At 37.3% G+C, this 69,978-nt stretch overlaps 8 protein-coding genes and 1 pseudogene across 8 annotated transcripts; 5 read left to right on the top strand and 4 right to left on the bottom strand.

Annotated features, from left to right (window-relative positions):
• Window positions 1-10,289: 10,289 nt before the first annotated feature.
• On the bottom strand, window positions 10,290-11,629 carry LOC137708090 (pseudo histidine-containing phosphotransfer protein 6). The gene is made up of 5 exons (XM_068447081.1): window positions 11,504-11,629; window positions 11,034-11,164; window positions 10,776-10,919; window positions 10,453-10,525; window positions 10,290-10,346 (listed from the first exon to the last, which is right to left on the bottom strand). The coding sequence occupies exons 1-5, from the start codon at window positions 11,570-11,572 to the stop codon at window positions 10,290-10,292; spliced, it is 474 nt and encodes a 157-aa protein (XP_068303182.1). The 5' UTR covers window positions 11,573-11,629.
• Window positions 11,630-17,189: 5,560 nt separating this feature from the next.
• Window positions 17,190-20,010, bottom strand: LOC137708088 (palmitoyl-monogalactosyldiacylglycerol delta-7 desaturase, chloroplastic). Its single transcript, XM_068447079.1, has 5 exons — window positions 19,211-20,010; window positions 18,825-18,965; window positions 18,227-18,367; window positions 18,012-18,118; window positions 17,190-17,655 (listed from the first exon to the last, which is right to left on the bottom strand). The coding sequence occupies exons 1-5, from the start codon at window positions 19,808-19,810 to the stop codon at window positions 17,460-17,462; spliced, it is 1,185 nt and encodes a 394-aa protein (XP_068303180.1). The 5' UTR covers window positions 19,811-20,010; the 3' UTR covers window positions 17,190-17,459.
• A 180-nt stretch (window positions 20,011-20,190) lies between these two features.
• On the top strand, window positions 20,191-23,866 carry LOC137708089 (protein POST-ILLUMINATION CHLOROPHYLL FLUORESCENCE INCREASE, chloroplastic). The gene is made up of 8 exons (XM_068447080.1): window positions 20,191-20,430; window positions 21,242-21,368; window positions 21,641-21,725; window positions 21,809-21,887; window positions 22,770-22,883; window positions 22,968-23,080; window positions 23,253-23,363; window positions 23,454-23,866. Exons 1-8 carry the CDS (start codon window positions 20,322-20,324, stop codon window positions 23,562-23,564), a joined length of 849 nt encoding a protein of 282 aa, XP_068303181.1. The 5' UTR covers window positions 20,191-20,321; the 3' UTR covers window positions 23,565-23,866.
• A 1,504-nt stretch (window positions 23,867-25,370) lies between these two features.
• On the bottom strand, window positions 25,371-27,131 carry LOC137708271 (phosphatidylcholine:diacylglycerol cholinephosphotransferase 1-like). Its single transcript, XM_068447313.1, has 3 exons — window positions 26,619-27,131; window positions 25,936-26,073; window positions 25,371-25,853 (listed from the first exon to the last, which is right to left on the bottom strand). The coding sequence occupies exons 1-3, from the start codon at window positions 27,003-27,005 to the stop codon at window positions 25,551-25,553; spliced, it is 828 nt and encodes a 275-aa protein (XP_068303414.1). The 5' UTR covers window positions 27,006-27,131; the 3' UTR covers window positions 25,371-25,550.
• Window positions 27,132-30,271: 3,140 nt separating this feature from the next.
• Window positions 30,272-32,291, bottom strand: LOC137708832 (SNF1-related protein kinase regulatory subunit gamma-like PV42a). The gene is made up of 3 exons (XM_068447987.1): window positions 31,773-32,291; window positions 31,129-31,492; window positions 30,272-30,836 (listed from the first exon to the last, which is right to left on the bottom strand). Exons 1-3 carry the CDS (start codon window positions 32,243-32,245, stop codon window positions 30,489-30,491), a joined length of 1,185 nt encoding a protein of 394 aa, XP_068304088.1. The 5' UTR covers window positions 32,246-32,291; the 3' UTR covers window positions 30,272-30,488.
• A 2,550-nt stretch (window positions 32,292-34,841) lies between these two features.
• On the top strand, window positions 34,842-37,058 carry LOC137708826 (uncharacterized; annotated as a pseudogene).
• Window positions 37,059-46,275: 9,217 nt separating this feature from the next.
• LOC137749414 (protein TOO MANY MOUTHS) lies at window positions 46,276-47,619 on the top strand. The gene has a single exon (XM_068489509.1). It carries the CDS (start codon window positions 46,276-46,278, stop codon window positions 47,602-47,604), a length of 1,329 nt encoding a protein of 442 aa, XP_068345610.1. The 3' UTR covers window positions 47,605-47,619.
• A 4,488-nt stretch (window positions 47,620-52,107) lies between these two features.
• Window positions 52,108-56,316, top strand: LOC137707540 (PTI1-like tyrosine-protein kinase At3g15890). Its single transcript, XM_068446426.1, has 4 exons — window positions 52,108-52,544; window positions 53,257-53,404; window positions 54,927-55,189; window positions 55,293-56,316. The coding sequence occupies exons 1-4, from the start codon at window positions 52,501-52,503 to the stop codon at window positions 55,966-55,968; spliced, it is 1,131 nt and encodes a 376-aa protein (XP_068302527.1). The 5' UTR covers window positions 52,108-52,500; the 3' UTR covers window positions 55,969-56,316.
• A 7,757-nt stretch (window positions 56,317-64,073) lies between these two features.
• Window positions 64,074-68,989, top strand: LOC137707539 (PTI1-like tyrosine-protein kinase At3g15890). Its single transcript, XM_068446425.1, has 4 exons — window positions 64,074-64,537; window positions 65,279-65,426; window positions 67,648-67,910; window positions 68,013-68,989. Exons 1-4 carry the CDS (start codon window positions 64,494-64,496, stop codon window positions 68,686-68,688), a joined length of 1,131 nt encoding a protein of 376 aa, XP_068302526.1. The 5' UTR covers window positions 64,074-64,493; the 3' UTR covers window positions 68,689-68,989.
• Window positions 68,990-69,978: the final 989 nt, after the last annotated feature.

The raw sequence follows: 69,978 nt of genomic DNA, 5'->3' as shown, positions 1-69,978 counted from the left end.
CAACGATCAACGAGAATACTTCTCTCTTACTGGAATAAAATGTGCCGACTTAGTGAGCCGATCAACGATCACCCAAATGCCGTCAAAGCCATTATGTATACGCGGGAGCTTGTACACAAAATCCATAGTGATATTTTCCCATTTCCACTCTGGAACGGGAAGCGGCTGCAACAACCCAAACGGCTTCTTCCTTTCTGTTTTAACCTGCTGACAAACAGCACACCTGCTTACATACTCGGCTATCTCCCTTTTCATACCCGGCCAATAATAAAATGGTCGAATGGTATGATACATTTTAGTAGCTCCTGGATGCATGGCGTAAGCCGAGATATGTGCTTCATCGAGAATTTCTTTCTTCAAATCTACATTATTAGGCACGAACATTCTACCCTCTAGCATCAACATGCCATCCGAATCACGAACTCTGAGATCTCTCCTCCTTCCTTGATCTCGAGCTTGAATCAGTTCTTGAGTCTCTCGGTCAGCTACCTGAGTTTCAAGCACCCAATCAACTAAAATTGGTCTAACTTGGAAATTAGCAAGTAACGCCACTTCTCGATCTTCTGCTTCTAACCTTACTCCCGTAGCACGTAAGTCTACCAAAAGAGGAATACGACTAGCGTACAACGCATTGATACGACCCTATGACTTCCTGTTAAGTGCATCAGCCACTACGTTCGCACGACCAGGATGATAGTCAATCGTGCAATCGTAATCGCTGAGCAACTCCAACCACCTCCGTTGACGAAGATTAAGTTCCTTCTGAGTAAAAAGATACTGAAGACTCTTGTGATCTGTAAAGATCCTACACTTTTCTCCGTAAAAATAGTGTCTCCACAACTTCAACGCAAAGATGATAGCAGCCAACTCCAAATCATGGGTAGGGTAATTCAACTCATGGGGTTTCAACTGCCGCGAAGCATAAGCAATCACCCTACCATGCTGCATCAATACACATCCCAGACCATTCAAAGAAGCATCGCTATAAACCTCAAAATCACCACTATCGTCTGGGAGTGCCAAAACAGGTGCATGAGTGAGACAATGCTTCAATTGCTGAAAACTCTGCTCACACTTATCATCCCACTCAAATTTAACATCCTTCCTCGTTAACCTCGTCAGTGGCAAGGCAATTACCGAAAAATCCTTAACGAATCTCCGATAATAGCCCGCCAAACCAAGGAAACTTCTCACCTCAGTGACGGTTCGTGGTTGCTCCCAACTCTCCACAGCTGCAACCTTCTGAGGGTCTACCAAAATACCCTGAGCAGAAATGATGTGCCCCAAAAACGCAACTTGATCTAACCAAAACTGGCACTTGCTAAACTTAGCATACAATTGGTGTTCCCTCAACCTCTTCAACACCAAAGTAAGATGTCGAACATGCTCCGCTTTGGACTTAGAATACACCAAAATATCGTCAATGAAGACAATAACAAATCTATCCAAGTAAGGCTGGAACACCCGATTCATTAAATCCATGAAAGCAGCTGGTGCATTCGTCAACCCAAACGGCATAACCAGAAACTCGTAATGACCGTAACGAGTCCTGAACGCCGTCTTAGGAACATCATCCCTACTAATCTTCAGCTGATAGTACCCAGACCTCAAGTCTATCTTAGAGAAGACGCAAGCACCTCGAAGTTGATTAAACAAATCATCGATACGAGGTAATGGATAACGGTTTTTAATCGTCACCCGATTCAATTGCCTGTAGTCAATACACAGCCTCAAAGTTCCGTCTTTCTTTCTTACAAACAACACTGGAGCGCCCCAAGGCGAAGTACTAGGCTGAATGAATCCCTTATCCACTAACTCCTGCAACTGAACTTTCAATTCCCTCAACTCCGCGGGAGCCATACGATAAGGAGTTAAAGAAATAGGATTAGTACCTGGAAGCAACTCAATAGTGAAATCCACATCTCGATCTGGGGGTAAACCAGGTAAATCCGGAGGAAAAACATCAGGGAAGTGTCTGACCACTCTCACATCCTCAACTCTGCTAGGAACGGCCTCATCTAACACCACATGAGCTAGATACCCCTGACAACCTTTAGATAACAACTTTTTCGCTCGCAAAGCCGAAATAATACCATGTCTCACCCCACTCTGCTCACCCATAAAAGTAACCACAGGTAGTCCAGGACGGTGAAACATAACTACTTTCCCGTAACAATCAATGTTGGCACGATAGAAATGTAACCAATCCGTGCCCAAAATCACATCAAAGTCGACAATATCTAACGGGATAAGATCAACTGACAAAACAACACCCTCAACTATCACTGGACATCCTGGGTACACACAATCTACGACACATCTCTCTCCTCTAGGCATAGCGAACTCTAAATCGTACCCTAGAGGTGTGGGGCAAGGTTGTGTTACTTGAGCAAATGTATGAGAAATAACGGAATGTGTAGCTCCACAATCAATTAAGACTCTAGCAAAATAACCAAGAATGTTTAACGTACCCATAATCAGATCCGTGTTGTTCTGAGCATCCTGCAGGGAAATATTGTGAATACGCCCCTGGCCCTGCTGTCGTCCACCGCGACCTCTGCTCGCCTGAACACCGCGACCTTGAGCTCCACGCCTCTGACTGGGCTGACCCAACTGTCTCGAAGACCCTGCACTGCTGGTAGCAATCTCACCATGCTGATATTGTCCTCCCTGGTACCACTAAGAACCACCTACTGGAGCTGGAGGATACGGCATGTAACTGCCAGGATACGGAGGATAACCACCCTGTGAATACGGGTCCTGGGGGTACTGATACGGTCCCGGGGCATAGGGAACAGCATCACCCCGGTAGTGATAGGCACCACCTCTACTTGCCTGGCCATAACTACTCGGACCTTGTATCTGTTGAATCGGTACAGGTGGTGGCATAAAGGTCTGCTGCGGCTTCTGCTGCTGACCCTGGGGACAATTCGCAGCTCTATGTCTCATTTGCCCACACGTGAAACAACCACCGCTGCCACGCCTGCACTCGCCGAAATGTCGGTTATTACATCTACGGCAAACTGGGGCTCGTCCTCGGCCACCATCACCTTGTCTCTGGCCTCGAGCGCTTCCATAAAACCTACCTCCACGTCCTTGTCCAGAGGCACTGAAACCACCACTAGAAGAACTCGAACTAGTACCACCCCTTTTGAAGTTCTGAGTCTGACGGGGCCCAAGCGACGTTTGACCTTTACCCTTGTCATCTTTCTTCTGATTGCCGTTTTTCTCTTCATCACTGTCGCTCGACATGTTCTCAGAGTCCTCAATCCTCAACAGTATCTCATAGAAATCCTGGTAGGACTCACAGTGTGTAGTAGTCGCCATAGAACGCCATCTCTTCCTAGTGCCTAAGCGAAATCGACGAAGCATCTCCGCCGGATTACCTGCGACGTCAGGATGGTAGCGGGACAAATCAGTAAACCTGCGGTAGTACTCATTAGCCGTCATCTTTCGCTGCTTCAACTCGGTGAATTCCTGCTTCTTACGATCAATGTACTCAGGGGGCACAAATCTCCTCTTAAACACATCCTTGAAAACATTCCAATCAGTCCTCTGAGCTGGGGTCAACCTACGAAGCTCCTGCTCCCACCAGGCTGCAGACTCAATCTCCATAAACCATGAGGTCGTCTCAACCCACCTCTCCATAGGAAGGTTCCCCTGATAGTGCAACACACGGAAAGTCTTCTCAATGTGTTCTAACCATCGCTCTGCGCCCTCGTAACCCTCACTACCATTGAACTTATCCAATTTTAGATTGTACATAGTCTCCAGATGAGTCCTCTGGGGAGGGCGGATAGCTGTCTGAAGGGCTGTAGCAATAACTTCCCCCAACTGAGCAACATCGGGGAAGCTAGACTCAGAAGAACGACGTGGTTCCCGACGAGGCGGCATAATTCTGACAGAAGAAACCAAGACTATTAGAATACTCTCAAGGACACAGGACTGCCAAACCTAGGCTCTGATACCAAACTGACACACCCCGACCAAGATCAGGGCGTGCTGGCCGTCACGCAGAGGTGACGTAACCATGTGTACGCGCGGAAGCTAATAAAATAGTAATATAAAAGTACGAATAATTAAAAACTAGCATACAAAGTACTAAAACAAGTGCTAGCGTATGTGAGACACAAGTTCAGAGCAAGTCTACAGCAGTCCAAAAGAAAAGATGCAACATAAGTACACCCGAAGGTGACCCTACAATGGTGAGTATCTGTCAGAAATGCCGGGACGCCCTCTGGGAAAACCACCGAACCTGCTAAGCAACTAGAACCTGGAGGGGCGCAAAACAAAAGCGTGAGTGGGCAAAAACAAAGCTCTTTGAAAATCATTTAGTAAAACACATTCTAACCCCTCGCCGTAAAACCTGTATACTTCCCAGAAAGTAAACATATATACGTATGTATAAATATGCCAAACATGCTCAAGGGTATATCAATCATGCTAAAGAATGTGCCATGTCAAAGCCTCATAATGATATGCAAGTGCTCAGGTATAAATCACATCAATAGCATAACATCTGGCAGCCGGATTCACCTAACGTGACCTGTACAGCTGCATATAGAGCTCAAATCTCAAACTCAATAACTGAACAACTGAACCTGACCACGAGTCGGAACCACCTAAAGTGGTCTGTACGACAAGCCTGGGTGTAACATATATGTACGCTCTAGTGCTACGATCACGTGAAGGCTGTGCGAATAATCGCGGGTCACCTACGAGTCGGAACCACCTAATGTGGTCTGTACGACAAGACTGTGCACCTAACTTGGATCCAAGCTGAGCGTATGGTGTGGGAGGTGAACATCACGTGAAGGATTGTGCCCTACTCTGGGCGGGAGCACTAACACCGGGGGTGCAGGTTATGAGCTCTCTAAGCATCTCAAGTCACTACTGAATGTAAATACGAATACCACTTACCTGGCACTTACCTGTGCATCCACAGCACCAAATACGCATATATAAATGTATGTCACTACTAATGCATGTGATGATGCATAAACGATGATAATATGGTGCATAGCGTAAAATAAATAACCCTTTTTAATCAATTTCTGGGAATATAAATGTATATAGGTATATACGGAAAACCAAAAGCCCACTCACTGATATGTGGAAGGGTCGTAACCCCCCTGCCTCGAGTGACCACGCTCGTCCTCGGGATACGTATCACCTATACGCGAAATAACTACAAAAACGTTAATTTAAAAGCACATAACCAACTTCTCGTAATAACTTCTCATACATGGCTCAAAATGGACATATGAATATACCAACGTGCTCTACACAACCTCAGGATCACAACCATATTTTTAGAATAGTTTTCCTCCGCCGCACGCGCCCCCACGCGCTGGCCAAGGCACGGCCACATGCGCCGGCCACGCGCAGGCACGTGCGGTGCACACTGACGGCGTTAGGAATATTCCGTCAGTTTTGACAGATTCCGTTAACGGCGTCAGGAATATTCCGTCAGATTTGACGGAATATTCCGTCACCTTCTCCGGCGAGTCTCCGGTGCCGTCGCCGGCGCCGGAAAACTGGAAAAACTTCAAACCGTGTTTTCTCGTTCGTTTCTCAACCAATTTTCATGATTCTTGAACCAAAATGAAGCTTAGGACTAGTAGAATCACGATATACTAGTTTTAAAGCCTAAAAATCACGCGATCATACCTGTCTTCAAACTCAAAAACCGGCCAACTTTGAACCAAGCTATCCCGACGTCCAAATTTGTCCAACGAAGCACTCCGAGGCTCCTTGGGACCTCACTAAGACATCTACAAGCTTCAAAATCCCAAAAACATGCTAGAATAAGTTTGCATGAATAGTACCTAAATCGGACTACCTCGAATCAACGTGAAAACGAAGGATTTCTCACCTGAAAATGGTATGGTTGCACTCGTACGAGCTTCACGAGTTCGAAGGTGTCCTTAGTTTCCTCGGAGAGTGATGGTTTGGGTGAGTTTGGTGTTTGTCCGTGCGTTGAAGGAAGAAGAAGAATAATGGAGGACTCGGGGGAGAGAGAGAGAGAAACAGGGAAGAGACAGAGGGAGAGGGAAACACGGGAGAGATAGAGACAGTGTGTGTGAGTGTGTGTGTGTGGTCCAACACATGCCACACCACACAAAACAACACTAAATGTAAATGTAACGAACTAGGGGTAAAAAGGTCAATTCACACGTACGTTTTTATAATCTCGGGACGGGATGTCACAATTGGAGAATTTTAAAACTTATATTTTAAATTTTATCTCATGAGTTGAAGATAGTCTAAAAGATATTTTTCAGATATGTGGACAACAAGAATCAAAATATGTAGAAGAAATGTGGTGGGACATGTTAAACACGACAAAAGCATCCAACTTCGGTAAATGTAAAGGTGATTGGTAACTTTTCAGCTGTGTGTATGCAAGGCATATTGCCCTATCTTCACCAACCAAAGCTATTCTTAAACTGATATGTTATTATAGGATACAAAAATGTCAATTACAAACACGACACATGTTTCATGATGTGTATTTAATTAACACATTTAAAAGCGATTAACGCTGTTCAACTAATAAATATAATTAAGATGATAACCTTTCATATTTATAATAAATATTTGTCTTCGAAGTTTTTTGTCTTGGTGACACCAAATCACTATTTCCTTTTCCATTGATTTTATATATAGATCTTTTTATGCAATTGTATAATTTATTTCGTCAAAATATAGTTCAATTTAAGATTTTGTTAACATGCTCTCAACTATATATTTATATAATACCTTAAAGATTTTGGTGATTTGTCACTTAGGACTATGGTCTAGTGATATTCATCTTTAAATGTAAGTGAAAGATTTTATGTTCGATTCTCGTAAAAAGCGAAGTTGAATCACATTACTATGACAAACCCATTGTAAGACTTAGCCCACTCTCCCACTTTCTAAGTGTAGATACTGTCGTTTGTTCAAAAAAAAAAAAAAAAAAAAAAAACTTGGTGATTTTTATATTTAATATTTTTCTTTTTAAAAAAGGTTTAAAAATATGCTTAAATACGTGAAATTTATAGTTAATATTAAAAATTGTGTAAAAATGCATAGAGTTTGCATAGACGTGTATAGTATGTTGAAGTTTAGAAAACATGTAATTTAACAAATTATTAAGATGTACAGAAAACATAAGTGTAACATCCCACATCGCCCAGGGGAGTGATCCTTAAATGTATATTCCCATCCCTACCTAGCACGATGTCTTTTGGGAGCTCACTGGCTTCGGGTTCCATAGGAACTCCGAAGTTAAGCGAGAAGGGGGCTAGAGCAATCCCATAATGGGTGACCCACTGGGAAGTTACTCGTGAGTTCCCAAAAACAAAACCGTGAGGGAATGGTAAGCCCAAAGCGGACAATATCATGCTACGGTGGTGGAGCGGGCCCGGGAAGTGATCCGCCCCGGGCCAGGATGTGACAAATTGGTATCATAGCCTAACCCTGGCCGCGTGTGTGCCGACGAGGACGTCGGGCCCCTAAGGGGGGTGGATTGTAACATCCCACATCGCCCAGAGGAGTGATCCTTAAATGTATATTCTCATCCCTACCTAGCACGAGGCCTTTTGGGAGCTCACTGGCTTCGGGTTCCGTAGGAGCTCCGAAGTTAAGCGAGCTTCGGGTTCCGTAGGAACTCCGAAGTTAAGCGAGAATGGGGCTAGAGCAATCCCATGATGGGTGACCCACTGGGAAGTTGCTCGTGAGTTCCCAAAAACAAAACCGTGAGGGAATGGTAAGCCCAAAGCGGACAATATCGTGCTACGGTGGTGGAGCGGGCCTGGAAAGTGATCTGCCCCAGGCCAAGATGTGACATAAGTATTTTTGTTAAGAACTTAGAAATTTTTTTTTTTTGGCGGAATTAGGAATTTATTTAGGTGCTTTTTCTTTGGGTGAAAAACTTTCTTGTGTAGAATTTGATTTATGTTTTCCTAATACTTTTATGAAAATTTCGAAATTCAACTTAGAAAAATTGGTGAAAGATGAGACTAAGGCCCTGTTAGATATTGTTTTCACCAAAGGCTGTTTAACTTTAGAGTTAAGCAAAAAAAAAAAAGTGTTTAATAAAACTAAAATACCATGCTTATTTTAAAAGTAATGACCTCCAAACAGTAGCTTTTCAAAGCATATTGCACGTTGCTTTTAAAACCTACTTTCACAAGAAGCAGAATTAGCCTTTACTATTTTCAATTACTTTTAAAAAATGACATTATCAATCATTCTATGCATTTTTTATCCTCTCGAGGACAAAATAACTGCAACTACCTTCTTCTACAACCATTAACCACCTATACCACTACCTCCATTAACATCACAATTGTCAACGACACACACAATCGCCAACACCGCCACCACAACCATCCAACAACCTCCACCACCAACGCAAAACCTCCAACACCTCCAACACCACCACAACAACCTCCACCGATGTTACTACCACTCTTACCACAATTGTTATCTCAGCACCTTAATCTTCACACTTCACTTTTGGCATCACCACCACTTCTGCCCCCACAGTCACGATTACTGCCGTTGTTGCCACTACCTACAACTGCAACCACTAACCTTAAACCACTGCCAACATCACCCCCATTGTCATTACCACCGCCACTGCCAACAACACCCAACAATCCTAAACTGACCTTAAATCAAAGAAATTGGTGAAAAAAGGGATATTTCCAAAAGTTAAAAAATATCCGATCTCAATAAATCTTGAGAACTTTGAAGCATTATGATTATGGGTATTGTTATCTATTAACATATTTTTACCCCCTATATAACACATGTTTATTTATGTTCATTGATTTTCTTTAATTCATTAAATCTAACATTAAAAAATGTAAAATAAACATGTAAAAGATAAAAAGAGTTAGCGTTGATAACGACACCCTATGATCGTGTGCATGAGTTGATGAATGGATCAATCAATCAGCCGAAAATTATCTGACCATGATGAGCGGTCAACATAAAGACATGCAGTGGGGCTCCGGCATTAAATGAGAAAACTTCCCCTCGCAATAAGCTCCTCAGATTGATTGATTCACTGAGATATAGAGACTGAACAATCTAATCATATCATTTGACCAAAAAAAAAAGAAAAATCTAATCATATCATATTAAGTAGAGTCCTGACTCCTAATAGTTCTGAGCATATTTCGGTACAAGAGAAATGCCAAGGATACTTAATATTATAAAATATTGTATCTTTTTTTAGTGTCTTTTTAGCATTTTACTTTGGTACAAAATTGTAGACTATAGCAATTGGGCAATGAATTACAATTGATCAAAATGGTTGTGAAACTTGACAGATCAAGATGAGAATTTGTACTATATTTCTTATATTAATGTGACTAGATATTATGTAAATTAGCGAGACCAAAATTTTAAATCAATTTTGTAAATTAGGTCTTCTTGATATTATCCTTCTTAATACTTGGAAAAAAAAATTACTAGATTAAACCATTTGAAAACTTTTTTGTAAAAAACACTTTGCTTATGAGTGTCTTTGTTGGAATCACTTTCAAGTGTTTTCTTAAAAAGACACTAACAAATGCTTTTATGTTTCAAAAATGTTTTTTTACAAAGTACAGTCCGAAACGTCGTTGATTATCTGAAAATGCCTTCGAGCACTCAAAAATTACTTCAAAAACAAGGAACTAGTTGTTGAGCATTAATTACTTCAAAAACGAGGAACTAGTTGGTGGAGAGTCAATATTCAGAGAGGTTTAATCTATAATTCATTTTCATTTATTTGATTTATGAGACTCAGAACAACTAGCCATGCATACGCATGGAATCATAAGTAGAATTCATTTTCATTTATTTGATTTATGAGACTCAGAACAACTAGCCATGCATACGCATGGAATCATAAGTAGAATTCATTTTCATTTAAAGTTACAATTAGTTGGGGAGAAGAACTTACATGAAATGAGTTCACCGTCATATGGCGTTCCTTATCCATTGATACATTTCATGTACAAGTTTTCCTCCACATGATCACAATGTACCTTTGGATTGAAACACCACATTGCGGTGAACCATTCCATATAATATGTTCTCCTCTACAAAGGCAGGTTTGTAGAAGGCAAGGTAGATCGATTAACAGTGAAATAAAATCACAGCATTTTCTCCATGTCTAGTTTTCTTCTTCTCAAATGCACAACTAGCTACTCCCAACTGGTACAGTCGCAGTGGGTCAAATTAGCTTGGTTTTGAGTAAAACTTTGAAACACAAACAAGGTAGCCGTACACAAAGAACACACATTTCTTTAATTGTTTTGCATTGGGTACCTAACCCCAGCTGCCAAGACTCGTTGCTGCTGTATCTGCAGTGCCATACAGAAGAATAATCAATGGTTTGGCTCCAGATAGATACGGTATCATCAATGTTAAAGGAGAAGTTAATTAGGTGGTAGGTTTAACTATAATTACCTGGAATAATTCATGTAGCTTGTTCTTAAGGTAGCAATATTCGTGTTCCAGCAGCTCTAAGGCTCTCAAGCACCTGAATAATGCATAGGCAATACGATTCATGTTGCTTTTCCAGAATGTGGAACATAAAATAGCGAGAAAATAACGAGTACTATTATTTGTACCGTTTCATAAAATGAGTCCAATACAAATAAGGCCCACGTTTATTAGAGAAATTATAAGACGGCTGAGAGTTGAGACGGTGATTTATTGAAGAATAAATGAAATATGTGAACGCGCGACTACTGAGGAGAGAAAAATGAGGAAGAGCGTAACTGACTGACCCAGCACGGTTATTGTGTTCAGAAGCAGCGCGAAAAGCGACGCAGACGTTTCTGATTCTCTTGGCTCCAATGCTTGAGCTGCTTCCCATAAACTGATTCAAATGTGTTCCCATTTTCTTGTAGTCCGAGAACTCCCTATCCATCCTGTTGTTTACATGTTCATTTCAGTTCAGTTCAATGTTTCACCAACCACCAAACCGACAACCAAAAATTAATCAATCAAATCGCTCAGTGAGAGAGAGAGAGAGAGAGACTCACAACAATCCTCTGAGATTTCTCAACAGTTTCTCGGACTCATGAAAATATATGTTGACAACTTCAGAAACAAAGTTTGGCGAGCTCTCGTCCTGGAGTTGTTGAAGCTGCAAGAATTGCTCATCCAATACTCCCTATACATTTAACAACAACAACAAAATACCGATAAACAACAATTAACTGCGTTCATAAACATTAATCTTCAATAGCAATGAAGTATTAAGGAAGATAACACATCTTCCAGTTCTGTTGATATTAGATAGTTAAGGAAAGCTAAATGTAGTTAGTTTGTTATTAACTTTAATTAGTTAGAATAGTTATAAGGTTGTTTATAATAGTCAAGGGTAGATTTGTAAAGAGCCAAAAGGCTATATATATTCCTTTCTGTGTAATTGAAATTCATTGAGTGAATACAAGCTTGTGAAGGAAGTTTTAAACATTAAAATAAAACAAGTTATTTTATCAGCAGTTACCTGGTGAAAGAGCATCGCGAGCAAACGATTCATGTCTGCTCGCAACTGATCGACACCCAACCCCAACATCCACACTGGCAGACCCGTCTTGGCTAAACACTTTGTTCACCCACAAAACAAGAATTTGATAATATTAATAGTGAGAGGTTTTACTTGCTTCACACCAGCACCTCTAGGATTTAGGTTCTGTGTTTATAATTTTGTTGTGCTTCTGCTCTTTCAATTGTTCTATATATAGAAGCGGGAAGGCCACCTGGGATTCAAAGCAATGTACCGATTGAATTGGACCCCACTGTTTGCCTAAATTAATTAAATAAAGTTGTTTTAATATAAATTAATTTTCAAACCCTAAACCTCGAGCATGCATTGTGTAACATACCGAGGCGAATGTGGGGTATCAACCGGACCAGCCTATACACCACAGGCCTCAGCTCTCAACATCCCAACCCTAATATTTGATAAGAGTAATGTTGTTCATACTATATTTTTATACCACGTTTTTATACCACCTTAGATGACATCTGATATGAACAGCCACATCATTTGAAAAATTTGCAAAACCCAAGAAAATGAAGGAGAATGGCTCATCGTATACCACAATCATCATTTAATTAACTCGTTTTTCTTACTTATTAGTTTATTAAATAATGAACTAAATTTAAAAATCTGATTAATTCAAATGATATGGCTGTCCAAATCAAATGCCACCTGAGGTTGTATGAAAATCTGGTACAAAAACATGGTATGAATATCATTACTCATTTGATAAAAGGTTGTTTGATTGGCACCCATATTTTGTTGATTACACCCTACATGCTAAAAACACCCCACATCTATTTTTTAAATTTAAAAAAAAAATCTTAATACATCCCACATTCTTTCTCAAGCTACCCTCAGACCCTAAACTCTTCACATACACCCCACATCAAACCCGCGTATTCATCTTCACAAACTTGTTTCCACCAGTTTTTTTTTTCAATTTTCATATCAGTAACCTATATAATTCTTCAATATTTCCTTTAGTCGAAATGGGTTTTCATTAAAGTAAAGACAAAAGGACACAAGCCTCACCCAAACTAACTCGAGGGCAAAAGGGTTCGAGTCTTGCAGTTGTATGTATATATATTGAAGTGATGGAGTTTCACATTGAGTTTTCAAACTTTTACGGAAAATTTGTTCATTCTTTTCTGGAAAAATAATCATATTGCTTATGTGAGAGCATAGAAGTAAATTTTAGGCATGACTCAAAGAAAGAACTTGGGTGTATTTAGAATCTTCTTTTTAATTTTTAGAACATCTTAGGGCTTAAATAACAATTTTATGAGCAATTTCATATTAAATTATTATATGGAATATAATCAACAAAATATGAGGTGTTAATAAAAAAAAGCTTTGATAAAATAAATTAAGATTGAGTGACTGATGAATGAGTGAAAAAGTGAGGTGAGGGAGGTGGTGACCTGCTGTCCCCGTTGCCAGTGAGCTCGCGTGCTGTCTGTTATGGCAGGTTGGTGCGGCGGTGAAGCCTCATTTTCACCCGACAACTGCCTGCACCCGGTTACTTGTCAGTCACTCACTCCAATATTCCCCACGCACACACACCCCCACAGTTTACTCAAACAAGAAAGAGAAGAAACTAAACCATATCATTTGAATGAACCTACACTACACTTTAGAATTTTCAACATATTTTATGGTTTTGCTTCACTTTTTTCCCTACTTTTTCTTTGTCACTTTCTTGAAAAAATGTTGGCTGGTTGTTGTTACTTTCTTTTTTGGCTCACTCAGTTGCAGAGAATTGAAGCCTGCTGCTGCTCTGCAAAGAACGAAAGAAGCAGACACTTTTGGTTCTGGGAAACTGGGATCTGAGAAAGAGCTATATTTCTCGCACCCGCGATAAACAAGGCTCGCAGAGCAAACACACCTGGACATCACGGTGGTGACAAACACTGACCTAGGTGGTCACGTCACAAAATGGATTTTCATTGTTTAATCTATGTGTAGGTGTATGTACGAAGAAAAGGGGTTCGTTACAGGATGAGGACGAGGAGACACATGTTACAATGTCCGGTATTTAAACAGATATTTAACGTGGCATAAAATAAGTAGAAAAATACGAAAACATATATCACATCGTTCACTTATATTATATGTAGTGTATTACTTGAATACCCGCTATGTAAAAATAGGGTCTCACATAAGCATATGAATATGAAGGGACTTTTCAAAAGGGCGTGATGGGCATTGGACCCTGCTGAGTCAGGTTAACATTTCAACAAAAACAAGCACACAATTTTATAGGCCATCATTTCAATTTATTCTTAATTTCTTGTTGTTTGAGAAAAAGAGAAAAGAGAAGCACTCATTTTCTATATGGGACTAATATGATTTGGCTTAGTAGAGTGGTGACGTTCAACCTTGAAGTTGTTGCCCTTTCCCATTTCTCTTCTCTTCATTAGCTACTAATGAGTAATGAATTACAAAACTTTGTAGCAAATTTTGGATCAAAAAGGTTTATATGATGGCTCTTTTTTTTTTTTTTTTTTTTGGGACCCATATATACATAATGACTGCAAAAGTTTAGTAATAATTAATGTTATATATGGTGGCTATTTTAATTTCAAAATTTTGGATCCCGCCCTAAGTATAATTTCATGAACTTCAAAAATTTTTTTTCTTTCGAAACCTGTATTGCACCAGGAAAATTGTTACGAGAAGTTTATCATGATGTTTTTGGAGTGTTGATACCTTTTTATGTAAAGAAATTAAATAAACTCTCAAATTTCAGGTTGTAACGTTTGTAGCAACTCAAATTTTTTGTTTCCAGCTGAGAAGAGGTGGCCTCTCTTCTGCTGCTCCGGCATGAATTGCTGCCTAAGTAATTACTAAATTGATTGAATGAAAGAGAGTTTGTGAACTAAAACTAAATTAAAATTTTGAAACAAATGAGTAACCAAGTAACAGAAAATTGCAGCAAAGCCATCTATGTTCATTGTTCACCCCTTTTCTTCCATTGTGCATTCTAAAGAGCGAAGTTTTTTTAGTGTTTCTGAAACACAATTTGGTACCCCAAATGTCCTCATACAATTTATTGAAGAAAAAAAAATTCAGTTTAGAACCAATTGTATTATTACATTTAATATACCGGACTATGTTATGAAAAGTCTCTCCTAAAAAGCTAATTGGTTCCGATCAAAGTTACCTTAACACAATAGCTTTATTCATTCAATGAAAGAATTATCAAACCGAAATGCTTGAAAATGCAACCACCACGGTGTAGCTCAGTGGTTGGAGTCAAATTTTAGGCCCATATGCCACACGGTATGTAGTGGACTCAAATTCTGACGTTGGTGAATCATATGATGGTGACCACAGATAAGCTGAAAAGCCTAAGTAAGTCTTGCTAATTTCAACTGTAATGAAGTCATCTACTAACTTTTTTTTTTAATAAAAAAAGTGCTTAAACATGCAGTGATAACATTACTTTATGTGGCATATGTGTCTCAGGAAATGGAAGACATATTTTTTACTTTAACAGTAGTACAAAGTGCGCACGAACCATCCTAGCCTATGTGATGGGTTTAAGTATAGTAAAACTTATTTTTATATGTGAAGCATGTTACTTAATTAATTTGCTAATAACTACCTCGACTTGCATGCTCACATAAAAAGCATGCCTTGACGTAAGCAAACTCTTCTCAGTATTGTTTAATACGAGAAATTTTTTAATGTGACCGATACACGGGGTAGTACACCACGTGTCATTATACAAATGTTGGGATATGTGTGTTAAAAAGTTAATAACTTAAAAAATAAAATTCCCCACCACTTATATAAAAACACGTGATATACCCCTCGTGTTCTGGTTACAATGAAAAATTTCTCATTTAATACAATGATTTTTCCTTTTGTTACATGTAATACAAATAGAATTCAATAAGAAAACCACTTAGTACTACGATCTAGGACTCTAGTGGTATTTTTTTCACTTGTAAATGAAAAATTTTAGGTTCGATTCTCGCCAAAAACGAATTTGAACAACATTATTATAGCTCGCCCATTGTGAGGCTTAGTCTACTACCCAACCACCTCTTGTGTAGATAATATCGTTTGTTCATAAAAAAAATGAGAGGCATCGAGTGGGTTGGTCTAGTTGGATTTCAACCCATTGGCCGACCCAACATGCTCAGGTTGGAATTGTTCAGACCCATTTCCATCTAAGAAAATAGGCAAACTAACTCACCCAAACCATTCTTAAGCAGGTTGGATTGGGTGAGTTTCTTTAGTTGTACTTAATTAATTTCTTTCTTATTTCTAATGAGTATGAGCGACAAAATAACCAATGCTTACGTCAAATTATGCCTAAATCAAGAGGATTGTTTGATGTTGTTACATCACTACAAATTACTAATACATAAATTTCAGTATTCAAATCAATAATTAATAAACAAGTGCCTAAATCATGTGCGTTAGGAACAAAAAATGTTTCTTTATAGAAGTACTTTTTATGGCAATTATTTTGATGCTCCATGAAAACATGAGGTACTTTTGCATATATAAAATGCAAAACTATACCTAGACTTCCTAAATCATAACCATGCTTCTTGAGCTCCCGTGCTATTCACTCTGAATTTTATCCATTCAAGACACATTCTTCTTTTTTGTCCTACTACTAAAACTTTTCACACTTGCAGCTTTGAAGTTCCAAATTATGGTACAAAGATTCCTAATTCTTTAGAGATTAGTCCCTAAAGTTAATACGAAGCAACATATAACCTAGTGTGTAAAGAGCACCCATGCACTCCATCAGAAAGCAATGGAATGTGATCATTAGGGGACATTTTTATACTACAGTAGAGTTGGAAACTCATTGCTCGAGATAGTAAAAAATTTCAATCCATTTAGTCCTATTATTGTCATATATTACTACCCAAAGTTGTGACAAATGACAAGAAAATATAGACAAAAAGACTTCAATGTATGTATCAGTTAAATATAAAAAGTAGGGAACATTTTTAAAATATCATATGAACTTATACACTTTTATCAATTTGTCATATGAATAAAAATTTTAAGCGAATTGTCATATCAACTTTCTGAAAACATTAATTTGTCATTTCATCCTAAACCATTAGGTTTTCCATCCAAAATAAGTGGTGTTTCTTGCACATGACTTGTGTTTAGGGCTATTTAGAAAATTCTACACTCCCCTTCTAAAAAGTTATCTTCGACAAAACAAAAATCTAAGATTTCTAGAAACAAAAATGAAACTTAATTCTCTTTAACAGTATAGTCCTCAAAACATATATAACATGTTCTTGAAGTATAGTTGTCCTCTAAAACAATAGTAAATATCAACTTAATGGTGTTAGGATGAAATGACAAATTAATGATTTTGGAAAGTTGATATGACAAATCGTTTACAACTTTAGTTATATGACAAATTGAAAAAAGTGTGTAAGTTCATCTGACATTTCAAAACTTTCCTAAACTTTATACTATAACATGACTAATGCCCTTCACAATGGGTAGAAAAATTGAGTGTGATACCCATAATATAGGAATCAAATTGCTACAGTGGACAAAAAATCTGAGTAAAATGAGAGTGATTCTTATTTTTTTTGTAGTTCAATGCAATGAGCTTCGCATCCGTATTATACAAAATAAAGATTGCGGTACATATAGAAGTTGTAAGGACACAATATTCCTCTCTTTGTATGTATCATACATGGAGTTTACTTAACCAACACAAGTCTCTAGGAAAAAGACAACTCAATACTCAAAGCCCCTTTGATCATAGGAGAAAAAAGAACACTCAAAACGCCATCTTGTATTTTGAGAGGCAGTAAAAACACCATGTTTTACATGAAATTCGGGTGAGTAATAACTCTATATGCATGGTTATAACCAAAAGCACACCATATGAAGCATGGTTATAACGTGGTCAAAGCTTTCCTTAGTTCAAAGCCATCCTTTGTTTGTGGGCCTCAGTTGGTAGCTTCACATCGGTTGCCAATCCAATAGCTTGGAGAAATCTTACAACATACCATGTCATGTCAAGCTGCCACCATTTCAGGCCATGCCTAGCCGAGTACTCAAATGCATGGTGATTGTTGTGCCAACCCTCTCCAAACGCTAGTATTGCCACCCACCTGAACAAATTCACATATCCTTTAGAATTTTCCATCTAAAACTGAACAAGGCAATCAGCCCAATAATGCTTTAACCCAGCCCACATTGTCATACACAATTTTCTAACCAATTTAGGTTGAGAAATGTAAAAGAACTACTAGAGAAAAACTTGGTGGGAACTTCCTTACCATGTGGCGCACATTGAGTATCAGACATTGTCTAGTTAAAACTTAACACGTTTTATAACTTTTATAAAATATTAGAATAAACGTGATGCTTCAACTGAATGGTGTCTAGCACTCAATTTGTTACATGACACGGAAGTTCCACCCAATTATTTTCTCTAGATGATGGGGTTGTGGAGAAATAGTAGTACCAATTGTTCCTAGACAAGTCACCGGTATTCCATGCTCTGTTTCCCCAAACGTGGCAAGCTGAGTTAACAAGCCAAGTAATGTGGTATACCCATATAGTCCTCACACCCTGCAATATTAAAATTGAAGCACGTTTATGTCCAAGAAATGGGAATCCTCCCACTGCATTTAGTAGGAGTTCAAGAGCAAATAATGAAAGGCCCTCAATTCATCTTACCATTCCCCACACAAGGAATGGGAATCCTCCCATTGCATATAGTACAAGTCCAAGAGCAATAGGGTGAGCAATGTAAGTTTTATGCAGGAGCTGATAGAAGGGCTGCTTCTCTAGATCCCCAGCATTATTTGATCCCCCACACTGCAAATGTTAAAAGCATAAAATATATATTTTCTTTAGAAGGAAAAAAAACAATGAATACGTTTTGATCTGTATACAAAAGACCTTTTTAGCCACAATAGTCTTGAATATTCACTTAACTCCTCATTTTAGTAATTGACAAAGAAAATTGATAGAAGTGGCCATGAGTTTGTTCATCATAAACCATTTTGGTCCTTTCGGGAAAATCGGTCAATATTCTCGTTAAATTGTCACGTGACTACCTTTACAAGGGTATTTTTGTCAAACCAACCCCTCAACTTGACGAGAATATTGATAGATTTTTTATAAAACGATCAAAATGATTTACGGTGGACAAACTCAAAGACAACTTCTATCGATTCTTAGTGTCAGAGATCAAAATAAAGAGTTATTCCAATTTTAGAGATAATTTTAGCTAAAAAGCCCACGTAGAACTAGAGGAAAAAGAAATTCATACCCTTTCATTCACAGATTTGGTATCAAAGACCCAACTCATGTGACTGTACCAGAAACCTTCAATTGGGCTATGTGGGTCTTTCTCAGAATCACAGAACTGGTGGTGGTACCTGTGCACACTCACCCAATCAATTGGGCTCCCCTTCAAACCCAAAAAACACAATCAATCGAACACAAAAAAAAAAAAAAAATCATTAAAAATAGGTAAAAATATTTGGAGGTAGGCATTCCAAAAATTCAACTTTTCTGCTAATAATAGTTTGACACATATAGAAAAAAAAATGTTCAGAGTTAATAGTGCAATCATGTCAAACTGTGAATGGTAGAAAAAAAGTGACCACCGAAAGTGTTTTGAAACACAACCAAATTCAAATTTGAAATCCTCACCTGAAGTGCTTGGGATCCACAATAAGCAAATAAGTACTCAAGAAACTTGGGGAGCTTGAAACTCTTGTGCGAGAGATTCCTATGAAAAGAAAGAGTGATTCCAAATAGACCAGTCACAACATAAAGTGCCACTGCCACCCAAAAAGCTCCCCAATTGAATTGAAAAGGTGCAAAAAGGCTAAGCAAATGCATTGCCGCCACCACACCAGCTGTGGCCACGTCCATTGGAATCCACTTTCTCCCCATAAACACATTCTTCGGCCTCTTCACAATCACATCAGAAAGTAGAATTCTCTTAAACTTGTACTCTCCTGTCTCTGTTAGTTCTGGTTCCAAGGCTTCAGACAATGCTGCATTGGTGCTTAATGCTGATGCTTTTCTATTAGAATTGGTAAGAAAAAGGCTGAAAAGCTTTGTGCTTGTTAAAAACTTATTGGGTTGTGATTGTTTTGAGTTGCAATGATCAAAAGTGAGGAGCTTGGAGCTCTGGGGCAATGGCCTTAGACCCAAAACTGGTCTTCCCGGCCGGAGAAACGTGCGGCGGAGATGAAAACAATGGTGGGTTTTGGGATTGGACTGTGGTGATGTGATCAAATCCATGGAAGAGGAAGAGGAGGAGGAGGAGGGCGTCTTAGAGTTTGATACAAAATTGGGTTTTTCACAAAACCAACAAAAAGTTTAAATAATCTGCAGAGTTGGGTTGGAGGGTTTTGGTGGGGCAGAGAGTTTGTGACTTTGTGGTGGAGTAGTCATTGCAAGATTTGTTAGATTTTGTTCAAGTTGTAGACTGAAAGGGAGAGAAACAGACAAGAAAGATGGAGATAAGGCGGCGTTTGGGTTTTTGGGCCGTTTGGGTTGTAGAAACCAGAATGTATAGGATCCAGTTATATTTTATCCCAATTTTTCATTTTTTTAAAAAAAATAATTTTTGTGACATTTGTTCTTATTGGTTAAAGGGGTGGAGAGATATTTGTGTAAAATTTGTGTCTCTGATTGCTCGTCTGCTTATTTGTCATCATCTCCCTCAAAGAAGTATCTATTTCTGGTCTTCTTCGTAGTACACTTGCCCATCTGATGAGCTAGAAAGAAAGAACGAAGGAAAGAGTCGTAAATGGCTGCAGCAACAAAATCTTCGATCTTTGCGGCGTCCACACAACCTTTTCCTACCACACCGTCCATTTTTGGTAGCAAAGCAAGCCCACCTGTTTCAAACACTCTTGGTATGCTTCTCCTTAATCGGTTTCCTTTGTGTGGGATTCTAGATTGAATTACAAGGAACTAGCTATAGTACTTGCAAGTACCATCACCGATATGCACCTTGGAATCTTGGATGTCGTTACAGTATATCTAACCGTGATAATATTAAGTACTTATAAGTATTGTAGCCAAATCCAAAATATATAGATGCAGATGTGGATTATTTCAGTTGGCCAGTGAGTCCGGCCCTTGTACTCAAGTTCGAATCCCCGACCCTGTCCATTAGAGGAATTTAGAATATCTTATTGTGAAAAGAGAAAATAAATATAGATAGTATAGTTACCATAATTGTTCATGGGTTAGTTTTAAAAGCTTTTAATATGCCACAAAAAAAGGGAATTATGGAAGATTGTTTCTACTTCAGTTGGAAATTTGGAACTCATACCTTAAAGGGCTGGCAATTAGAACGGTTCTATGAAGTATGTCCATGTCTATGCTGTTTACGTGGCTTTTAAATGATATTATCTTAATCACTTAGTTAGATACCACTATAAATGTATCCAACATCAGCTAAAGCAGGCAAGGTGTAATTCAATATGCTAAAATGCTAGAGCCATCAGAGAGTATAGCTAAATTTGAGCAGGTTTGATTATACATTCATTTTTTTTGGTGTTTGTGAAGAAATATTTTCATAATTTTGAAAGTGTTTCTGTGATTACATGTTCTATTTTAACTTCCATAGTTCGCCGCAAAGTACCTATGTTTTCTGTTCATAACATCGGATCATAAGACTTTTTAAGACCAAATGGATAACACTTGAGCAATGTAATGCAGCTAGCAGTTTTCGGGGTTCATCCTTGGCGAGGTGTCCTTCGATAAGGAAGAAAGTTGTGAAGGGCAATGCGAAAGTCAGTGCTGCTGCAACAACTTTTGCACCAACTCCTGTAGAGGAACCCAAAGAGTATGAGCGTTCAACTCCCTCTTACTGCAATTGCATTACTACATTTACTTACTATCGCTAAATCTTTACTTTTGGTATTATTTTTCGGGATTTCTAGTCGTTCTTTGAGCAAAAAATTAAAAAAAAAACTAATGAAATTAAACATCACCTGCATGACAGTGTCGTACAAGCAGAATTCTTTCATTGAAATAAGATTTGTCAATATTTGTTTTCTCCTCTTTGAAAAGCTAAAATTAAAGGTAAAGTTAAAATTGTAAATTTCGTCTTTTCAGGTTCTCACTACCCTCATGGGCTATGTTTGAACTTGGGAGAGCTCCTGTGTATTGGAAAACCGTGAACGGTCTTCCTCCTACCGCTGTAAGTATGACATTGTAATAAAACTAGTCGGGTTTTCTTGATCGTCGTTTTCTTACGATAAACTCATTCGCAAAATCTGGCAGGGAGAAAAGCTAAGGATTTTCTACAACCCAGCTGCAAATAAAATTGTCCCAAATGAAGAATATGGGATTGCATTTAATGGTACTTGAACACAATATCCTATTATTTATTGTTAACCTTGTGCGTTGTTTGCCTCTTCATGTGCTATGTGATGCTACTTTGAATGAGGGTGTTGGCTTGACATACATTGTTGTCGGGATTCCTAACAACTTGAGTTTTTTTTTTTTTCTTTTTTGTTAACCGCAATGGTAGTCTAAACTACTAACCCCTTCATAAGTTTTTCTCCCCGACTTCCAGCATTGACAATCCTCTTGACTTTACTTAATAGCCATGAAGAATTCGTAACAATGCTCAAATGAATGATCTGGAGATTGTCTTGGTTCCTTGTGCTGCTTCTACCGGCTTTGGAGCTTCGAAATTCTCCCCACATTTTATCTACTCAATTCGTATTTTCTGTAGATTACTTATAAGCACATGCAAGGTCCCTCCTCCCATCAATGTAGGATTCATTCTCAAAATTACTCCTCCCAGATTCCATTATTGCTAAAAAATTTATGTGCAATGGTAGTTTCATAATCATTTTCATAAGTCCCATTATATTTCTAACAGCATTGTTGTTTGCCTCTTGACTTCGCATATAAGCCATTAGGGATATGGAACAATGCTGAAATGAACAGTTTGGAGTATGTCTTGGCTCCTTGTGCTACTTCTATGCCATTGGAGCTTCGAAATCCTCCCACATTTCATTTACCTCGTTCATTTTTCTCTTCTAGTTCCTCTCCCCTTCCCTTCATATATTTCGTTTCGTAAATCCAAATTCCAGGATTTCATGCCTATGTTATAACTCATTGATCGGAAATGTCCTACTTTTGTGGCTGAAAAATCAGCTGAATATGCCTTTGCCCTTTCAATTCTTGGTCACAGTTGCATTTTATTTACTTGGTTGTATTCTTGTCTTCACAGGAGGTTTTAATCAGCCTATAATGTGCGGCGGTGAGCCAAGGGCAATGCTTAGTATAAACCGAGGCAAAGCCGATTCCCCAATGTATTCCATCCAAATATGTATTCCCCGGCATGGTTGGTATCATTCAGTTAAGTTCATCTTTCATTTCTTGGCCATATAACGTTGTTTTTCCTAACCAACTGTTCTAAATTCTCCAGCCCTGAACTTAATCTTTTCGTTTACAAACGGAGTTGATTGGGATGGTCCTTACAGACTACAATTTCAAGTTCCCAACGGTTTGAAGAACAAACCGCTTGAATTCTTTAACGAGGTAAAACTCATCTTGTCAAAGTTCAAATCGGGACTATATGGTGCTCAAAGAATCTATGAAATACTAATGATATCAGCTATCAGAATTGTTGAATCAGTTCTAACAAGTTTATTCTGTACACCTGTAACTGAAAATTTTGCATCGTTGTATTTGGATGATGCGTTCATGGCAGGGACTAGCAGAAGAGTTGAGTAAAGACGGTGCATGTGAGAGAGCAATCTTTCCTGATACGTTTGTTGTCGTAACAAGATGCAATATGATTGGGAATTTGACAGTTGAAGGAGTAAGCAAATTGTTCATGTTCACAACAACATTATTTTCTCAAGTGAAAGTGCCAAAATGATTTGTAAATCTAATTGTTCCACCCTTGCAGGGCGATCGTTGCAACCTTAATCTCGTACCAGGATGCACAGATCCCAGTTCACCATCCTACGACCCGCTTGCCAATGTGGACGATGGATCATGCCCAATGGAGCTAGAGTAGCATTGTGCAGTCAGTAATACATGCCCATCTTACTCGTAAATATGTCACGGTGTGTAGTACATATACGGTAACTGTCTAGAAAATGCCTGTCTTATTGAGGAAACTACACTGAGATTGTTGGTTTCATAGAGTTTATACAAGTCATAGTTGCAATCTCATCCAAAGTATTCAAGCCGCTTTTGCTGATTTCCTAAAGAAATTCGGGTAGTCGGAGCTTCCGAACATTTTCTAGCTGCATAGCTTAAACGTTTTTTGTATGTCCTTTGAATAAGAAAACTGAAAAGAAAGATTCATGCAAATCACATTGGACATGTTGATTTGGTGCCTTTCCTTGTCATGATAGATTCTTCGAAGACGGAAGAATTCTTTGCGAAAGGCCAACCGACGCGGATTTTGATCGCTTTACGGCAAGGAATTAGGCATGTGAATGTTGTGAGGCCATTTGTTTTGCGTTTTTGTTCCAAAAGGTATGGGCGGGAAGGTAAAATTCACAGGAGGAGATTTGAACGGGAATAGGTAGGGGTAGGTTCGGTTCCAAATCTAACCGAAATGCACGGTCCAAAAGCCAAACCAAACCAAGCAGTTGGAGAAGGTCAAATAAACTTTTACATGAGTGAAAAACCGAAACCGAAATGATTATTGTGGTTTCCCGATATTCGGTAATACCGAAATGGTTTTGGTTTTTTCGATCGGGATAAGCACACAATATGTTGGGGCATAGAATGCGGGATTGAAGTGATAATAATTACAATTAAAAGAAGTAATCTATATTATATCTACGGATTTCGATTCATTTTTTATGTAGGAAAGTTGATCAGACCATAACAATCCTCACAACTAATCTTTATTTTTATAAAAAAAATAAAGATCTCTTCTCTTAAACGCTTTATATATATATATATATATATATATATATGTACTACGGTCTGGTGATAAGAGGTCTTAGGTGAATCTCGTGAATAGTGAATTTAATACCAAATTAGGCTACTCATTGTGTGGCTTAGCCGAACTCCTTCTCTCTTTAATGTAAAAATATCGATGTACTAAAAAAATAAAATTTCCATTTGGTTCAGTCTTACCAAAGTAACCTATGTGTCATACCAATACCTGACCGAATTTTTCAATTTCAATTACTGAGTTTTTCAATATTTTCGGTTCAGTATCGATATGGATTAGGTCCGTTTCAATTTTTTCGATTTTTCATTACCACAGTGGGAATGGGTTTTGAAGGGAATTAGGTTACCCTCCGCTATGGATTTGTTCACGATATTTCATGAGGCACCAATTATTTAGAATGCCCCAACCATCATATCACTACCAAGTACCTACTAATTGACCACAAATTGTTTTTAAGCAAAAATACTATGAAACTATTAAAAAACATTGATTGGAAGTGGTTAGTAGCCAAACCCCATCATCCCTTTTCCCAAATCCTCACTTTTGAAGGTCTAAAACTCGTTTTCTCCTTTAGTCATTAGCAATTAGTCATTATATTTTAACCAAATCAAGGAATTAGGAGTGTTGTTAATTACCATTTTATTTCCTTTTGTGGTTGGAAGTCGACAAAAAGAATCATATAAACTCACTTTTTGAAAAGAAAACATATTAATTGAGAAAAAATTACTTCTAATTCTAACCCCAAAAAGCACTCTTCGATATCTAATATCGGACAAAATTATACCCACCCCCTATCAGTTTTAGGTATGGAAAATACTTTCTCCGTGTTTATGATGGATTATTTCTGCTTATGCGTCAAACTGCGTTTTATGGTGAGGAGATGATTATGTTTGCATACATGTCAAAGAATGGAAAGTTCTGTTTAGAAATATACTCTTGAAGAAATTAACAACAAATGGTCCCCAGACAATTGAGCTGGTTGAGCTCTCTTTCTGACTCTATACAAGTTCATACACCTACTTTCATTTTCTTATCGAAAAACATACTCAAATTCCTACCCCAAAACTACCTGCCTACATTCCCATCTGTTCAAGGAAACAGAGCCTCTTTGGTAGAAGTTGATCTCTTGCTTTCCTCATACTTTCCGGCCAGAGAATCAAACAGAAAACCGGCTCCAACCCCCACGGCCAAGTCTATCGTGTAGTGCCCTCTTGTCCCCAGCAGCCTCACCGATTGCAGGACATTGAGGGCATCGAATGTCCATGCCATTTCCCACCTCTGCATTCTTCTCATATCCAAGGATGCAATCACAGACCCGGCTACATGCCCCGAGAAGAACAGGAAAAACGACACATTCCCGACTGGGAAGTCCGCTCCTGACCCCAAAAACCCCTGTCAAAACATGGATTATTACACAACGCGCAAAATGTGAGGTTTATTTATGCGCGATGCATAACGATGGTGTGGGTATTACCTGAGGCAATGGAAGTTGGGTGGAGTAGCCGAGGATGCCCCGGCACGTGAACATGAAGACGGCCGCGATTGTGGGTCTTGGGCGTCCCTCTACTAGCCATGCCCATAGTATATATGTGGTCTGCATTGCCACAAACACCTAGAGTGCCAGAAACCAATTCAACACTGAACAAGACATAAAAATGCCATTCAATTTTGCACTACTTCATAGCACATCAAATGTCCCCAGAAACCCAACATTGGATTTGGAGAGGATCAAAGTCTCGATATCTAGGCACCCAAAACTTCAATCACATCAACGACCGATAAATAAATAAATAAACAGAAATATTATTTTGTCAGACTGTAAATCTGGACCACCGACGAATTTAGATTTTTCATTTTTCCCTAAATGTGGTGTCTAAATTCAAGGGGTGATAAGCTTACCCTAAACATAAGTGGAAATGCACGCTCTGTCAGAAATGCGATTTTGTTCTTAATATGACAAAAAACCCCAATTGCCCAAAAAATGCCAAATTTATTCGATTAAATTCACAAAAAATTACAACTCTATACATATCAGGACAAATTAACCCAACCCAGAACAAAAAAACGACGGAGAAAAATACAGATTACAACACAAACCCAGAAAATGCAATTTCTTTAAATATAATTAAAACGCAATTAGAGTTAGCAATTTAGTACCGTGTTAAGGCCAGCGAGCAAGGTGTTAAGCTTGGGCTTGGAAGCCAGGAGGAGGTGGAGGGAGCGGGTGGTGACGAACCCGATATCGAACGGCGGCGACGACGACGGCACCATCCGGAGCGTGTACTCCACGCCCATGAAGAAGAGGACCCCCATTGCGAAGAGGCAGGGTATCCAATGGTGTTTGGCCACGTGGACGGCGTCATGCAGCCTCCACGTCATGAAGAAGGCCTTGCCGCCACCGTTGAGACCGATCTTCTTGGACTTAGAAGAAGAATACATCGCCTCCTCGTTGTGGTCTGCGGGCGAAGGGGAAACGACGCGAATGGGCTTGCCGTTTGGGACCCTTTTGTGCCGAGGCTTTAGGGACGAAACGGCGCCGTTCATTGTGAGTGGGGTTGGAGTTAAAGAGGCTTTTGGGGCGAGCGAGATTGTGGGATGCGGTGATCTATATATAACTAGAGGTTTAGATATTTCTCTAAACAGGATTAGAATTGTTAATTGGAAATTAGATTAATTTAAATGGATTGTTAAGGGACGGGGACAGCGGAGCATCCAATGTGAAAAAGTGTTGGAAGTTGAGAGAAGGTGGATCTGAGAATCTGTGCGTGGAGAGAAAAGCAAGGGGCATGAGCAAGTGGGTGAATGGGACGCGTGGTCATCAAGCGTTGTAATATGTGACTCGTGACTTGTGAAATAGGGACACTAACACGGTCCCGTATATCGTATGATGTTTTGTGTCAAGAAAAAGATATGTATAAGTTTTTGTTCGTATGTTTTTATTTTATTAGCATGTGCTATCACGTGGTTGTATATTTGTAATATGTAAATAAGGGATCAATTTATGCGAGACAAGTTAATTATCATTGGAGGTGAAAATTTTACTCATAATGATACATGAAAAAGGGAAGTGATTTCCATACCACTTTAAGTTTCTCACACATCGCTCTTTATTGTGGTCAACCGATTGAATAAATAAAACGTAATCAACAATCAGAATTAAATATGAGTGTGTAAAAAACGAGTATGAAAATCAATTTTCTTATTAAACTAAGGTGTTAGAACAGTAAACTCATTTTATATCAATCATTCTTATGAGATAGATACATACACTTTTGTTGGATATATACATCGTTTTTCTTAACTTGGTTGCTTTCGTGATTTAGCGTGTTTGATTTTAAATTTATGAGATGCCATCATATTCCCAACTAGATATGGAAGTAAATTCACCCACTCGACTAAAAATGAAAAGAAACAAATTCACTTGCGCTTATAGTACATAGGCATAATTAATTTTGACCATTATGATAAATATCATATGCAATAGTAATATTATGGGCCATTAAAGAATTTAGGTACAAAGTGAAAGTACAAACTGATCCTGTTATGGTTTTACTTCATATTTAATTCGACCAAGTTCAAATTCAATACAAAGTGGAAGTACAAACTGAACATGTTATAGTTTTACTCCATATTTAATTCGACCAAGTTCAAATTCGATTCACATAAATTTTAAGTGCAATACTTATTTATGGATTGTTTTGCTATATATGTCCATTGTGACCGCATACAAGTAATTCACAATTTTTATCAAACGTGAATTTTTTTTTTTTTTTTGGGGAGCGTAAAAGGATGGAGCGTAGGTATTGCATGCGTAAGTGACCAGTACATGATTCAACGTATGAATCAGCTTACACCACGTCATTGTGTATTATTGAGCATTTTAACTTGGAAAACAAAAATGCTATTCTTACCATTTATTCGTATCATTACTTTAATAGAGATGAGACCCCACATGCATTGGCGAACCCTACCTCTATTAGAGAGATGATACAAATTATGGTAAAATAGGTGGTAAGTGTAACATTACTCCTTGAAAAATGTATTTTTTCTGTTGATAGCGGTGTGGCTTGAATGATACGTAGCAATGATTATTAAGGTGTTTTAGACTTTAGCCTTTAATGATGATGATGGTGTGTCACGTGTTTTAGCCTTTAGTAATAGTAATTTAGAAAATATTTTTTGCACACCACTCTAAAGTGATGGTAATGCTCATCAATTTAATAATTACTATTAGATGATTTGATTTATCCTATTTACTAAACAAATCTCGAAACTTAAACTCATCGACCGGAAAATTCATCATTGGTAAAGTCTCCAATCCAACCGAATCCATTATGATGAAAGAAATACGGTTTCGGAATGTGCGTGGAGAAAAGAATACGAAATCCCAACTCTTTCATCCCAATTAATACTACCTATCTATCACCATCCACCAGACATTAGAGAAAAGGACTTTCCTTCAAAAGCATTCATCTAAAACAACGTAGAGTACTAACTACAGTTTAACAACGAAAACAAAATAGAACACTGAAACACATGCAATCAATTTCTTACGATAAAGTTTCGCTGATGCTTCCTTCACTTGAAAAATCTCTGATGAAGATTACGACCTTAGTAGGTACATATAGCTTTCCCCATCGTACTCTTCGGGCCGTTTGGGGGGTTGGAAGGGATAAGCTCGCATTTAAGATTGGTTAGGCTAAGGTTGGAAAGGATAGGTTGGGATGCTTAACTATTGTTTGGTGTAAGTAACAACCCACGTCCTTGCTCCACCGGTCTGACGACGCCGTTCCGATGACCACACCAGGTAAGGGCCGTTGGCGACGAATCTGGAGAAAGACGAGATCGCTGCTCACGACGAGCGAGGTCTGGAGATTGCTGCTCGTGCATATAGGATTTGTAACCCGTGTGTGAAGTTAAATTAGATAATCCATTTTATTTTAAATTCATAACCTATCATGTCTCGTCTTGTCTAAAATATATTTTGACATAGCAAACATAAGCGTGGGGGCTTAGTGTTTCTTAGCATCTCAATTTACCAGATTTGTGCATGGCGGTTTCACAAAGATTGGTAATTTAAAAACGTAGTGTTATACCTAGGAAAGCTAATTAAACTACAGTAGTTAATCAACGCATGCTAGTGTTGCAGGGACGGTACATGCTCTCACCAATTATGAAGAAATGAACACACATAACACTAATCATTGATTAATTAGTAAAGAGAACTCCACAAGTTCTAATTATTGCTTAATTAATAAGTAAATAGCAAACCATGGCACATGATGGATTCCATGCAGTGCATGCACATAAGAAATTAAACTGAAGACAACTAATCCTGTATATTACAGCTGCCTCTCTTCCCGGTGTAACAATTCACAGTCTACACAAATTATTAGGCTAATAGCAATTCATATACGGGAGAGCGTAGCGGAATATTCTAAAACCAACTTTGGTTATCGTCAATAAAAGTCGAAGCAGATCAACACAACACTTGTTTGACAAAAGTATTTGGAAATAATACCTCTATCAATCTTTTTCTAAAAAAAAAAAAAATGATAGTCTTATTTGCAAGAAATAAGAACTAGTGCAATGATTTGAACATTGTTTTCTTCTTCTTATTTCGCCTTAAACTCCTCTCTGTCGTTTGGGTTCTCCTCCATGTCGAATGGATTCAATAAATTTTAAATCAAACAAAATTACGAACACAGTGTTAAATTTTCTTTCCTAATAAATAAAAAAAAATTTCCTAAGAAATAAATGAAAATCAGAATACACAAAGATATAAAGAAATAAAAAACTACAAACTGGTCATTCACAAATTACTTGAAATTAACATTTACTCTTACAGGCAGACGTAAAAGGAAAAGACATTTGGAGCACGGACTGTATACGATTAAAAGTTAATAGGAACAACTTTAAAAGCATGTAAATAAGCACAACCTATTTATACCCCAACATCTACAAAAACTCCTCAATATTACACAAAATATTAACCTCTCCAAATGGCTACAGAATTAGTTAATTCTTTCAGGGGTTTGGTTCAGCAACTATTGCAAACCTCATCGCTCGGATTATGTCCGTGAGAGAAACGAGGCCCTTGAGCAAGCCTTGTTGATCCACAACCCAAACTCGGTGCACATGTTTGGTGACCACCTTGTCAATCACTTGACCTATGGGCGTATCGGATTTGCATACGACCAGTTCCCTCGACGTTGGACCCGCTGTGTTCGATGCTATTGATGCCAATAGAGGGTTTGCAAAGACAGTCTCCGTATAGTCCAGGGCACTCATTGGCAGCCATGTTTTCAGCGTCGCAAAGTGGCAACCCCTCAAATCCGTTGCCGAAAATGTTCCTAAAACCTCCCTACCTATGCCCTGCGGTCAAAGGCATAAGAAAATCAATGCCACTAAACTTATACTCCCACATGTTAGTTGTAAACATTTAATGACCATATTGCTAACAACTTCTCTAATAGTGGTGACACCAAGTTTTAGAGTCTACATGGTCGATTGGTAAACGTGGTCAAATATCCTGGACAAAACATCACTCGTACTTGTATTACAGGCAAACCAAAGTACGATTAGCCACTTGCAATATGAACCAATCATTTCAAACAGTACATGTCGCAAACAGAAAAAGAGAAAATTAAATTTCAATGAGACGTACATTTACAAGCTGCTTGTGATCTTCTTCATTGTCGGTATCTGAGGATCTGACAATCGGAACAGCATTCAGCAAAGCTATCCGCATGCACTTGATGGCATCTATAACCATTGTGCGGTCAGTGATAGCGAAAACTCGTTCAGTTACCACTCCCAAATCAGACACCGTCCGTGATAGGATGCCATCGAGTTCGGATCCGGAGCTGGCATGTTCCTTGAGGAACTTCAACACATCCATTTGGGTGAGCATCCGGTAGCTGGAAGCTGATTCCACAAGTTCAACTCCAGCGATGTTGTCCATGTGGCTATCTACGGGTACCAAAGCACGGTGTATTCCTTTGCTAAACACTTCCATACAGTCTATGATGCTGAAGATCGAAAGTGGTTATAGTTATAATTCGAAGATTGTGAGCAATATCCCACAATTGCATTAACCCCAATTTTTTTAATTTAAAAAATAACTCATTGCGGCTGACCTAGTAGAACTGACTGTAAATCTAATCCACACATTAGATAATCTCACTCCGAGACTAGGAGAGATTGTAACATAACATGTTTTACAAGAGAAAAATTGATGTAAATTAAAAGTCCACACATTAGATAATCCACACATTTGCTAAAATTCAAAATTAAAAAGAAATTAGTCACCTTGTGTTGGGGTTTAGTGTCCACAAGCTTAAACCCTCAAGGCAGTGCCCTATGATCTTAGACACCGGAACTGACATCTTCTGATCAAGATCAAACCCATCATTAACTTCTTCATCCATCAGCTGATCTTCAGTCCCTGCAATATGAGCCAAGATATCAAGCATGGTGGCCAATCCTATATAGTGCTTCCGCACAGTCCCGGTCTGCTTGTCAGCTTCCATGATCATAGAACCACCGGCTCCAATCCACTGGCCTGGCGGTGCTGCCACGGGCACGGCCAGCACCTTGTTCGCCACCAAAGCGTTCATGGTATGGGCAAGAGTCGCCGTGTACGGCACCTCCACGAGCCTCCGCTTGTTAACCATCAGGTCCCCGACCTTCTTGTCACTTAGCCTTTGAGTACTACTCTGATCAGCCTCGTGAGAAGGCTGCTTGGCGGTGCCGGTGTTGTACTGCTCCTTTGTTTGCTGCATTTTGTTTATTTTTTGTACTGAATTTTGTGCAAGTGGAAGATAATGAGGTGGTGTTATTGATATTTATCCGTAAGATGAGTGCTTCGGACATGGTGGCACGTGTCGAAGTCAGAGCTGCGGCAGTGGCATGGCTCTGTTTGTGAAGCCACGTTAAGAGAAAGGATAGGACTCGGTGGCATAACACCTGTCACGGTCACGAACTATACATGATGCTGTTTTTAGTATTTTATTTGGTTAAGTACAAAAAACCTACCTCAATTATTGATGTCACGACATTTTCAAACCTCATCTTTCAAAATTGACAATGTCATACCTCATCTTTAGAATTTGGTCCAATGTTATACCTTCCGTTACTTGGCCGTTTACTTTTCAGTTAAATGATGACGTGACTTAATTCTGGATCCATTTTTTGTTAAAAAATTAATAAAATATTATTAAAAACTAAAAAAATTTATTTAATATTTTTTAAATATTAAAAGAAAAGTAAAAAAATGTAAAAATGTAAATAAAAAACAAAAAAAACCCACAGTAACAACCCCCGAAGAAGAAGAAAAGGAAGAAGAAGGAGGAGGAAGAAGAACACGAACGTTTCCCGATTCCACTTTAATGGGATCTAGGTTTTTTTTTCTTTTTTTTCCTCCTACGAAGGTTTCCCGATTCCACCTTAATGGGATCTAGGTTTTTTTTTTCTTTTCTTCCTCCTCCTTCTTTTGCAGAATCGGGTTTTTTTTTTTTTTTCTTCTTCTTCTTCTTCCTCCTCCTCCTCCTCCTCCTCCTCCTCCTCCTCCTCCTCCTCCTCCTCCTCTTTCTTTTGCAGAAGGTTTTTTTTTCCTTTTTTTTTTTCTTTTTTTCCTCCTCCTTCTTCCTCCTCCTTCTTTTGTAGAAGGAGGTCACAAAGGTTTCCCGATTCCACCTCAATGGGATCTAGGTTTTTTTTTTTTCTTTTTTTTCTTTTTTTCCTCCTCCTTCTTCCTCCTCCTTCTTTTGCAGATTCAGGTTTTTTTTATTTTTTTTTATTTTTCTTCTTCTTCTTCCTCCTCCTTCTTTTGCAAAAGGTTTTTATTTTTATTTTTATTTTTTATATAACTTTTCTTTATTATTTTAATATTTAAAAATTATTAAATGAATTTTTTAGTTTTTAATAATATTTATTAATTTTTTAATAGAAAGTGGGACCTGGATCAAGCTACGTCAGGATTTAACTGAAAAGTAAACGGTCAAGTAACAGAAGGTATAACATTGGACCAAATTCTAAAGATGAGGTATGAAAGTGTCGTGACACCAATAGCTGAGGTAGTTTTTTGTACTTTACCCTATTTTATTTTTACAATGTATCATCTTAATTTCTTGTTAGGGTGCAACTTGGATTACAAGGTGTATTTTACCATCTGAGCTTCTGATTCCGAGACAAAATGTTTCAAAATATTCTGCCCAATTTATATCCGAAATCGAAATTCCTAACTCTATATAAGAATTGGAAAATGTCAAAAATCCGATCTGAAAATTTTCCAAAACTTGAGCCTTCCTTTGTTAGATACACTCACTCATGCATAATTGATATAGGATATGTTTCAAAGGAAAACTAATGAAAATGACTTGAAAACTTTTAGTTTTAACGAAAATGATAAAAATAAAGGTAAAGTGAATAGTATCAAGATTGATTTTTTAGTATAAAAATATTATTATTTTTGTTAAAGTAAATAATATCGTGAGCTTTTCGTTATTTCTACAATATATCCTTAAATATTTCCCATGTTTCAATTGTTATTGCTACAATATATCCTTAAATATGATTTTATTCTCTTGAATATGTAACATACGTGAAATGAGAACAACAAAAAAGTATAATATTAGATGTATAGAGAGTCGTGGAAATAAGATACTTTTGAGCTTGATGTATATAGATAAAGCCATACAACTGTAATAATTTTGAAATTCCGGAAGTTCCAAACGACATGACAGCAACAACGATCAAACTTTGTTTTACTAAGTGTTTCAAACAATATAACAACAACAACAACCAAAATTTCACAAACATTTCAAACATTCAATATATATATATATATATATGTACACACATTTGACAAAGCATATCGATGACTGGGTAATTACCCATTTATAAATCCATATTATATCCACAAAGTATATGATAAGGAAATCTTTTCTTTCACACTTCCAAAATCAACACAACTGAATCGTCACACAAACAATGTACATGTCACTCACACATCACATGTTTTGATGAGCCACCAGTACTCCGATAGAACCTAATATCATAACAACACTCCAATACTGACACATCATCATGATGAGCCTAAGGGCCTGTTTGGGATTGAGGTGCTTAAAAAAAAAGCTACTATGAAAAAAAGCTATGAAAATTTTTGGTGTTTGGTAAACTTTGAAAAGCAGCTTTCTTTCAAAGTTGAGGGTGAAAAAAAGCCCAAAACCAGGAGATGACAAGAAGCTGCAATTTGTAGCTTCCAAAAGCAGCTTATTTTCACCCACACACGGATGAACAGTGTACACATTTAATGAAATATGAATAACCCAAAACTGCCATCCCTTTCCCTTCACCTACGCTCTCACCTTTCCAGAACTCTCTCGCACGCTCTTCACCTCAGAGCTCTCTCGCATAACCCGAACCTCAGGCTCTCTCTCGTTCTCTCGTTCTCTCGTTCTATCGTTCCAAAAACTAGCGAACTCGTTCTCTCGTTCTCCAGGTTTCTCCAGGTAAGCTTCTCATTTATTTGTTTGGATTTTTCAAATGAGGGATGGGGAGATTAGGGAAAGAGGGGTGGGAAGAGCAAAGGGATGAGGGTATGGAGCATGGTGTATTCGTCGAACCAGAATCGGAGCATGGAGGCTCACTCACTCCTCAAGCGGCAGGGCTTCGACGTCGCGTCGTACGGCACCGGAGCCCACATCAAGCTCCCCCTGGTCCCTCCCTCAGAGAACCCAATGTTTACGACTTTGGCACACTTTACAAGCAGATGTTCGACGATCTCCGGCGAAAAGACCCCGAACTGTATCCTCCTCCTCTAAACTTGTTCTTCTCTCGATTTTGTTCAATTGGGGTTGTCAAATTATGTATCTTTCTTGTTTCAATTGGGTTTTTCGAATTCTGGGTTTTGGGGAATATGATATTTTGGTGATGAAATAGATTCGTATAAATATCCAGAAAATAGTACGAACAAAAAGTTTTGGTAGGAGCAAATTGGTTAACAGGAAAGAAAAAGAAGGACTTTAAGACTGTTGATATATGCAACTGAGATTGTAGGTTCAAAGCTTCAATATTTGGAAATTAAGCGGGCAGTCTGATAGATTTTGTGTATGAACTTACCCTTGAGGCTTTTAAGAGTAAATTCGATATTTGTGGTTCGAGGTGTTTAGCGAAGAGTATAGAATAGTTGATGACGACGACTATTGATTGGTAGCTCTGTGTAGCAATGCTCGAGTATTGTGGGATGTATGAACTGGAATTTATGTGCGTACTTTACGTTATGAACTGTGTTGTTTTTTATGCAAAGTGTAACCTTGACGATAAGTACAGGTACAAGCGTAATGGCATCTTGCCTATGCTTAAAAGAAACTTGGGAGTCAAACTGGCACCTCAGCGATGGCAGGACAATGCTGCCGACGGTTCCTTTGATGTGGTGTTAACATTCGAAGAAAAGGTTTTTGACATCGTTATTGAAGGTTGGTTTTAACTCCCTTCTCCTAGTTTTGGCTTGTATCTTCTAGATTTTAATAGTCCATAGTCATTCGATAATCAATTAATCAAATGCTCTTCTTTGTGTTGGTAGTGTTGTTTCTTGGCAATCTCTTTCTGTTGAGCTGTTGGAATATGACTTGCTGGTAGAGTTTGAGCTCTTAAGTTATAGGTATGCAATTTCTTTCAGCTTAACGTAATCATTGGAGATGGTAACAAACAACGATTGATATTTGAAATGGATTCTTTTTCCATTTGGGAAATGTAAGAAAGTAAGAAAGTAAGAAACCTTGAGTTTATAGGTTCCTAGGATTATTAGAACTTATACATACAACAGAGATGCTGGTTCTAGGAACTTGTGGTTAATGAATCTCAAGGAAAAGATAAAGTTTAAACCTCAAGAGAGTTTTTGATTTTTTTTTAAAAAAAAAAAAAAAAAAACATACTAGATGGTTGAAAGTTTCTGTTTAGTTGATCGTTTAGTTTGGCACCATCTACTTTTGTTCATCTTTTAGTTTTATGAAAACTAAAAGAAGATTTGTGCAGTTAATCTGTAACTTGAAGATACCATCCTTGTTTGCTTGTCTGACCCGTGTGCAACAATGTATAGATCTCAACAACCGGGACCATGCTCTTAGGAAATGTGTGCTGATAATCAACTTGGAGGTGAAAGATAACCACGAGGAGGCGGCTGTAGGAGCTCGTCTTGCTTTAGATCTTTGCCAAAAGGTCTGTATTTATGGTTGCGTCGACACCCCATAATCTGTAATGCAAAACAGTAATGCTGACGGGTACATTATCGTTAATTGTTTTCCAGATTGAAGCAGCCGATTCGTGGGAGGAATCAATTGATGATATTGTATCTGGTTTTTAGAAACAGCAGCGACGGAAGTTAATGTATAGCATCTCATTTTATTGAAACTGTAATAATAGTCTGTTAGGGAGATTTCGAAAAACCAAGACCCGGTGTTGCTGATAACTTATGTGCACCGACTGTTCTCCCCAAATGTAATTCTTGCTTAAGCACCAGTTTCGATAATATCTTGATTAGAACGACTCTCCTACCGTACATTAACAATATTAACAATATTGTACTACTTTCAAGTTTGATGAATGCAAGTTTGATGAATGCATCTAATTAGACTACTTTCAAGTACATTAATAATATTGTACTAATGAATCCTAGCTATTCACTCTAAAATATTTCTATTAAAGTAGTTTGTCATACTAATTAATATTTAAGATAAAGTTTATAAATATTTTTCTTCTAAAAATAAAATATATTTAGTAATTCACTTTTATTTGTTAAGAAAATTAAATTAATAGCACATCTAGTATTATACCCTTTTTGGTCATTTCACACAGTCACAGCTGTTTTACAAAAAAGTTTACCAAACACTATCATACTGCTTTTTTTTTCCAAAAGCACTTTTACAAAAAAAGTTTACCAAACACTTTGCTGTTTTATTTCACAGCCGCTTATTCTCACAGCACAGCCGCTTATTCTCACAGCAGTTTTTTTTTCAAAGCACAGCAATACCAAACCAGCCCTAAGCTCCATCAAGCATCAACATCCTATTCTAATTTCACAAAGATCCAATGGTCGGATCCTCACTATTCACAAAAGTTGAACAGTCGTCACATTCTATGATCAAACAATTGAAACTCTACACGGATATTGGATATGGGCTCAGGGCATCGAGAACGCTTATTAACCCAAAGTCCAAATCATCGGAATTTCTCATGCGTTGTCGTCAGTGGTGGATCCATACAGGGACCCAAGAGGTCCCGGGACCCTCTGAAAGTCCATAGAAACACTTGTGATCGACCTTCGGGACCCTCCAACAATTTGGGCAAGTCTAGAAGGACGCATCTGTTAAGAGGCCTGAGTGGTCTTAGCACCACCGGAAGTCGGGATAAATTTCTGTGAGGTCCTCCAAGGATCACCCAAGTCTGGGCATATGGTGGAGGAGAAGAGGAGCGAAGATGCAGAATGTTCTGGTATTTTGCAAACCAGAAAGAAGAAAGAAGACTACTTTTTTTTCAAATGACTTGGGAAAGCAGTGCGTTTGATGTATGGTTTGAAAAAACCTTCTAAGTAAAACGATTCAACTTTCAAAATGGTTCAACTTTAATATATAGTTTTTGCAATTTTTTATTAAACAAAATGGTTCAACTTTCAAACAGGTTGGAACTTTTCCAATTCCATTTCTAACTCCTAATTGGCTAATCCCATTCTTTAGTCACCTCCCCACCTACTGGTAGAACCCCAGTCTCCTCCCCCGTATTCACAAACTAAGTAGTTCAATTCCAATTTTAGATCATTTCAATTATATTCTAGATATTTTCGCTCTAGTTTACAATTAATCTATAATGACACATTTTTTAGAATGAAACTTCGCCATGGACAAGTTTAGTTTTTGTAATTTATATTTTCATCTAATATTTTTTTTGAACTTTTATATTGGGACCACCCAATCTTAAAATCCTGCATTTGCCATTGGGTGCAATGGAGAGGCTTGTTGCTTCCATGGATGTGCAGGCAGCAGTGGAGAAGACATTTTTCGCTGTGAATATCATTGAGGGTCTCCTCCGCAACAAAATGATAGATCAATAGTTTCGTGAAGATGACATTTTTCACTATAAATTTTTTTATCTTTATTATTGGGACCCCCCCCCCGAGTCTAAAATCCTAGATCCGCTACTGGTTGTCGCATGAGCTGGTTTTTGGTGAACGGAAACATAGTTTTCCTACCAATTTTCAGGCATGTAAAACTTAACACGAGGAACAACTTTTATACTTTCTAGTAAGTCCTAAAGTAGACAAAAAACAGCCAAAATTGCCAGCGAAGGTCATCGGTACCTTATACACCACAACGTCGATTTGCCGCCTATAGTGGGTCCAACGAGGCCTAGGTTGGTTGAGTTTTCCTCTTGGGATGATGGGCTACAAGTTCCAAGTGGTGGAGTCGGTCACTACTAAGCGATCCGCTGAAAAAAGAATAGGGCCGTTGAAACCTAAGAAATTTGCATCCTCGCACCACTATGTGTGGTGGCTTATCAAGGAGGTTCTTGGGTGAGTTTTGTAGAGAGAAGTGAGGAATCTAATTCTAGGTAAATGGCACCACCAATTCCGCCTGATATGCCCAGAATTCACATCGAAAATCTCGAAGGAAACAGGCTAGTGAGAAATTTAACCCTAAACCTTAAACACTCAATTTTGATGCTCAAAACTTCTTCGTTCTAAGGAATCAGGCCCCGTTTACGCCTATGCACTCGTAGAATGTATCTATACATTTAAACCACCTCAATACACCAAATGAAATTTAAAATGACCAAAATGCTCTTGAAATCTTTTTTTTCCAAAATTATAAAATAAATAATAAATTTCGGGAGGGAATATTTAGTTTCAAGTAGCTATATGTATGTGTGTGTGGCATGAATATGCATGGGCTTTGTTATTATCCTAGGGGCCATTTCATAACCAATTTTTTTTCATTCGTTTTTGGTTTTTAGTTTTCACTTTTTTGAAAATTGAAATCTTGTTTAATAACTATTTTCACTTTTCAAATGACAATCAAAAAGTGAAAACTCAAGAAAACAGTTTTCAATTTGTGGTTCGTAGTTTTTTTTTTTTTGTTTTTTAACTAAAAGTAGTTACTAAACAAGATTTCAATTTTCAAAAAAGTTTAAACAAAAACTGAAAACATAATAATTATCAAACGCCTCCCTAGTTAATGTAGAGTCGAATCTAGGGTAATCGAACATATGGATTGCTTTATCTGAACTTTTCTACAAACAAATAGATAATAAAAAAAAAAAGGAAAAAAAGGCTATGGGGTCAACTTAAAAAACTACAACTTGAGGATACTACAAATTCGGAGAAGAAAATTGAGGAATGCCTCAACAATGTTTGACGAGTTTGCCTCAGGGTTGGCCACAGGAGTGCCAATTGCCCCTGTTTCTATACGTGTCTCAGATGGCGTAACAGAGGTTGGCAAGGGCTATGTAGTAGCTTGTTTGTGTGGTCCTGTGGTGCGTAGCAGTGCAAAAGAGAATGCCCGAAGCAAAGAGTTCGGACAACACGACACTTTGGAATGCCCGAAGTTGATAGCATAAGCAAAAGAGAATGCGAAAGCAGAGTTGACCTTGTATATCTAATGACATGATCCAGCTGAGCTGAGAATTGAGATGTATGAATGTTGCAGCTGCTGTATTGTTTAGGGACGTCATTTCATGGCGGTTGCTTAATTTCCTCTTTATTTTCTTGATTTTGACCACATATGTCATGTCTGCCTTGGAATAAGCTAGCTAGCTAGCTCCGTCGTCATTCATGGCTGGTGGTGGCGGATGGATACAAATATCCGAAGAGTTGATAGTGGGGATTTCTAAGCATGCTGGGTTCACAATTTTGTAAAATATATGCCAAAGGTTGTTTGCATCTATCAGCTAGTGTTTAGTTAATGGGGAATATGTTGAAAAATTTAATAATAATATTATTATATTATATTTATTAATTGAATGGAAATTAGAAGTCGAGCTTTTTAGTAAAAAGATGTGTATACTTATACGAAGAGTTGTAACTTTTGACTCTTCATGAATAGTCACATACTTTCTAAAGAGGTATATCACATTCTATAAATAAGGAAACCCCCTATAATAAAAAAAATAATTTTTAGTTGTTTACATAATCATACATAGAGTGCATTAAATATTAGAGAGTCTCATAGAGTCCATATGCGAGAGTTTTCAACACAAATGTGGTTCATGGAGCCTTGTGATTTGGAGTGCTACTATTACAAGGATGTGGTCATTGTATCTTGGGAGGCATGCGCCGATCAACCATGAACACCAGAGTGGGGCTTAAACTTGTCTTAAGGACAAAGTGTCTAACACTTGCCTCGACCGAATTTTCAGATTTTTCCAATCCATTATGTCATGTTCATTTAACATTGGTTACTCATGTGCATGCATTAATTTTGATATATAATTGCATGAATTATTTCTTAAATTTTTATGTGATTTAATATGGCAATTAGACCCTAATTTTTCCAACAATCTTAAGACATGTCTCCAACCTTGCCATACCTTAAACAATTACTCATTACAAGAGATGTCATTTTGATTGTCCCGTTCAATTAGCAAATTATATTTCCATTTCTTAAAAATAGCTAAGCCACCTCCACATTCTCCTCACATTATGATTGCTTTTTAATGCTATCAATTACTCACTCATCAATCTTAAGACAAGTTTATGGTTTATTTGCTATATTTGATTAACAAAGGTTGGTTTGAGAAACTGAATTTCTTTCTCTGTAACAATCATATACATATATATATATATATATATATATATTCTATTTAATAGTTACGCATGAAAGGGGTTATGTATTGATTGAAAAGTTGCATCGTTTTAGTTGCATGCATGTCGCCATTTATTTGACAATTTTGCCTATATATAATAGTGATAGCATAATTGTTTTCTTTTAAGAATTAAATGTTTCTTGGCATTATACTGTGAGTTTACTCTCGTTAGTTTTTTATTTAGGTGAGAAATAAATACATGTTTCTGTGGACTGTATGCAACGATGTAAATTTGAATTTGTATCAAACATGTTATCTCATAATTGAAAAGGATTTGATATAAGTCGAATAGATGAACTTCCTAGATGAAAATTTTTATGGGCATTGTCACATTGCAATAGAAAGTCATTGGTTGACTGCAAGGATCAAATGGTTTGTGATCAAACTAGTGGATATTTGGGCATCCCCAATGACTTTTCTCAACAGATGCCTTGCTTGATCAGTTTGGTTAGCGGTTGCTGAGTAAAATTAATGTCTGTATGCATATATTTATCAGATTTATGTGTGTAAAATCCATGTTTGCAATAAAAGGTATATAGAAATGCATTTGTTATCGTTTGGCATATCATAATTGCAGATTTGTGTTTCTCTACTGTAAATCAAGTGTTGTACTGTGGAGAATTATGAGTACTTTCTCGAAAGAGGAGTAATATAATGGGAACCATGTTTGTCACGGTAAGACTATGAAATTGATTTTGAGTAATGACAATCAATCGTGATGTTGTGACAATCAGTAGTGATGTTGTCCTTAGTTAAATTGTAAATCATGAACTCATTTTGTTTGAGTTATTCGTCTTAAAGATGACGCTTTAGTTGTGGGGGCCAAAGTCTGCTTTGAAAGGTTTAAGCACTTTAGGGTGAGGGTTACCGTGAAAACTGTGTAAGTTCTACAAACAAATCTCTAACAATTGAAGATAGACAAGGAAAGACTATCTTCATAGTTTCCTACTTCTAGAATTATGTGGAAAGTTGTATTAGATGAAAGTCGTATGTACGGCTTGGAGGGAGATCTTTCTTGCCAAGAGCTTCTTATATTTTGAAGAAGTCTTATAGAGGTTGAATTTGGTATTTGGATATTTGTGGCATCAATGATCTAGTCAATCATGAATAGAATTTTTTTTTCGTACATGAAACCAACGGGTTATTGATATTTTTACAAGAAGTATTAAGGTTGATGAGTGAGTAATTGATAGCATTAAAAAGCAACCATAATGTGAGGAAATTGTGGAGGTGGCTTAGCTATTTTTGAGAAATAGAAATATAATTTGCTAATTGAATGAGACAATCAACATGACATCTCTTGTAATGAGTAATTGTTTAAGGTATGGTAAGGTTGGAGACATTCTTATAAATACCTTAAATGTGGATGAGTTTACTCAAGTGTTAGCAAATTACTTATCAAGTCCGAACGCATATTTGGAGGAATTACATTGGAAAACAACTACTCCCAAAGGAATTAATTTCCATGCATGGATATAAAGTTTGTGATGGCCATATAATGAATAGTCAACCTAGTGGTACCAATTTTTAAAGGTTTGACTAGAGAGTAAGTTGTATCATCGAGGGGACTGGGTTAAAGGCCTACGTCTTTAAGAATCGCCATAATGGCAACCCAACCTAACTGACTAGAGATCCCAAGATCTAGGTTCAAGGGGACAACCGATTTGTGGATGATTCAATGTGAGCACTACGGAGATAATCTCCTACCCATGTCCTATGATGAAACAGTGTTATCTGCAACGTATTTAAGATAAGCTTTGATTTTAATGATTCATATACTTGGAAATAACAAGTGGGGTATTGCAAGATACTCTTAATAGGAAGTCGCCTATCTTAAGTGAGGAATTGGGCCGTTCTTGTGAGAATTTTTTGAAGGGCTTAGTTCTCTAAAAGCACTCATGAGAAACCAAGAATTGTTCAAGGTCAAAATGAACAATCAAGCAACCACGAGGTGTCTGGAAGGGTATTGTGTGATTACTATTGTCTTGGTTTACACAAACAGCTAAGTAGTTCAAGACATCGCGTTCACTAATTAGTCAAGTAAATCGGATAGTAATTCACTACGAAAGGTTCAAAGCCAAAAGCCAACTATCCCGATACGGTACTTTTCCTACTAAATTCTATCTCTAGTGTTTGTATTGTCATTTGCATGGTATTGAGTTAATTTCCATTCATGTGGGGGATTGTTAGAAATTTTAATAATATTATTATTATATTAAATTTATTAATTGAATGGAAATTAGAAGTGGAGCCTTTTGGTAGAAAGATGTGTCTACTCAAATGAAGAGTTGCAACTTTTGACTATTCATGAATAGTCACATACTTTCCAAAGAGGTATCTCACATTCTATAAATAAGAAAGCCCCCTATAATAAAAAAATAAATTTTCATTGTTTACATAATCATACATAGAGTGCATTAAATATTAGAGTCTCATAGAGTCCATATAAAAGAGTTTTCAACACAATCGTAGTTCATGGAGCCTTGTGATTTGGAGTGCTATTATTACAAGGACGTGGTCGTTGTATCTTGGGAGACATGCGCCGATCAACCATGAGCACCATAGTGGGGTGTAAACTTGTCTTAAGGACAAAGTGTCTAACACTTGTCTTGACCGAATTTTCAGGTTTTTCAAATCCATTATGTCATGTTCATTTAACATTGGTTACTCATGTGCATGCATTAATTTTGATATATAATTGCATGAATTATTTCTTAAATTTTTATATGATTTAATATAGCAACTAGACCCTAATTTTTCCAACAGAATATGTAAATGTCGCAATGACGTAAGTTTTATGCAGATATCAAATTTTAAGAATGTTGAGGCAAAACTGACGACTGGGAAGAGATGATTGCTCCTGCTAAGTGGGGTAAGCCGGCAATGGGATTTGTGAAGCACTGAAGGACAGAAGGTGAATTGTGACGGCGCATGGATTTCTTCTTTATATCACAGGGAGGATTTGGTTGGGTTGCAAGATCGCCGGTTGGCTGCTTCGTTGCTGTTGGTGGGCTGGAGGTTTCCCATGTTGTTCTAGCATTATGGCGGAGCTATTGAGGCTATTAGGGCTGGTCTTACAGAGTAGTGTGGAACAAGGATGGCTAAAACTGGAGATAGAGACGAACGCGATAGTAACTATATATGGACATGCTAATGATGGATGAAATCTTGGATACGTCAGTGGAAGGAATGGTCCATAACATCAAATTCTTGGCTTCACATTTACATACTATAGTTTTTAAGTTTGCTTTGCAGCTGCGTTTGCTGTTAGAGAAAACGGTAGCATTTCATGGAATAGGTCTAAACCTCTATGGATCATTGCACTACAAGGAAAAAAGCTTCACTAGCTACAGATGTGGAAACGTCTCTACTTGTGCTTATTGAGACTGTCTCCTAAATCGATAGACAAATGCAGATACAATTTGGTGATTCGATTGTTACATTTTTGTGCCAAGATTTGTCCATCAATTTTTTCGAAATATTGTAATTAGGCTTTGGCATATGTATCGATGCATACTCCACGTCAACTGGCATTCATCCTATATTAGTTCGTCTTTGATTTGATTCAGCAAAACTTCAAGCATAAGTTGAGACAGCGTACGACACCGCTGGGCTGGTAGCTAACTAGCTATAAAGAACGTGCTTGTGTGAACTGTAAACCACGTACCACAAATCCCTTCCTCTCAATTCCGGCATAGGCTCTCTCTCTCTCTCTCTCTCTCTCTCTCTCTCTCTCTAGAGAGATTTTTCAGTGTGACCGATACATGGAATTGTACACCACGTGTCACTAATGTGTGTTAAAAAGTTAATAGCTTAAAACATAAAATTTTCCATCACTTATATAAAAACACGGGATGCACCCTCGTATTCCAGTCACAATAAAAAAAAATTCCTCCTATTGGAGATTTCACTAATTTTCTCTAATATTATTGGTTGTCAAGTCAAAGATATTGATCTTGAAACTGAGAAAATAAGAAGGCTACTTGCAGGATCAAAAACTTGAAAGATAAAAAGAAAACAAGGCCATCTTATTAAATATTAAATTGCTCACTGAAAATCCTCTTTGGTAATTTGGTATAAAGGTTTGGATTAAAATGGAAAACTCTTTAAATTCAAGGCATATTAGGTAGAGAGGATAATAATTTTTCATTTTGAGATGAGTAGAAAGGGATTAAACATGAAAGAAACCTCTCATTGTCCTCCCATTTTGGAAAAGATTTCGAACGAATAAGTTTTCTATATGAGTAATCATTCTTCTACCTCTAAGTTGGTCAAATTTTTTTCATTTCTTCTTTCAACGTATCTTTGATTAAACAGTCTCTTATCATTCCAATCCAATCCTCTATACCAAACAATGTCTTTGTTTGGTTCTCGAAGCGCTTTTCCTTTTTAATCACCTCCTATATCTTCGTCTAATCGTCTTCTCCAGCTTTTTGTTTTCTCTCACTCAAACTCTGCAACAAGCTAGAGAGAGAGAGCTTGAGAATTTTGGAGAAGAAGAGAAAGGAGCTGATTGAGCTTACTGGGTCATGGCATTTCTTTCTGTGCAACATTGCTCTGAGTGTGTGTATTACCTTTAGGACATTCATATTTATGAATTCTAAGACTGAAGCCGCAAGAACATGTGGTTACAAGTGAAGCATTTCAATAACAATTAATGCAACAAATTTCAGTGTCCCCCAACCCAAAAAAATTAAAATAAAAAAACTTTGGTATAAATCCCGTGAAGCATATTAATGCACAAAATTTCATGTATTTATTTCCACTTTGTCACACTGGATCAGTAGAGCTCCCATTTCCCGTGAACCATTAAATACCTCATTTACCAACCCGACCCAAATAACATTAACTCCTCTCCCCCCCCCCCCCCCCCAAAACGCACTCAACCTTTATATATACCTCCCAACTGCCACTCATACTCATCCACTCCTAAACTTAGTCCAAACTTCTTCTTACAATGGCTCCCATCTTCTCACCCCTACTCTTATTTCTATCTTTCTTGTGTTTTTGCACATTAGGGGCCATGCCTTTCACCGTCATCATGTCGGATTCCGGTGTGCCGTCCGACCTTGTGGACGGACCACAAAACGGGTTCTCCATGAACAAAGACGGAGCCCAAACCGATGCCCGTGAGCAAGAAGCGGTCTATGACATCATGCGGGCAACAGGAAACGATTGGGCCACTGAAATTCCTGACGTGTGCCGTGGCCGGTGGCACGGCATTGAGTGCAAGCCCGACAAGGACAACGTCTACCACATCGTTTCACTCTCTTTCGGGGCCCTATCCGATGACACCGCATTCCCGACATGCGACCCGACCCGGTCTCATATTTCACCCTCCATCACTAAACTTCCTTACCTCCGGACCTTATTTTTCTACCGTTGTTTTACCTACAATCCTCAGCCCATCCCATCGTTTTTGGGGCGTTTGGGTCCCACACTTCAGACATTAGTTCTTAGAGAAAACGAGCATGTGGGTCCTATTCCTATTGAGTTGGGCAATCTCACCCGTTTAAGTGTCCTTGACCTCCACAAAAACAATCTCAACGGTTCAATTCCAGTGTCATTGAGCCGGATCACCGGTCTGAGGTCTTTAGACCTCAGTGGAAATAGGCTAACCGGTTCAATACCCAATTTTACCTTCCCAATTTTGAGCATCCTTGATCTGAACCAAAATCTTCTAATGGGTTCAATCCCATCCAGCATTGGAGCCTGTCATGCCCTAATCAAAATGGATTTGGGCCACAACCACCTTGCCGGCCCACTTCCCGACTCCGTTGGCGGCCTGAAAAGCCTTATGCTGATGGATTTAAGCTACAATCGACTCAAGGGTCCCCTTCCAATGTGGATTAGAAGCTTAATCTCCCTTCAAACCTTGATCCTCAAGGGAAACCAAATGGGGCCCACTCCAATTCCAAGTGACTTGTTCGATGGTATGAAGGGGCTAATGACACTAATTTTGTCAAACATGAATTTGCATGGTCCTCTACCAGCATCACTAGGTCGGTTGCCGAGCCTCCGCGTGCTTCATCTCGACGGGAACAACTTCAACGGCTCAATCCCAGCTAGTTTTAGGGAGCTGAAAAGTGTGAGTGAATTGAGATTGAATGACAATTGGCTAATGGGTCCAATCCCATTTGGAAGAGAAATGGTTTGGAGGATGAGGAGGAAGCTCAGGCTCTATAACAATTCTGGGCTTTGCTACAACTCTAATAGTGGGTTGGAAGACAATTTAGACTCGTCATTCAATTTTAGCATTGGTACATGTGATACACCGAGACCATAAAGACTCTCAGCTTCGTTTGGCATATCGAAGTGTACTAACTTAATTTTTCTTTTAATATAGTTTAAAGATCTTGAGCTCTATTTTTATTGTCGTTGATAATAATATATATTGTATAGTTTAAGTGTGTATTACTATTTTTGTTTATCCCAATAAATAAGTTTAATTAATATTTTGGTTAATGAATTACCTACTTTAAATTATGTTTCAAAGTCTTTGCCTCTTTTGTGGTATTAGCTGGGTTTGGTTGGGAAAAGATCATCTGACATGTTGTATCTTTCTCCTTCATCTCCTTTTATTCCGTGTACATTGGTAGGAAGGTGTTAAATAAAGAGTCAAAACTAACCTTTTACTCTAAATTTTTCGGTGGATTGAAAATAATTTAGTAAATTTTTTTTAGTATATCGATATTTTTACATTAAGAGGATGAGGGTTCAGCTACATCACACAATGGACAACCTAATTTGACACCGAATTCACCATCAACGAGATTCGAACCTAAGACCTCTCACTTTCAAGTGAAGAGGAATATTATTATACCGTAGTACTGAGTGACAACTTAGCATAAGTTATTAGGAAATATAGTCTTTTGTATACAAGTGTATTCTAATTTAAATTTATTTACATTGCGAGGACTGAAATTCAAACTTGAGTGCATAGAAGAGAGCACATCTGCTCTAACCAACATGACTATGCCCACATCTACTATGTTACATGGAATACAATAAAAAACAAAAAACCAAAAGAGAAAAGAAGGAGAAGATGAAGAAAGTTGAGTTGCGTTTCGACATAAAACTAATTGACATTGTAAACACTTTATTCAATGTGAAATTAATACTCTCAAACAGAATATATTCCAATCAACGACAAGTTGTTCTACAAACTACCAAACAAATGAAGAAGAAATAATGCATTACATATAATCCAAGAATAGCAGTGCATCCTTCTAGAACTGTCACTCCATATAAACCTTGATCGACAACTGCCAAATTTTATGAAAGCTCCAATCAAACAAAGGTTTGTCTTCTAGGACTCACCAAAAACACTGCCACTTTGGTACGACATCGACTTGTAGGTTACCGTTTTAGACGTTTAGTTTAGTAAATTTTAAGTTAGATTTGGATAAGAGATTTTTCAATGTGTTCAAAACAAGAGACGATATATCACATTTAACTATATAATTTGAGAGATACTTGAAATAAAAATTATAAAAAATTTCATCACTTATATAATAACATGCTGCATAATACTTGTATTCTGAATACATCGAAAAATCTCTAATACGGCTATTGTTCTCAACGTGTTAAGACTTAAGTTTCACCTTACAAAAAACGTATTGCTTATTGCACCATAAGCGTAATCACATCACCGTGTTCAGAGTATTTAAATAATTTTTGTCGCTTTCTCGAAGAGATTTTATATAATTTTGGCTAATTATTATTGTCATCACTTGGGTTGTGTTACTTTTTAAATTTTTTTGATCAATTATTTATAGGTAGAGATGGAGAATCAACTTGTTCCAGCCACTTTGGCATATTCTATTACTTATTTGATGCTTCTTCTTGCATTAGTTTTGCGGGGGAATTTCGCAAAGAACAACAGTCAATGAAGTAGTTCAATTTTAAAATGCAGCATAATATGAACAATTAAAAAGTTAAAAATCACTTTGAAAAATAATTACAGAAAAGTTAAAACCTTCTGGGGCAGATGAAATGGTTGATTCGTATTGGTAAATCAATAATTATTCACCAACGATCATTTGGTTTAAGTGAAAGTTGTTTTCACTTGGTTCAAGAAAGTTTTGAGATCGACTGAACAGTATTTCCACAAAATAAGGTGTTAGCTGTTAGTATTATTTTGCCACTAGTTTGTGGTATTTTTCTTTACTGGTAAATGACAGATCTTAAGTTCGATTATCGTCAAATATAAATTTGAATCACAAATATTACTATTCCATTAATCACTTACTCCCTTTTAATGTAAATAGTATCATTTGTTTTTTTTTTTTAAAAGAAAAAAGGCTGTTAGTATTATTCCACTAGTAAAAGATTTTGAACCTATTCACAATCTATCATATAGTTTGAAGGAGAATGTGAGATCTCTTGCTTTTTGTATATTCTTCCCTCTTATTGCAATCATGCAATGTTCACATCTTTTTTTTCTAGATCAATGACACAAATGACACATACTCTTTATATACCAGTTAACTTGATAATTTCTTATTTCTTGTGGATAAATAAGGTCAGAAGAGGATCATACAAAGAACAAATAAAACATTAACACATCATTAACATCTTAAAATTTGTTGTCTCTAACATTAATCTTATGAGATAGCACCATCTTTTTTGAATTTATCTATAGATAGTGAAAATGAGACTATTTCAAAACATTTTGTATAACTTTTGGTTGATTTTACCTACTAAACTAGATACTAGCTTTTGTGGACGTCAAAACAAATCAAATATTTGGGTGAGTGCTATTGTTAGCACTCTAAAATAGTTAACATGTATTCTCATGAAAGAATTTAAAAGAAAAATAAAACTAGAGAGGAAATCTACACTTACCACATTTTGTAATGTAGGTGTTTTTTTTTCCTTAAAAAAAAAGTGGATCAGCTGATGGCTTTCTCACGGCAATCCACCATTGCCAAGGCCAGGAAGACTCACAAAGACATCAGAGAAAAATACAAAGTGCATAATGACATTTTAGTCTTTTAAATGTTAAATTATGACATGTATGCAAAGCTAATAGGCAACAGAGTCATCACTTGCAAATAAAAGCTACTTGTATACTGTTGAGAATGAATCTTACGTTGATGGGACGAGGGACCTTGCATGAATTTATATGTAAGTTGGGTTACTCCCCGTATTGCCAATTGGTTTTATGATGGAATCTCAACTTTCTCTTCATGGTATTAGAACAGGCTGCCTCACGTGTGAAACCCAACAACCACACGTGCTCCACGTCATCCTGATTGTGTAGTCCCCGTGTTAGACTTGAAAATTCACCACACGTAAGGGGCATGTTGAGAATGAATCTCCTATTGATGGGAGGCATGAATTTATAAATAAGTTGAGTTACTCTTTATATTACCAATTAATTTTATGGTGCAACCTCAACTTTCTTCGTATATCTTTAAATAGGTTTTTTAGTCAAAATGGTCACTGAGATTTGGATAACTCCTCATTTTTAGTCCCTGAGATTTGAAATAGATAGAATTGGTCTCTGAGTTTGTCCCTAATTAATCAATTTGATCATTCCGTGAAAAATCTCTATAAAATAAGAATAAAATAACAAAAATATCCTCAATTTTGGTCAAATCATTTGGCCTATTGTTTATTAAATTGAGGATAGTTTTGTTTAACATAATTTTTCATAATTTAATATAATTTTTCACCCAATGACCAAAATGATTGATAGTGGACAATCTCAAAAACTATTTCTATTGATTTCAATTCTCAAGAATCACAACGAGAAATCATGCAAATCTCAACCACTATTGTCCTTCTTTTATATAGTTTTATGTCTTTTGTCACCGTTTGGAACAAACGAAACCCCACCAAGGAAGTGGACGGTTTAAAGCCAAATTCATACCAATAACATCATATTTTAATGCAATTAATTGTAACGCTCATGCATGTGTAACTACTTTCTTTTATTCCAAACGAAACCTTAATTATGAGTTGGAACTTGGAACAGTAATGCATCGGCCCCAAATTCAATTATTTCCAAGAAAGTCACCCTTTGAGTCAAAAGTAATATGGTGTAAAGTTTCACTTCATGCTCCAAGATTAGTTCTCATAGTGAATGACAGAGTGATAGAGTGATAGAGTGATAGAGTGACAGAGTGATAGAGTGTTTATTTAAGAAATAAGTCGAGATAAATCTTAAGTGTGATAGCTTTATCAATTCATATATTATAATATAAGTAAACTATATTATTGATTTATCATAAATTCGAGACATAATATGAATATAAATAGATAGACATATTTTAACTGAATTCTTATTTTATATCAATCTTATTTTGAATTTTCATTAGCCCAAAAATACATAAATAATCCGTAAACATTTAACTACTTATTTTGATTTCAATTACAAAACTAGTAACCACTGCTAAACAAAAGAAGTAAATAGGGAGCATTTTTGCTACCACTATAAATCATGGTGTATACTTATTATACACCTAATCATTTGTCACGTGTTCCTTCACTTAAATGTCACATTTTCAATTTTGAAAAAAAATTAACTAGAATTAGGTGAAATGATACTTGGCAAATAATTGTACATACAATGAGCATAGTTTATGGTTTGTGAACAAAAACGCTCCCTAATAAATATGAAAAAAATGACAAAACTGTAAATAAATTAAATGAAAAATATTAAATACAAACCGTAATTGGGTGCGGTTTGAAATAAAAAATTGGGTTTTGAAAAAAAATAAAAAATTGGGTGCGGTTTGAAAATAAATATTGAAGAAAATGGTAACAGGTGGACCAAAAACTTTTAAAAAACACAGAAGAGAGAAGAAGGAAGCTTGAAGAAGAAGAAGGGTGTGGACTTTCTGCAAATCCCCGTCTGTTATCATTCAGCTTCTCAAAGAAAAGCGCAGCATTCGCCCAAAATCTGCAGCTTTTTGCCCACCGAACAAACCCAATGACCGAAGCTCCAAGCTTGGTATCGTCTCATCCTCTTCGTCGGCTTCCGCTTTACTTTTTCTCTCAGCTCCATTCTGCAACAAGCTAGAGAGAGAGAGAGAGAGTTGACAAGACTCAGAAGAAGAAGAAGCAGAAGGGAGCTTGGCCAAAGTACGAGAGAAGAAAAAGGAGCTGATTTGGGTTTGTGGGGGTCGTTTTCTGATTGACTGAATAATCGAGTTTTGTTGGTGGGAGTTTGTCTATGGCTTTTCGTCCAATGTTTTGTTGCGGAGGGGGATTTTCTCGGTATGTTAATCATTGTTTATTTCCCAGCTGAATTTGATAATTTCTGTTGGTTGATTTGTTTTAAGAATATTGTTTTATTATTTAATTAGTAGTGGATTCTTATTTGGAGAAAATCTTGTGATATGATTATGTGGATGATAAAATGAAAGTTGAAGTGGGTTTAGGTTCTGAGTTTTTTCTTAGATTTTAATATTTCTATGGGTTGCAATTTGAATGGAGGATTTGCATTCTGGGTTTAGCTAGATAAACAGAGAAGGAAAGGGGAATTTTTCAATTCAAATGTCGAAATGTAGCTTTCGAATGAGGAAATAATAGGCTAAAGAATTGAGGTTGAGTGGGATCTTAACGACCCAGTCAAAATTACAAACAGGCATCAATGGATTAACTATGCTTGGTTTTTTGTTCTGTCCTGTTTCTAATGACTTGGCCACTGACAATCATTTAGCAGTAATGCATCCTTTTAGTTCCATTTTCTCCAGCAACAAGAAAAGGGTTTCAAGTATCAACTCGAATTTGCCTATTAGCTGGCCTCTTTGCTATGGATTTCGGGTTGCCTTTGGTTTCTGTTTATTAGTAATAGAGCACGCTTTCTGCTATTATACGTCTGCTTAGAGCAGTTGGTTGTTTGCTGAGAAGAAAATTGATTCACTAAAACATCTAATTTGGTATATATCTCTCATTCAATTTGATTTGGTGGAAATCTGATGTGCAGAAAAGTACGAGGAAAGAAGCAGCCAACATGGAGGGTCTTTTCCTTGAAGGAACTGCACGCAGCAACAAACAATTTTAATTATGACAACAAACTTGGAGAGGGAGGATTTGGAAGTGTTTACTGGGGTCAGCTCTGGGATGGATCACAAGTAATCACTAACTTTTTCAGTTTATGTTTATATTTGTTATCTCTGTTGGTTACTCAGTTAACATCAACAGTACATAATTATCGATCTTGTTAATTTTCTCTTTTTGTGAAAAGAACAAAGATTAGGCATTGTTCTTGATTTTATTAAAACGTGCAAACTGGAAAAGGATACTGTTTGTTGATTTTTAGTTAGATGTCTGAAGTCTCATTGATAATATTTACTGTTTAATCCATTAAGTTTATAGATTTTGGAAATGTAAGTTAATTTCTTATATTGCTTGATTTAGAGGAAATTTAATATTGTTTGGCATTCTGGAGTAATTCAATTTTTGAATTGGTATATTATGAATTTAGAAGGATTACATAAAGCTGGCTTTTGTGGTTAAATATGATTCCTTGATGTTTCAGTGCTAGGTTTAGATCAAATGTTTGGATTAGGCCTAACGAAAAACTGGGGATGCGACCAATTTTTCTCTGTAGGAGGATGACATAGGTGTAGGCATTGTTTGGACTCTCTTGTAAGGACAAAACACTCGTATGCTCTATCTATGAACCACTGGTGTGATCTTTTTACTAAATGTTGATTTGTAAACAGTGAAAGTTCTAGTTTGGTATTTCTTTGTTGTGGGTGAGTTTATTAGGGAATAGGATTTTCTTTCCTCTCTTTCAAGCCAGGTCTAGTCTTGATTTTCAGAGTTTCTGTTTTATGTTTTTTAATGGTTTAATGATCGAATATAAAGCATTACCTCTGCAAATAAGCTGTTCAGTGCATTTGAAATATAGTTCAAAATTATGGTGCTGATTAGTTCTCAAAACAAGTGAAACCATTATTACATTCAGATGGTAGAATCCACCCTCTGAGAGGAAGATATACTACGGAGATAGTATTTGTACATGTATCATGGGTGGGGTATATGCCTGTCCAATTTTACTAAACATGAGGCAAGTCGATTTTCATTGTCATTTGGCGGTGAGCACTAATGCTACAAACTCTTAAGATTGACTAATAGCTACTTAAGATGAGGCATGCTTGATGTATGTCGATAATAAGTTTTCATTTCATTATTTTCTACCCATCAGTCTCACGTCCCAACTGAGAACCGCATCAACAGTTCCAGTATTTGGGCATATTAGTTATACTTACTGTTAGCTAAAAGGTAACGAAGTGCACAAGGCTTCTAGAGGCGCTATATCTGCAGTTCGCACCTGCACCTACCAGATTGCTTGGTTCAAGCCATTCCACTGTTACGATGATCTAGATATCTGAGAGAGAACAAGTTTGTAAAAGTTATATCATGTGCACAATTATTAAAGTCCATTACTCTTTCTGAAAAGATCAGGCAAATGATTAATCTAAGCCAGTTTAATTCCATGTATAATTAGTTAAGAGTCACTCTAATATTTACCATGTTCAACTCTGTGCTAAAGATGAAATGTTAAGTAGTTGAAGATACCCTCTGCCTTCAAAAACCAAAGATTTGAAATCAATGCTTATATTACAATGTTTACCGATATGTATGCAGATTGCAGTTAAAAGGTTAAAAGTCTGGAGTAACAAAGCAGACATGGAGTTTGCTGTTGAGGTGGAGATACTGGCACGAGTCCGGCACAAGAATCTGCTCAGTTTACGCGGCTATTGTGCAGAAGGGCAAGAGCGTTTAATTGTATATGATTACATGCCAAATTTGAGCTTACTTTCCCATCTTCATGGCCAGCACTCAGCTGAATGCCTTCTTGATTGGACCCGGCGGATGAATATAGCAATTGGGTCTGCTGAAGGAGTTGCGTAAGTGCCGAACCCAAGTTTCTCCCTCTTTTTAACTGTAAAAGCTGTTTCTCCTCTCTCTGCCATTCTCTCTCATAGTATTGTTTTAATTTGATTTATCCAGCTATCTTCACCATCGTGCAACCCCACATATAATCCACAGAGACATCAAAGCTAGCAATGTGTTAGTTGATTCAGATTTTCAGGCTCAAGTTGCTGATTTTGGTTTTGCGAAGCTAATCCCGGATGGGGCTACACATGTGACCACAAGAGTTAAAGGTACCTTAGGCTACCTTGCACCTGAATATGCTATGTTAGGGAAAGCATCAGAGAGTTGTGATGTCTACAGCTTCGGCATTCTCCTGCTCGAGCTTGCTAGTGGCAAGAAACCCATTGAGAAAGTGAGTGTAACAATGAAACGCACGATTACTGATTGGGCACTGCCATTGGCCTGTGAGAGGAAGTTTGATGAAATAGCAGATCCCAAACTCAATGGAAAGTATGTAGAGGATGAGCTGAAAAGAGTTGTCTTTGTGGCTCTACTATGTGCTCATAGTCAGCCTGAGAGAAGACTGACTATGCTAGAGGTGGTAGAGCTTCTGAAGGGAGAATCGAAAGAGAAGTTGGCCCAACTAGAAAATGACGAACTATTTAAGGCTCCCCAGGTTGCAGAATATAATGAGGGGAATGATGGGACAACAGCAGCCGAAGAACATAGCTCAGATGTCATCTCAGAGGAGAAAGACGAAAAAAAGGATTTGAAAGAGGAGGCTGCGCCTGGGAGTGCACATAGTGGCTGAGAAAGTGTGAAAAACATGTAGATAGATGTGGGTTTGGATTGAAGCCTAAGGCGAGGTGGAACCGGCTGTCAATTTGTAAGAATTGCCGAGGTTCATTTACAAGGATTGGTTTCGTGTTTTCATGGGTGCCGTGTTATCTGTGTGCATTCTTCTTTTGCCTTTTACCCTTTCTTTTCGGTTTGGTTTGAGCATCTGAAAGAGATGAACTGTTTCTACTGTTTATTGGCTGTCATTTTTCATCAGTCACTATATCTTATTGGTTTGGCAACCAAGTGGAGCAATACACAAAAGAAACGATTAATTTCGTTGATCATGAATTCTTATCTATTTTGTCAATTTGCTATTTTACATCATTGTACACATTTACATGGATTTTGTTTCCTTGCACCTGAAAACTCTTTCATTCAACGGGCGTATTACGTGTACAATCTTTCTCTCACAGCATATCTTTCACGTCGGGGTCACGTGATCTGTGAGAGGAGCGTTGTACACGTGCTAGCCAGGACTTTTCATGTTCGTGTCGACAACAACTCCATATGCTGCATGATGGCCAGCAATTTGATCTTCCTTCAATTATGATACAATTATATATCCCGCTAAACGTGGAGCATTAGTATATACGAAAAGGAATAGTTTTGTCAACGGCAATACCATACAGAGATCTCATATGCTGCTCAACCAGACGACATTTGTTGAGCGTTCATGCCCCTTTGGCTTGATAGCAACTTGCATGGAATGAGTTCATCTTCATGGTGCCATTACGGTCAAATAATGTCCTTATTTATATTCAAACAGGAGAATGACCAGACCAACACTGGCCAAACGTATAAATTGTAAGAAACAAACAAAAGAGTACTCGAAAACGAAAAAAAGGAGTACTCAATACCAAATGGTATATGTTGTTTTAATATAAATGAAAGATCTTTAGGGGTGCTATTAGAGGAACGTAGTGCCGTAATAAAAAAAATAAAAAAAAGCTTCTCGCATGCGCAGAAGTTGAATCATCTCCATGTATAATTTACTTTGGATGACCAGGTCGAGGCAACAATAAAGTCAGCAGGTATCTGTTTTTGGTAAGGAGCTACAAATTTTTACAGAAAAATACAATAACACAATCCAACACAGCTAAAACATGTACAAAAACATATGCAGAAACAGCACAGATCTACCGAATACTGTCATTCGACCCTAAAGGCCAAGAAAGAAACATGAAATCGGTGCTCTGCTTGAATTACCCAGTTCGCTTGATTGAAAAAGAACTCGGTGTTTATATTGTGGTGGATTAGTTGGCTAATTGGAGTTTTAATATGGATATTTGCGTTCTTGTCTTTGATGAGCCTCCCGATTGGATTAGACCAGATCTCATTGATGATGCTGCTAGAGTCCCTCGACCTAGTTTTGCTGTTGTTTTGTAGTTTTCTCTTTTGGGTTATATTCGCCGTTCTTCACTAAAACAAAGGAAAAAAAAAAAAAAAAAAAAAAAAAGAACTCAGTGTTTCAGCTTCTAAACCATCTCCACGGGAAACACTCTGGCACGATGGTTGAAGATATGAAGTCTAAGTTGTCTGGTAGAGAAACAATCCTAAACCCCAGAACAAATGGATGTCAGTGATCCAATCAATTATCTGTCATACAGCATTTCCAAAGTCAAATTAGCACATTATTTCACAATTCTGAATTTTCCAAAGTCAAATTGGCCCTCTTTAGTCTTACTAATGTCTCGACTGACAGACAATAGATTATAATTTATTTAAATCCCTCTAAACTCCACTTAAGTTCCGTTCAGCCGCCTAGACTCTAGACCCTAACCCGTCGCCCAACAAGTGTCTAATGTCTTTTAGAACTTTGCGTTGGAGAGAAAGACAAAGTACATAATGACTTTTTAATCATTTAATTGACAAGTTATGAAATGTATACATTTAAACATTTTAGCATTGTGGGACACTGCCCTTGTTTTATAAAGTTTTCTATATTTTGTCACTATTGGAAACAAAGGAAACCTCACTAAGACCTACTCTAACTTTTGGAGTAAAACTCAAATTTTAGGCTCTAAATTTACCCCAACTTGCTCCAACCCTTAAAGCAAATATGAGTTTTAACCCAAAACTCATTTTTGGGGCAAATTTAAGCCAAAATTGGCACACCCCGACCCGAAATGTCCATCTTGACTTTGAATCGAGCTGTGCTGGCCAACACCCAAAAGGTGACAAAGCTATAAAGTGTAACGAGGTGGAAAATGTGAATAAATTTAAACCTAAAGTGCCTAAATGCAAGAGTGCGCATGTGAGCTGATTGAACCTAATTCACACATGATGTCAGAGCATAAGTAATGTATAGTAAAAGTAGGATAAGAATTATACCATCAAAGGTACTCTCCTAAACCAATGTTTGCCAAGAATCCTTGTTGACACGAAAGCTTTGCCACTAAACCTGGAGGGGCGAAAAATAAGGGCAAGTGAGCCTAAAAATAAAGCTTAGTAAAATCTTTTTCGAAAACGTATAACCCCTCGCTGTGAAACAAGTATAGTTTCCAAATATAGTATACTACATATAGTATGAAAATACTTACCGTAAACAGTAATATCATCGAGAATGCAATACTTAATAATATTTCGTAAATAAACACATAACATTCAATAATCACAATATCTCGAATAAACGAACATATACTAACAGGTGCTCATCGACGTATGCTGACACACGAATTCATGCAGAAGTATTCTGACATGAACAAGACCAGGTGTAAAAATGATTTATGCTCTAGTACTACAATCACGTGAAGACTGGCGCTATGCATGTCACATACGAGTCCCAATTGCCTATATCAATCTAGGACAAGATATGGATCGAAAGTGAGTTTGTCGGTGCGATGTGAACATACACGTGAAGCCTGGTCCTAGCCTGGGCGAGTACAGACATCAACGTAGCATACGATGAGCGGATAACATAATTATGATCATGTAACAGTAAATCGATAATTATAGCCAACATAACACTATTCCTGGCCACAAATATAATTAAGGCATCCTATAATAGTACGCATACTTGTTCATCTCACAGGATTTAGAATAATTTCATTATTCTCAACATTACGACCTTTTTTATAAATGTTAATTTAATTATGGCAACCATGTAGAAACTTCATTATTAAATATGTATGTAGAAACTAAAAAAATATATATACTATATAAAAGAAAAGACCCACTCACAGATACTTGCGAGGCTGCAACCCGTTCGAACTAGGAAAGCCAGACTTTTCGATAGTAATCGCACCTAAGCATAATATTGGGACCCATCAGTAAAACTCAACTAAAATGATTAAATTTGGAAAAATGAAGTGTGGATTTGGAATTAGGGCATTGAAATACGCTAAGAAGGGTCTCAGACAACTTTTCGTAAAAAGTCAACGAAAGTTAATGATCAACCCTAAAAAGTCAATTGAACCGCCCCGATAGTCAACTACGTTAAAACTTTGGAATTTCACTAAATAGATGTCAAAAACAGACTTAGGACGTTGAAATTAGCCTATAAGGGTTTCCGAGAAAATTTCAAAAAAGTCAACTAACGACCAACAGTTAACTTTAACGGAATATTCCATCTGAGGATGGAATGCTCTGTTAAAGCCAGATTCCTAAATGGGGTCGGATTCGGGTTTGGGCTTGGGCTTTCTTTTTTTCTTTTTGTATTGGGTCGGGTTGACCCGTTTGGGCTCGTGGGTCACACATGCCAAACCTAACGAAAAAGAAGGCCGGATCTGGGCTGGTTTGGCCGAAAAATTTTGAATCTCAACCATTTTTCACATTCTACCAACCAAATTGAAGCTTAAGAGGAGAGGAAAGGAGTTATACTAGTATTTGGTCCTACCGTGGCCAAAGATGGCTGGAAAACGGGTCGAAAGCCGTTGGATTCTCATCCTAAACCCTAAAACAAAGAAAGGGTCTCTAAGGTATTTCCTGCACCAAAACATCACCAACACGCACATCTAACCTTATTAGACTTAGGATAGCGAGATGAGAAAGATTGAGGGAGTTCTGAGACTCACCTTTGTCGAAAACGACGAGAAATCGCCGGAATAATCATGAATAATGGCAGTGGCCACTATGTAGTTCGAACCATCAACCTAGTGTCCTGAGCACGTTAGGGGAAGTGATGGTGGTCTAGGTGGTTCGCTAGAGGAAGAGTGGTAATATGGTGGTTGTTGGGCTTGGTCTCGGCCTACGTCCGAGATGGAAAGAAGGCTAACGGAGGCACTGGTGAGCTAGGATTTCTTGTGAAGAGGGGCCTCATACAAATATAGAAGAAAAAAATGAATAGTGGTTATAAAATTACAAATGCAAAACATCATAATATACATCCAAGTAATTATATAGTCAAAATTAACATATCCATATAATTTTATTCATTCATAGTAGTCATAATTATCCTCGATAAATTTCATATTCTAAGACCGTTGCATGATGTCATCTGCACTATTGAAAGAATTATTAAACTCAACAGAGAGAATTACTAAAAATTTGCAACTCTAAAACTAAGGTAAGAGGTAGGATAGAATAGAAACAAATGTTTTATAAAGGATATTAGAGTTTTACATACTGAGTGTTCTTTAATCTATAAATTTGGGATTTGAAATGGTTAAATATACGACACTTAAGAAGAATAGGGGAAAACAAAAAGTGAAAGACACTTTTTTTTTTTTTAATAATTAAAAGTGAATAATGGGTTTAATTTAAATGTTATTAGTTTGTGATAAATGACGATTTAAAATATTATACTTAATTTGGGATGAAATTTGTTGGATTAAAAATAAGTAATGATTGGATTTGTTTAAAGTGTTGGGAAGGGTTGTGAAATCGGTACCAGGCGGAATATCCTATATATAAAAATGATAATCTGCTAGATTGACTAGTCAAGCCTGCTAGTCAACTAAGATAGATTTGTTAGTCGATAAATCAAAGGTTTAATAACCAATTTCAAATACCAAAATCTATCCAAGTCAGCATGACCTTAGTTCGTTCCAAGTTATTAACTTGTCAAGTGAGCAAGATTGTGAGCGCATACTAATTAAATGTTCCAGTGATACATGTAGCATGTAGGTATGTGAGATATATGGCACACTATAAATAACTTTGAACACAAGATGTTTTTGGTCGGAAAAACCCACCTTTGGGTTAAAAAACCGGGGACTCTCCACTAAGTCCAATCCACTAGTATAATCAAGGTTCTTACAAAGTAACCACACAAGCTCAATTCCTAGATCCTAATCTACGGAGCTGCTTGTACCTTTGTGCAACCTTGCCGCACACAAGATGGATTCCTTCAGTCTTCACGAAGTGGCAGCTCCTCCTGAGCTCTTCACCTTGTGGCATTGAGACCAACACACAAACTATGCATATGATGATATGGTAATGATATATAGATCTAGATTTAAATGGGTCAGTTTTAAAGATTTCGCAATGATATATAGTCAGTTTCTTCAGTCAAACTGTTGAAGGAAGAAACTGACGAGAATCCTAAAATGGGTCAGTTTTAAAGATTTGAAACTAGAAACACTTGACCACAAATTTAATGTAAAACCAAAGACAATGCAACCCTATTCTTCAATGATTGGGTGCTTAATGCATGTAAGAAGGTTTTGCAACTAAGGTTTCACAAATCAAGAACAAGGAGGAAGGTGAGGCCTTAATGCCATTTTCTCTTTTTCTCTCACTAGGAAATCTGATCTAAAACCCCCAAAGAAACAATGACCCAGCTAGGGATCTTAACCCAAAACGCTTTGGTTTGTTTTTCAACCCATAGGACACGTGTCAAGCTTCAAAAGGATTTGAAAAGTCAAGGGTGAAAAATAGACATTCGCCATAAAGTTGTCTGTTAGCACATGTGGGCAAGTCTTAAATTGCGTGCCCAGCTTGCTGGAAATTCGTGCACACGGCTGACTAGACAACTAAGCTAGTCAGAATGAAACAGGAATGTAGACGTGAAATGCACATGCATGAGCAAACCTTTTGAAGTGAGATGTGCCACATCTTTGAAAATTTCTTCCTAGTAGACACAACCCATAAATAGAGAAAAGCCTAAAGCTAAATTGAGCATGTGGTATAATTACAATGTTATCAAGGAAAGCCAAACCTAAAAGTCTAGACTTCACAGGTTGCAAAGCAAGGTGCAATACTAATCTTATTTTTACAAGTGAGGGTAAGCCTAGGACTACTCTAGTCCTAATATGCCTTCACCAGTGAACAAAGGGAGAGAGAGAGACGAAAGGGAAAATAGATGAGCGAGAGTTTGAGAGAGAAGAGAGTAAGGTGAGGTGGCAGAAAATGAGTGGTGATTTGGAGAAATTGGGACACGGGAGGAATGGGCGTGGGCCCCGTTGGCTTACAAAAATATCAACAGAAATTAATAAAATGATGAGGGACAATTTATCCAAAATAGTAAATTTACTAGATTACCCCTCATCTTCATAATTTCATAAAATCTTCGTTGTAACTCCGAATTTGATTTTGCTTGCGTCTACACGCTCGTGACGTCGAGTACTTAGAGAATACGGTAAAATAATAGCTCATACGCGGCATGAAATGACGATCAATGAAAGTCAACAATCTCGCCTTTAGGGGCCTTTTGGTCAATACACACATTTAAAATTAATAAAATCGTAAAATTAAGGACGGATTGTTACAAAGATTCCCCATGAGTTAGTGGGGTGGGCCCACCAAATATGTGCATTTTTTTTAGTTTTCTTTTTATAAATTTATTGCATCCAACGACTAACATCTAATATGATAAACTTTAACGGTAAAAAAAAAAAAAAAAAAAAAAACCATCCAACCATCCAAATTTAAATTCAACGGCTAAAGTAAGTAAAAAAATTATTTTATGTGTTTCATATTATTTCATAATGCTCCACGAGTTTCATGATGTCGGTTAGTTATTTTTCAGTATTTATCGGCATCTAAATATTTTTAGGTTAAAATGTTCATAAAATTAAATTAGGATAGTCTACATAATTATTTTTTTAAATCTACTTTAAGAAAGATATTATCATAAATTTATTTTTTAATAATCTCAAGTTAAAAATTTAACACATAAATTTCTGAGTTAAAACATAAATTTCTAGATTAAAGCCAAATTCATAGGAATAATAACATATTTTAATAATGGTATTAATTGTAACAGTCATGTATAACTACTTTCCTTCTTTTATTCCAAACTAACCCTTAATTATGAGTAGGCAGTTGGAACAGTAATGTATCGGCCCCAAATTCAATTATTTCCAAGAAAGTCACCCTTTAAGTCAAAAGTAATATGCGACTAAAGTTTCGCTTCACTCTCTGAGCTTAATTCGAGGGGTGAATGACAGAGTGAGTGAGTGTTTGTTATGAAAGAAGTTGAGACACATCTTCGAGTGTCATAACCCGGACTGTTATTAGTTCATATATTATAATATAAGTAAATTATATTTTAAATATATAATAAATTAGTCATATAATATGAATATAACGTTATTAAATAGATACATATATTTTAGTATGAATATCACATGATTAAATAAATACACAATTATAATATAAATATTACGCGACGGTGGTTTGGTTTAAAATATTGGACAAACTTATAATTTCTTATTTTATGGGAGTCATAATTATTTTGAGTTTTCACTAGTCAAAAAATACATAAATAATCCGTAATTGAAATTTTTAACTTCTTATTTTGTTTTTTATTACAAAATTAGTAACCACTGCTAAAAAAAGTAGAAAAGAGGATCATGTTTGCTCACAACCATAAACTATGGTAAGCTTACATACACCTAATCATCTGTTACGTGTTATTTTACCGAATTCTAGTTAATTTTCCCTTAAATGTTACTTTTTCAAGTAAAAAAATTCGAATTAAGTGAAATGACACGTGACAAATATTAGATGTATAATGAGCATACACTATAATTTATAAGTGGGGAGCAAAAATGCTCCTAGTAAATCATAGAAAAATGGCAAAACCGTAAATAAATTAAGTAAAAATATTAAATACAAACGTAATTGGGTGCGCTTTGAAAAATAATAAATTGGGTGCGGTTTGAAATTAAAAGAAATTGAAGAAAATGGTAACAAGTGGACCAAAAACTTGAAAAAACACACGAGAGAAAAAGAAAGCTTCAGGAAGAAGGGTGTGGACTTTCTGCAAATCCCGTCTGTTAAGGGGTTATCATTCAGCTTCTCAAAGAAAAGCGCAGCATTCGCACAAAAAGACTGCAGCTTTTTGCCCACCGAACCAGACCCAATGACCGAAGCTCCAAGCTTGGTATCGTCTCATCCTCTTCGTCGGCTTCGGCTTTACATTTTCCGTCAGCTCCACTCTGCAACAAGCTAGAGAGAGAGAGGGAGGAGAGAGAGAGAGTTGAGAAGACCCAGAGGAAGAAGAAACAGAAGGGAGCTTGGAAAAGTAGGAGAGAAGAAAAATGAGTTGATTTGGGTTTGTGGGGCGTTTTCTGATTGACTGAATAATCGAGTTTTGTTGGTGGGAGTTTGGCTATGGCTTTTCGTCTAATGTTTTGTTGCAGAGGGGGATTTTCTCGGTATGTTAATCATTGTTTATTTCCCAGCTGAATTAGATAATTTTGGTTTTGATTATTTATGTTGGTTGGTTTGCTTTAAGAAAATTGTTTTATTATTTAATTAGTAGTCGATTCTAATTTGGAGAAAATCTTGTGATAGGGTTATTTGGATGATACAATGAAAGTTGAGGTGATTTTAGGTTCTGGGTTTCTCTCAGATTTTAATATTTTTATGGGTTTGCGATTTGAATGGAGGATTTGCATTCTGGGTTTAGCTAAGATCAACAGAGAAGGAAAGGGGAGTTTATTAATTCAAATGTCGAATTGTCGGTTTCGAATGAAAAGGAAAAGGAAAGGGTGAAGAATTAGTGTTGAGTGGGATCTTAACAACCCAGTAAAAAATATTACAAACAGGCATCTAGGAATTGACTATGCTTGGTTTTTTGTTCTGTCCTGTTTCTAATGACTTGGCCACAGACAATCATTTAGCAGTCAATGCATCTTTTTAGTTCCATTTTCTCCAGCAACCAAGAGAAGGGTATCGAGTAGTCGAGCAGTAGAGCTGGCTTTTATTAGCTGGCCTCTTTGCTATGGATTTTGGGTTGATTTTGGTTCGTTTATTAGTAGTAGAGCAGGCTTTCTGCTATTATACGTCTGCTTAGAGCAGTTCGTTGTTTGCTGTGAAGAATATTGATTCACTAAAACACCTAATTTGGTATATATCTCCCATTCAATTTGATTTGATGGAAATCTGATGCGCAGAAAAGTACGAGGAAAGAAGCAGCCAACATGGAGGGTCTTTTCCTTGAAGGAACTGCACGCAGCAACAAACAATTTTAATTATGACAACAAACTTGGAGAGGGGGGATTTGGAAGTGTTTACTGGGGTCAGCTCTGGGATGGATCACAAGTAATCACTAACTTTTTCAGTTTATGTTTATATTTTTACTCTTATCTCTGTTGGTTACTTAGTTAACTTTAACAGTATATAATTATCAATCTTGGTAATTTTGTCTTTTTGTGAAAGAACAGAGATTAGGCATTGTTCTTGATTTATAAAAACGTCCATAATGGAAAAGGGTACTGTTGGTTGAGTTTTAGTTTCGATGGCTGAAGTCCCATTTAGTATATTTACTGTTTAATCCATTAAATTTATAGATTTTGGAAATGTAATTTTATTTCTTATATTGCTTGATTTAGAGGAAATTTAAGGTTCTTTGGCATTCTGGAGTAATTCAATTTCTGAATTGGTATTATTATGAATTTAGAAGGATGACATAAAGCTGGCTTATGTGGTTAAATATAATTTCATGACGTTTTAGTGCTAGGTTTAGATCAAATGTTTGGATTAGGCCTAATGAAGGGACCAATTCAGTGTTCAAGAGCTTGTAGATATAACAGAATTCGTAGAAATGTACTCTCATCTTTGAAAAACGATAGACGTGACCAATTTTTCTCTATAGGAGGATGACATAGGTATAGGGATGTCAAGATTTGGACTCTTTTCTTGTAAGGACAAAACACTCATATGCTCTATCTATGAACCACTGATATGATCTTCTTAATAAATATTGATTTGTAAACTGTGAAAGTTCGAGTTAGGTTTTTCTTTTTGTAACAACCAACAAACATCTGAAAACTGCCCAGTTAAGGTCCTCTTTTTGTGTGGGTGAGTTTATTAGGGAATAGGATTTTCTTTCCTCTCTCTCAAGCCCTACTCTTGATTTTCGGAGTTTCTGTTTTACGTTTTTTTTAATGGTTTATTGATAAAATATAAGGATTTGCCTTTGCAAAGAAACTGTCGGTGCATTTGAAATATAGTGAAAAGATTAGGTTGTGAAAGAGAAGACTACTAGGGAAGTACAGGAGTTATGGTGCTGATTAGTCCTCAAAACAAGTGAAACCATTATTGCTGTTGTGCAAAATGTTTGCATGATACTTCAAGGATCTTCCTTATATTCAGCCGGTAGAATCTACCCTCTGAGAATATAATACGGAGATAGTATTTATACATGTACCATGGGTGGGGTATTATGCCTATCCAATTTTACTAAAAATGAAGCAAGCCGATTTTCATTGTCATTAGCCGATGAGCGCTAATGCTGCAAACTCTTAAGGTTGACTAATAGCTGCTTACAATGAGGCATGCTTGATGTATGTTGATAATGATTTTTCAAATCATTATCTTCTACCCATCAGTGTCACTTTCCAATTGAGAACCATATCAACAGTTCCAATATTTGGGTATATTAGATATACATACTGTTAGCTAAAAGGTGACAAAGTGCACAAGGCTTCTGCCAATGCCGGGTCTGGGAGAGCAGGGCATATGCTGCCTTCAGCCATATTATATCTAGAGAGGCTATATCTGCGGTTTGCACCTGCAGCACCTGCAACTACCAGATTGCTTGGTTCAAGCCATTCCACCGTCATGATGATCTAGCTATCTGAGAGAGAACATGTCTTTAAAAAATTATATCATGTACACAATTACTAAAGTCCATTACTCTTTCTGAAAAAATCATGCAAATGATAAATCTAAGCCAGTTTAATTCCATGTAGAATTCGTTAGAGTCACTCTAATATTTACTATGTCCGACTCTATGCTAAATATTAAGTATTGACTCTATTGAGTAGGTGAAGATACCCTGCCTTCAAAAACCAAAGATTTGAAATCAAAGCTTTTATTACGCCTAAAAAATATTAAATATAGGAGAAAGGGAAGCCTTTCTTTGTCCAGATTTTCTTTATGACTAGAATCAAATAAGTCTTTCATTGGATGTTTCTTTACCATCTCGAGTCAGCCTTCAGAAGCAGTTGAAAATTTTTTTTTGGTTTGAGTCTCTGAAGTGGTGAATGCATAGCATCGCCAGCCAGGTTGTTCTAAAAGCAGTTGATAATGTTTTTTGTTTGTTTGTCTCTTAACTGGCGAACGCATAGCATCTTGTCTAGAGCCAGCCAGGTTGTTGTAAAAGCAGTTTCCTCAAAAGACCACCTTAACAATTTTCTCAGGCATTAAACTTTTGTACACTTACAATTATGTGGTATGCTTGATTGACTTTCCCTAAATTTGTTCTTCGCTAGATCATAATCAGTGCAATTGCATATAATGTTTACCAACGTGTATGCAGATTGCAGTTAAAAGGTTAAAAGCCTGGAGTGACAAAGCAGACATGGAGTTTGCTGTTGAGGTTGAGATCCTGGCACGAGTTCGACACAAGAATCTGCTCAGTTTACGTGGCTATTGTGCAGAAGGGCAAGAGCGTTTAATTGTATATGACTACATGCCAAATTTGAGCTTGCTTTCCCACCTTCATGGCCAGCACTCAGCTGAATGCCTTCTTGATTGGACCCGGCGGATGAATATTGTAATTGGGTCTGCTGAAGGAGTTGCGTAAGTGCCGAACCCAAGTTTTTCCTTTCTTTAACTGTAAAAGCTGTTTCTCCTCTCTCTGCAATTCTCTCTCATATTAATGTTTTAACTTGATTTATCCAGCTATCTTCACCATCATGCAACCCCACATATAATCCATAGAGACATCAAAGCTAGCAATGTGTTGGTGGATTCAGATTTCCAGGCTCAAGTTGCTGATTTTGGTTTTGCCAGGCTAATCCCCGATGGTGCTACACATGTGACCACAAGAGTTAAAGGTACCCTCGGCTACCTTGCACCTGAATATGCTATGTTAGGGAAAGCATCAGAGAGTTGTGATGTCTACAGCTTTGGCATTCTCCTGCTCGAGCTTGCTAGTGGCAAGAAACCCATTGAAAAAGTGGGTCAAGGAATGAAACGTACGGTTACTGATTGGGCACTGCCATTGGCCTGTGAGAGGAAGTTTGATGAAATAGCGGACCCCAAACTCAATGGAAAGTATTTAGAGGATGAGCTGAAAAGAGTTGTCTTTGTGGCTCTACTATGTGCTCATAGTCGGCCTGAGAGAAGACCGACTATGCTAGAGGTGGTAGATCTTCTGAAGGGAGAATCGAAAGAGAAGTTAGCCCAACTAGAGAATGACGAACTATTTAAAACTCCCCAGGTTGCAGAATATAATGAGGGGAATGATGGGGCAACAGCAGCTGAAGGAGAGAGCTCAGATTTTATCTCAGAGGAGAAATACGAAAAAAAGGATTTGAAAGAGGAGGCTGTGCCTGAGATTGCTCATAATGGCTGAGAAAGTGTGAAAAACATGTAGATAGATGTGGGTTTGGATTTAAGCTTAAGATGAGGTTGAACTGGCTGTCAATTTGTAAGAATGGCCGGGGATTATAGCTGCCTTTTCATCTACAAGCATTGGTTTCGTGTTTTCGTGAGTGCCGTGTTATCCTTTCACCCTTTTCTTTCGGTTTGGTTTGAACATCTCAATGAGACGATAACTGTTTTAGTGTTTATTGGCCGTCATTTTTCATCAGTCACTACATCTCTATTTGTTTGGCAACCTGGTGCAGTAATACACAACAGGAATTAATTATTTTTCGTTGATCCTGAGTTCTTATCTATGTTATCAATTTGCTGTTTTACATTAGTAGTGATTCCCTTCCTCGCTCAGGAAGTTAAGAAGGAAAGGCATAAAGCAAGTACTGTGAAAAGCCCAATATTATCAAGGGGCTTATGCTAGTTGTTCTTATAAAGAAGGAAGGATGCGTGGATTTATATGCCCATGTCTTCTCGTTGTTTGCTTGCTTACCATCATCCATATGGTGGCTATATGTAAAAAATATGCATTCATTACGAAGGTTCTCTACCTTAGTAAGGGTAGGTGGTACATGTTGTAGGGACCTCGCCAAACTCGTTCATACAAAATCTCGTCATTTTGAGCGGGTTTTTGCTTATGTACAGCAAGGGCCAGGGCCATACTTACCATCCATTAGAATTGTGTATGTAATAAGTGGGGGGGCTTATTTTTAGCTCTGCCCTTTGGAATTCAATGTCAATCTCGCTTTATTTCCTGTAACTCAAAAATCATCACTTTACTTCTTGAAACTCAAAATTCATTCCACTTTACTATGTTTTCATTTCTTCAGTCAAATTCGCTCCATTTTGATCCCACTTTGACTCCTGCAACTCGATTTTGATCCGTCTTTAACCTCTGAAACTCAAAAATCGTCATTTTACTCCATGAAACTCAAAACTCACTTCACATTGCTTTAATTCTGTTAATTTTGTTCAAAAGCCATCAAATATACTTACATGGATTAAAAAAAATGCATATGTAAAAAAAAAGAGGAATATAGTAAAATGGTGAACCAAAACCCAAAAGGAGGAGAACAACTTCTTGGCATTGTTTATGCTGCCACTACCGACCCCATCTCGCCGTGAGGACTCCCCCCTCTCTTGCTCACTATCAACCCAGCCTCTCCCTCTCACTCTTTCTCTAAGATTGATTTGCTATCAGTGGAATTGGAGCAAATTCCATTATGTGGGTCTGAATTGGTGCACCAAGCTAAGACTTATTTTGAGCTAC

Source organism: Pyrus communis, chromosome 11 (assembly GCF_963583255.1).
Source record: "Pyrus communis chromosome 11, drPyrComm1.1, whole genome shotgun sequence".
Lineage (NCBI taxonomy): Eukaryota > Viridiplantae > Streptophyta > Magnoliopsida > Rosales > Rosaceae > Pyrus > Pyrus communis.
This window is presented reverse-complemented; position numbering and strand designations above follow the sequence as displayed.

What these genes read in the sequence shown, in the direction of transcription:
- LOC137708090 (XM_068447081.1), bottom strand. Translation starts at nt 11,572, where the DNA reads ATGTTGGGGTTGGGTGTCGATCAGTTGCGAGCAGACATGAATCGTTTG. An exon ending in TCGCGATGCTCTTTCACCAG is followed by an intron (nt 11,165 to 11,503) that starts GTAACTGCTGAT and finishes TTAAATGTATAG; the next exon opens with GGAGTATTGGATGAGCAATT. An exon ending in AGCTACATGAATTATTCCAG is followed by an intron (nt 10,347 to 10,452) that starts GTAATTATAGTT and finishes ATGGCACTGCAG; the next exon opens with ATACAGCAGCAACGAGTCTT.
- LOC137708088 (XM_068447079.1), bottom strand. Translation starts at nt 19,810, where the DNA reads ATGGATTTGATCACATCACCACAGTCCAATCCCAAAACCCACCATTGT. An exon ending in GTGGATCCCAAGCACTTCAG is followed by an intron (nt 18,966 to 19,210) that starts GTGAGGATTTCA and finishes TTGGGTTTGAAG; the next exon opens with GGGAGCCCAATTGATTGGGT. An exon ending in GACTTGTCTAGGAACAATTG is followed by an intron (nt 17,656 to 18,011) that starts GTACTACTATTT and finishes GAATTTGTTCAG; the next exon opens with GTGGGTGGCAATACTAGCGT.
- LOC137708089 (XM_068447080.1), top strand. Translation starts at nt 20,322, where the DNA reads ATGGCTGCAGCAACAAAATCTTCGATCTTTGCGGCGTCCACACAACCT. An exon ending in ACGGTCTTCCTCCTACCGCT is followed by an intron (nt 21,726 to 21,808) that starts GTAAGTATGACA and finishes AAAATCTGGCAG; the next exon opens with GGAGAAAAGCTAAGGATTTT. An exon ending in GGAATTTGACAGTTGAAGGA is followed by an intron (nt 23,364 to 23,453) that starts GTAAGCAAATTG and finishes CCACCCTTGCAG; the next exon opens with GGCGATCGTTGCAACCTTAA.
- LOC137708271 (XM_068447313.1), bottom strand. Translation starts at nt 27,005, where the DNA reads ATGAACGGCGCCGTTTCGTCCCTAAAGCCTCGGCACAAAAGGGTCCCA. An exon ending in TGCTCGCTGGCCTTAACACG is followed by an intron (nt 26,074 to 26,618) that starts GTACTAAATTGC and finishes CTGGCACTCTAG; the next exon opens with GTGTTTGTGGCAATGCAGAC. An exon ending in CCCAACTTCCATTGCCTCAG is followed by an intron (nt 25,854 to 25,935) that starts GTAATACCCACA and finishes ATGTTTTGACAG; the next exon opens with GGGTTTTTGGGGTCAGGAGC.
- LOC137708832 (XM_068447987.1), bottom strand. Translation starts at nt 32,245, where the DNA reads ATGCAGCAAACAAAGGAGCAGTACAACACCGGCACCGCCAAGCAGCCT. An exon ending in ACACTAAACCCCAACACAAG is followed by an intron (nt 31,493 to 31,772) that starts GTGACTAATTTC and finishes TTCGATCTTCAG; the next exon opens with CATCATAGACTGTATGGAAG. An exon ending in ATCACAAGCAGCTTGTAAAT is followed by an intron (nt 30,837 to 31,128) that starts GTACGTCTCATT and finishes CTTTGACCGCAG; the next exon opens with GGCATAGGTAGGGAGGTTTT.
- LOC137749414 (XM_068489509.1), top strand. Translation starts at nt 46,276, where the DNA reads ATGGCTCCCATCTTCTCACCCCTACTCTTATTTCTATCTTTCTTGTGT.
- LOC137707540 (XM_068446426.1), top strand. Translation starts at nt 52,501, where the DNA reads ATGGCTTTTCGTCCAATGTTTTGTTGCGGAGGGGGATTTTCTCG. An exon ending in TGCGGAGGGGGATTTTCTCG is followed by an intron (nt 52,545 to 53,256) that starts GTATGTTAATCA and finishes TCTGATGTGCAG; the next exon opens with AAAAGTACGAGGAAAGAAGC. An exon ending in GGGTCTGCTGAAGGAGTTGC is followed by an intron (nt 55,190 to 55,292) that starts GTAAGTGCCGAA and finishes TGATTTATCCAG; the next exon opens with CTATCTTCACCATCGTGCAA.
- LOC137707539 (XM_068446425.1), top strand. Translation starts at nt 64,494, where the DNA reads ATGGCTTTTCGTCTAATGTTTTGTTGCAGAGGGGGATTTTCTCG. An exon ending in AGCTCTGGGATGGATCACAA is followed by an intron (nt 65,427 to 67,647) that starts GTAATCACTAAC and finishes ACGTGTATGCAG; the next exon opens with ATTGCAGTTAAAAGGTTAAA. An exon ending in GGGTCTGCTGAAGGAGTTGC is followed by an intron (nt 67,911 to 68,012) that starts GTAAGTGCCGAA and finishes TGATTTATCCAG; the next exon opens with CTATCTTCACCATCATGCAA.